Below are 60,948 nucleotides of genomic sequence, written 5' to 3'. Positions count from 1 at the left end.
TACAATTTGCAATTTTCTAGTGAACAAAACCTCAACAAACAGTTTTACAACCCGAAACCTTTTCAGCGCAACGGCAAAAGTTACTTTTCGCACGGCAATTGACAATTTTCCAACCTGATGATGAAAAGCATTGATCATTGTCTAATAAATCTCCAAAACTCATTGCATCGGCAAATCACAAAGTCAAAAGTTGGAATTTGCAAGACGTAATGAGCCTAATGAAAGAGGAAGAAATGACATGTTGCTCTCCGTTAGAATCAAACATGGATGGTCACGGCATTGTCCCGTAATCATTGCCCAGAGCTGTGGGTCCAGGTAATCACAGCCTGTCTTCAGTCTAGTCCCACGATCGGCGCATTCGATCCCACTGACACAGTTTGGCCGTTTACGGACCTTAGACTGACCTTAGATCCCATACAGTTTACGGACCATCAGGGAGTTCACTGTTGGAATAGGAGCTATGAATGGAAATTGCACTGGTTACAGTGCTTCCCTATGAATCCGGTGTCCAGTTCAGTTCGAGAAATTTACCCAGCTGTTTTTAATTTATATTTTTGTAAAAGTGGTCATGGTAGGAAACAGCTGTTTATCTTAGTGACAAACATATACAAGACAGCTCACTAATAGCTTGATTCCATATTTGAAAATAGTTCAGTCCGAACATCGGAATAGTAATATAATGATGGAATTATTGGAAATTGGGAATTCTTTCTTGAAATGGATCTTTAATTTATCCACTTATTAACACTTTTTACGACCATGTGCAAAATTGAAATTAAATGTACATGAACATGATAAGTACTAACAGGTGTCCATCAATTTTTTGAATGAATGAAACATATTCATTCATTATTGGTCATTCTTTATTGAGGTAAACTTTGGACCTCATTGTAAATTCTTACAGATAGACTAAATTCGTTTCAATCAAAACTTGGATGATTTATTTTTGTTACATACTTTTTATGACTTGGGAACATGTGACAGGTTAATAGACTTTAGTGTCTTTTTTTGTCAATTTTCAAGTTTCTAAATTACAATGAGACCGTAATCATGTACGAGATGTTTTGTAAGAAACAGCTGTAACAACAGCTGATAATTAAATCATCTGGTTCATTGACAGCAAGCTAGCTGCCTCTGGCTCAGATGATTTGACACATCATTAATCACAGGGAAATAATCTTGGTAACTGACATTGACAGATTGATATATCGACACAAGACCAATAGGATTTGTTATTATTATGAGATAATCATCGTCATAAAAACACTTGACTTATCATGATGGTGACCTAATGTTCATGTGTGTAGTTGTTGAGTATGAAATATTATTATATATTTCATGGGGTTTTGCGTATACTTCTATAGTGATTTTTCGCGTAATTGAACAAGTTTTCAGCTTATCAAGGATTTTATAAACTTAATATTTAAAACCATATTTCTTAAACTGTCAAATGACATATTTTGAGTAACAAAAATGTTTGCTGTGCTTATAAGTTTTTATATATATTTTATATATATATATATTTTTTTATATTTACAAAGTAAACAAATATTTGTTGTAGTAAATGTTGTTGGGCGTATAAGCAATATCTGTAGTATAACGTACGAATCTAGAAACTTAATAATTGTTGATGAGTACGATTCCATTTTAACTGGATAAAACAGTTTGACAGACAAAAAACTGAATCTAGCTAAAAAATACGATTTCCAGAGCCAACTCTGTTTTATCATTAGTTACGAGTAAAAACCACATATTGGAAATAATTGAGTGAATTAACTATTAACTTTATGAAACTGTAACATGGAAAAACTTAATTGCTATAGGCAACTGAAATCGAGGCTAAAGTAAAACATCGTTATTTTGTGAAAGAGAGAAAAAAAAGAAAAAGGTCTTTAATAATTAACAGATTCAAGGCGAGAAGGCTGTGAGAAACACAAGAAAATCTGTTTCCAAAGCAATGACTGCATAATGCATTATGCTTTGTTTATTGGATCTTCAGGTATCTTTATATCCCTATCTTCCACTGGTTTGGAATATTGTTTCCTTAACAAGTACCCTTTGTGAAAACATTTTTTAACAGTTACCGTAAATAAATATAAATAATTTTGTAATGAACATTTTGAATTTCACATTATATTTGGTAAACCATTCTTTCACAATAGAAATTTGCTGCTAACGGTTTTAACCCTTATAAAGCAGTCTATAAGGCAGTGCAAACTAACAGCAGTCTTTTCTACCTCTTTCTTAACCCATGATACTAAATAAATCTCATACGCTCTTGTATTTTATTCCAAATTTGATTAAATTGAATATGTAGTTCTGTTACCTTTAGGTAGGCACTAAAGAAACGTTCCATCTATAATATGTAACGAAATAATACCTCTTTCTACCTCGAAGAGATATACTGTTTTGACTACAACCTCCATAATGGTTTGCCGTTATAATTTTACTAAAATTATTTCACAGTAATTATAATTACTGTGATTATATTTTTTTTAGCATGCCCATATGCTAAAACAATTGAGAGAAACATATAAAAAATGCTGCATATTGAAAAATTCGTTAATATAAAAAGACAACTGTATTCTACCACATCACACAGGCTATTTTGAAGATGGTTCAATAAAAACGAAGATTAATATTGTAAAACTAATAAAAATCATTAGAACGGCCTCTGCCTTATACAGTAATGTATCTACGGTAAAGATGTTAACGAAAATTGTGCACAAAAATACTTCTACAACGTTGTTAGCGGAATTAGTTAGCGGGACCAAATGATGTGCGTTTTTAGTAGATGGATTTTCTACGAATAACTGGACTAGAAGTGTTCCTAATTTTGTCTTTGGAGTTACTAAATAATCTTAACAGTTATTTTGGGAACGTTTTCAAGTACTGAATTTGAATAACTTAACTTTTTGATACTTATGCATACCTAATGTCTAAGTAAAACTTTAAGATATTTAACAATTAAAAGAAACCCGCTGAATACAGGTTACGCTAGTGACAAATGTTGCTACCTAACTATGATTAAATTACTCTCTATTTTCATCCAATTAGGAGCAAATTAGCCCAAATAAGTGTGATTAAGAGACCTACCGTGTAATTTTGGCACATTTGTTTGAGAGCGAATAAATCAGACTAAAGAGATGTGTTGAGCAATGTTAAACACATCTCGTCTGGAGTTTGAACCGGAGAGATTTTAACTTGAGAAAATTCAGGTCGACAGCTTCCTCAAGAGCTGTGAACTAACTACGACTGAAGCACTTGAAAAATAGTATTGGAGATTCTGAAATGATGAAGCATGAAAAGTAAGAAACGTAGGATTCTAATGATCAGCAACATTACAGTAACTAAGGTAAATTATTGTGATGGTTTACGTTTATATCAAATCACTTTTAACTTGCTAAAACATCGCCCTTTAGTTCATCATTCCCTTTTTTCCTTAGTATATTTTCAAATCATAGAGTTATTTGACCCGTTGTTCTATCATCTATAATGAATTCAATTCAGATGAAATGACTCTTTTCAATGATACTAGTCTTTTCTGAACATTTACAAATTATATAAAACAATATTTCATACAAAGAAGCTACTAAAAATATTTGTATATAAATATAAGAGAGACCCATGAAGATCTTACCAGTAAGGAACGTTAAGCATACACACAACCTAATCATATTACGTAAACATCTTACAGTCAACAGTTCCCGCCAAAAGCTACTTCAGTGGCAATTGAGGTTATGTTCTCGAGGCAATTTGGCGGGAAGTTCAACTTCATTACTGCCTAATTACTTCCAGACAAAGATTTGCTCTCCCCTCTGTAGGTACCCTAGAGCGTGTAATAATTAAAACCTTCCCCAAACCCTTGCTTCGCTGTCCTAAAGGTAAACTGAAGGCTGTGTTATTTTGATATACATTCGAATTGTGTTATTTTCGCTGGCTTTAAGTCGAAGTAACTTAAGTCGGAGTAATTTTTTCCGTAGTGGGACTCAAAGATTTATCACTCTTGATATTAGGGACTGATGTGAATGAGTCCCTGTATTCAGTGAACAATCAACTGCTAGAGTGAAATAAATTAACTCACTCCGTTACTCGAATTTAGATTAACTCCAATTGCAATAACTTAAGTTATCAGATGACTGGATAATTAAAGGGTTTGCTGCCTGGAAATACATATAATTATCAAATTGAAGATGTATAGAGGGCATTTCTATTTTGCGACATTTATATCCAGGCAGAAAAAGTACAGATTATTATTTTTCATAAAGTATTATACTTGGACAAAAACTTAATTAAAAAAAAAAAATATTTCCAACTAATGACTGGAAAATAACATCGAAGAATAGTTTTTGACAGAAAAATTTCCCCTGCTGAACTATTTTAATTTTTTGAAAAGGAATACTATTTTATTCGTATTATATATGCATAAACACTGTATTTTTAATCAAAATATAAAGCCAAATCTGTTAGTTACATTGAATTTCCCCCTTAAAACAAAATTATTAATTTGGTCAACATCAGTCAAACTTTACCAACATGAAACAAGTTACAAATGTATAAACTATGCAATAGACTGAGAAGTCTACTTCTACTATACTATCAAAACCAATGGTCAATACAAATAGACAATTGCCAATTAATTGTCTTTTCCGTTGTACACATTACAAGTACAATACAAGAACTACCCAGTCTGTTTACGTCGTTGGCGGTCGGACACGTACACACGGAAGTAGCGAAGAGATCGCTTCCTTTAATTGGACCATTCGTTAGTCGTAGAATTATGTCTTAATTACTTCAACAATCAGAAGCCCAGTGAACCGGACCAACCTCTGCAGTAGTGTGATAGTTGCAGCTAGTTTTGACTTTCCCGGACCAACCTCTGCAGTAGTGTGATAGTTGCAGCTAGTTTTGACTTTCCCGGACCAACCTCTGCAGTAGTGTGATAGTTGCAGCTAGTTTTGACTTTCGATTTAAATTTAATTTTGTTTTGTGTAAACAGTTTGTTTATTTTGTATTTTGTTTAAAAAGAATTTGTTGGGCTTTATTCATAGTTTTTTGCTAAAACTTTATTTTTGTAATTTTAATTGAATGTACATAGAGTTATTTGTTATTTGTGGTATGGGAAGTTCTTCAGTACAGAGATAGGTATTTTGGGCTGTAGAGCCCTATCAAATTTTTAGAGGAAACCTCAAGAACGTTATATATTTGTAAAATTATGAAAACATTGATTTAGTTTCCTAAAACTTGATTTAAAACTAGATTAACCTGTAAACTATTCAACAAGTGCAAGGCCTTTGCTAGAAGTCTTCTCTGAGTAAACTCGAACATTGAACATATACTATAATGTTAATAATTCGTCAGTGAAAATTCCATATATACTTTAATTAATTCCCTAAACAAGTAAATACCTCAAACGAAACGAACTCCCCAGCAGTCCAGCAGTTCACCATTTTCCACCAATTAAACAGTTAGAGCTCGTATAAAACGAGCTATAACGCATCGTGTAGTTTTTACCAACCTTATTTGCGGGGAAAGTTCCCTTTCTCTAACATTATAACGTCTATTATCCAGGGACTGGTTCAGTTTCCAGATATTATTGCGACCATCTAGCTGCAATTATAAGGCCATCATAGTGGTAGAAACTCGGACAGCAGATTTACAGATGGTGTTTGCGTGTTCTTTACTGTCTGTTGGCGTTCTCATTTGTTGCTTGGGTGTTGAAGGGTAAATAATAATTGTTTAGGGTTGAAATGTTCAACTTTTGATTATAAGTAACATTGACTTGTGGATGGTACAGTATTTATCACATACAGTTAGCTGCAGTACAATTAAAAATCAACTTAAGTTGGATGGGTCAACCACTGATTGTACTACAGTCTACAATTCTGTTTTATCTTTTAGTTTTTTTTTATGTGTCAATGTTACATGAAAATTCATATAGCTACAATAAACTTTTCTTGACTTGTAAATTTTTCAGTTTTCCTTTGTTAATCGGAAGATATTTTTGACATAAACTCAGTAGTTTACATCAGTGCACTCTGCAGGTTAGGTTAGGTTAGGTTAGACTAGGCTACGTTGGCTAGGTTAGGTTAGATTAGGTTAGATTAGGTTAACTTAGATTAGGTTAGGTTAGGTTAGGTTAGGTTAGGTTAGGTTTGGTTAGGTTAGGTTAGGTTAGGTTAGGTTAGGTTTGGTTAGGTTAGGTTAGGTTAGGTTTAGTGGCTCAATTCACTATGTTCATGTACAGTCCAAAACCGGCAAAAGATTTAACATGTAAATGGAAGTCTAGTTTTATTCATAGCCAAAGCAAGTAGCTTAAAGTATGTTTGAATCGATGTAAGACCATAAGCAAAGTCAGTAGTGTGAAGCTACTTTTGAAAATGAACTTGATCAAGACCACGACGCAGTTTTGTCCGCATTTTAGGCAGAATACGAATGCAAGTTGAGTGAAAAAATAGTGGGACGCTTTGTGCAACTATATTACTGACTAGAATAATTTTTTTTGCCATAACCATAATTAATATAAGATCAAATTATCAAGAACTGCTAGGTCAAATTTTGAACGATGATTTTTAAATAATCACCCTTCTACCCAGCCATAGAATACCACCTATACAAGCTATGCGTCACAAAACAAAACTTTACTCAGCTTCTCTATTTGTCAACTTGACTGAAATAAGTAGTTAAAACTTAAGATAATGAAACGTAGAATTTTCATGTGAATCTCTAGTCAAATATGTTAAGTATTTATTTTGAAAAATTGCATTACTTTTACTCATCTGTATGAACTAGCTGTAGACAAAAAGTTAGCTAGATACACATTACTATAGTTCGGCCGCTTAGAAAGCGACCTCCTCCAGCACTGGTTTAGCATTAGCGCGCAGGTCGTTTTCTAAGCGGCCGAACTATAACAACGTACCTGAGTTAAAAATACGTTTCTGTACTCTTACATTTGTGTGCGTGTGCAGTGGAGCTATATACATGTGTGTGTAGGTTTATTGTTGACTTAACGGATTTCACGCAGTTTGCACACATATAATTAATGTGCTAACTGTCAAGTATATATTTACATCCTTGCATGGTGATTTAACCGTATAAACGAATGACTTGACCATTTCCTTGTAGTTACTAATTTTTAACATGCATCATAAATAAAGTTGTGTTATTCATTAACACTGGTAATAATTCAGGTAGGTGTCATTTTTAGTATAGACTACGGTGAAGTAGGTACTAAATTTCTATGTTTTACCTGTTATCAATATAATGAAAAAGAGTTATGACCAGTTTTATAAAAAAACTTGATTCAATTGTGCCACCGATAGGGTGCTCTGCTATCAGAGGTTTATTTTCTCGAACTTTTTAATCACATCAAACTGAAAGGGCAATATATTGTAATCTATAGCATGTTATGTCAATTTTATTTAGCACACTCTGTGCAATGTCATTCATCTAGGTTTTTTTTTAGGAAAACAGCGTCTTCAGGTGATTTATATATTGAATTTCCATTACAATATATAAAGTGAACATTATCACTAACTTTTACCATAACTTTACTGTAACATACTCTCGTCATTATATACTAAACATGATTTTTTAGAGAATATTCGAATTAACCACAACGATAGTTTTGCAAAGTGGGAATTGAATTCAATAAAACAGTTCACTAGCAGAACCAATCTAGGAGAACATAACGTTTTGTACTTATCTGGCTTTAGTTAATTATATTATTGGACTCTGCCTTGATTGGTCCACTGGATCACTAGATGCCATAACTTTAGAAATACTGTACCTGTGGTATACAAGAGAATCTGTTCCAGTTCATTATTAAATACCAATAGAGTCCTAGGTTATACTAGACTATCTGATATTCCTATATGTCATTATTATACTAAACTAGTACTGAAACTTTCGTGGCGAACAACTGGGAAAGCTTTCTTTGATCATTGAACTTGTAATAAGTGGTGTTTAATGGCTAATAAAACAGCTGATCTTAGTCAACAAAACTACACAGATCTCCCTTCTATACTTCTCCTATAATGTTCAACTTAAAATAAACAGCTGGGTGGCGTTTCTGTGTTATAATTAAATGTCGTCACATAAAATACATTTATTTAGATATTAATTTTCATTGAATTTGTGATTTAAATTGATACTCTAATTCCAAAATATGTGTAATAAGTAAAATATTCAATTACTTTTAGAGATTCCAACAGATTAGTGGACAAGAGGCGTGCAGGTAAGTGACATGGCTCTTCCAGTGTTTCAAGACCGTTACACCGAGTAACCAGCACACTCTGGTGTTGACGGAACGATTAACACAGGCTACAATGACCTTGTAGACATCTACACACGTGCATAACAGAGGTCTAGTTCACGTGTTGATAGGTTGTGACAGAGCTAGGACACCGTAGTCACTATGGTGTCACGTGAAAATAGACCCATAAACATATATTTACACCTTATTTTTTAAGCTACTATTTTGGGTGCAGGCATATTACATTGCTGCATATAAGTATCGCCTCGAGGTAGTCAACTGCCCTATCTAGTATTATATGATTAAAGTGATACAGTAAAATTTGTGATCATCGCTTAAGGACATTAACAAAATAATAGTATTGGTATGGCACATTAAAATTAAGCTTGCTTAGAGTTTGTAAATTTGCTTAAAATTTATATGTATTAACGAATTATACAAGGGCTTTACTCCACAGGCCAGTATCCTTGAGAGCTCTGCTTTAACATGCTTTCAAAAAGAACAGCTGGTATATGAACTAGTATTATCCAGCTGTAGGAAAATGCTTTATGTAGGTGTTCTCAAAAACAGTTTCGTTTGATCAATGAAGAAATTATAATTTGGTTTAACCTATATTTAAATAAGGAGTACACCATCTTAATTCTGGGACATTAATACTGAATTTGCTAAGTTTGGACAATCAGTTGAAGTTGGACATTTTGTAAAAATCCAGCAAAGTTATAAATGAACCATTTTGCAGTTGTCATGCACAATTTACAATGTCTACGGTTTTTATTTTGAGATCTCCTTAGTATTTAGAATACACTGTCATTATTCAAGAAGTACCAAAAAGGTCCAGAACATGGTTAAATTTATTCAATCCAGACTTTTATTAGTTCGGATTTTTTGGGTCCCAATCCGGATTTGTGTGTTAAAAAAATAACCAATTCAATTAAAAAAAATATTTCATTAACATTTAACACATCTATAAGTTATTTATAACCATTGTTGATATAACTATCACACATATCTCACACACTAGGAAAACTTATACTTTACCTATTAACCTTGTACTTGCCCACTAAATTACCCAATATCACTTAAATGCGGAAACGCGTATGAAGGTCTCAGATACGATAAGTGGACATATAATACAGTGACCACATGCAATTTCACAATCCGACCATGAAGCTGGCTGTCGTCGTGTTGGCACTACTGGTGGTGGTGGGTTCCGAGCCACTGGGTCTGCAGGACGGTAGGGTGCAAGTTAGAGGGCTTCTAGATGGACTCACTGGGGGTAGCAGCCAGTGTATGGAGAAAAATCAAAGAGTAAGTTTTTTCTTTGGGTTATAATTGTGTTTGCAGTTGTATAAATATGTGGATACGTAAATTGACACTGGGTAATACAGTAGCCTAGATTGTTAAAAAATTAATATTTTAATTTTTCCTATTATACAGTTCTGTATAATGAAGAAATGAATGTTTTCTTAAAAATTTTGGCCCAAAAAGTGGCTTTAGAGATGATGTGTGTGTGTGTATATGTGGTTGTGTATTTAGTTATAGATCGACTAAGCCTTTGGCACCTCTGGGGTCCAATTTTGACAAAATTTGGTTTTTGAGTCCTAATCCATTGGGTTTTTGAATTTATAGTTTTTAATGGTTATTTTTTCATAAAACCTATAAAATTATAAAAAAATTGGATTTTCGCAATATCAGCTCGAATTATTTTTGATCACATTCTGCATGGTCTTTTTAACATTTTCTTTTAATTCCACCTATAATTCCAAAGTAGAGACAAGGAGACGATGAAAACATATTTTTATTTCCTGGTTCGCTGATATTGCCTTTTTTATGTTTTCCATTGCAACTTTTCATATGAATATTAATTCTCGACAACCAAATAACATAAAGAAATAATATACATTTTTTGTTGACAATTTAATTTACACTGAGGGTGAATTCCTTAATACCAACGAGTTCGTTATTGGTCCCCAATTTCCAAGATTATTTATCTGAAAATGTTTATAATATTTGTAATGGATGCCATTAAATATTTAAAATTGTTTTCCGACAAAAAAATATTAATTATATTTATTTATTTATTATTATTAGGCCTATTATTGTACTGTATAGTGTATTGGAAGATTTTATATAATTTGAACCATATATGAAGTTTATTCAGGAAGTTAAAAGTAATTGTGACAGATTCCAAAGATCCATATATTACATAATATATAACAATTTGAACAAACAATAATTCGGCTTATGAGAAATTTTAAATATCTTTCCGGCGTAGACTGCGGTAATATTTACTTCCCCTTTAAATAAATTTACTACAACTAGATCCACATTAGAATAACAAAATTTAATAATCAAAATTGAATAATCAAAAAATACGATTGAAATCATAAAATTTGAAAATTTATGGTGTTATAAAATAAGGATGAGTAGATGATAATAGTCTAATTATCGGTTTGTCAAACAATTACCTATGTTTAAGTTATCTTCTATTTTCCGTGTTATTCATATCAGGTGTGATAAACCGGCTATTACCTAAGTAAACATCTAGTTGACAGAAAAATACTCCTAATCATTACAACCAAGCCCGTTTGTAATTTGTTTAAAGTAGTTAACATAAAAAACTCCTTCATATCTTAATAGAAGCATATCGTATTTTACTTCCGCAATTCATCTAGACGCTAGATATTTTGTAAATAACTAATAGGTAATTATATGTTTTATTTATTCTCTTTTTTAATAATTTTTGATTAAAAAACTAATCAAAAAAATTCTGTAGCAGCTGTAGCAGCTTTTATGTCATGTCAACAACATCAGTGTTGAAAACCAAAGAAAAGATATTTTTGACAACCTGTGCCTACCTCATTGAACTATTTTATTTTTTATTAAAAATTATTTTTTTATTAGAAACAAATGAAAAATATGGTACCTACAGATGGTATGTCTACTTCAGTACCTAAAACCCAATGCTATTATCTAATATGTATTTTATTTGTTAGTGCCAAGGGGGGAACTGCTGCCCGTCCCTCGCCTGTCTAGCGCTCCCACTTCTCAACATCAACCTTTGCTTGTAACAGTAACATGATATCAGCCAATAAACAACAGCTTCACACATAATTTCTACTTTACTTCCTTGTTTTATGCCTTTCTTAGAAAACATCAATAAGTACCTTTATTCATGGAGTAGTTGTATGGGAAAGCACTTTTAAGGCAAGATAAAATGTTCATTGACTATTAAATATTTAAGTGAACAGACTTAAAAGTAAATGACACGAAACAAGCCTTTGCTAGTAATACGGAAGACGTGGAGACATTTAATTTTGTTACACTCAGAATGTTTGAAATGATTAAAAAAAAATGATAAAAGCAAATCCGTACAATGATTTTATGATAATGAAAAATTCAGGTAGAAATAAATGGAGCACCCACTTATAATAAACAATAACGGTAAAAAAATAGTTTAAAGTATCTAAGACAAAATGTACAGAGTCAATACAACACTTGAGGAATGTCTCAAGTGAAGTGGCTTACAGTGCATTAACAAATGAAAAACTCAGTAGAGAATTTTGACAGTGTGGAAATAGTTCAAATTGAAGAACCATTTTGCTTGAATACTACAGAGACCCAGTACACAAGATGAAGAACGAAGAATAACGAGACAATCTGTTTAAATTCCAAGTGGACAATTGTGTTCATACAAAGATTCCATGATATGAAAAACTGCAGTTCACCCAAATTGCACTAAGAAAGCATTAAGTAGGCTCTTATGATGAAGATTAGCGTAAAGAGTCTATATAATTGGACATAAAGAATGACTTAGATAGAAGACAATTAGTACAAAGAATTTTATGTAACAAAATTTGTACTCAAAATAAGAAAACTTTTAAAATGAAGTCTCTGACAGTCTAAGATGAAGACAACCCTTTTACAGAAGATAAAGTAAAATATAATGGAGAGAGACTATGGAGCATTCAAAACTAAGACGGAACCTTGTATATTTGACTATTAATACTACTAGTTAAAGTTGTTACTAGTTTTCTTTAATCAAAATTGTCTTAGTTGATGCGAGCCACCGATAGATTGTGCTGACCTAAATGACTGATTTCTGTGGAATATATGAACTTAAAAAAAAAGACAATTTAATGGAATGACTTATGGTGAGCTATAGCAACTTTTGACCCATCTACTTGGTCAGAAAATAAATAAATAAGGTAGAAAATGGAATTTTAGACTCTAGCGCATTCTGTGACTGGTTTACATAACTATGTTCTTTAAAAAAATTGCGACAACTGTTCCATATAGATGGGATGACTACTTCAGTATCCAATAGTCGATGCTTGTATCTAGGATAAAGAGTAGTATAACACAAGGGATATCTAGGATGAAGACCAACTTTTTGTATACAAGATGACATGAAATGAAGACAATGGCGGCTACGATAAATACACTCAAGATAAAGAGCTTTATAAAGTGAAGACAGTGTATAGAGAGTTCAAGATGAAGACACAACCATCCAGGCCCATGACCCCTGACCCTGCGTAATATTTATATAGTACGTAGTCATTACATGTACAACCTCCAGTTGAGGTCTAACTCACCTTTGACCTCCTCCTCGCGTATTAAACAGCCATTGTGCCTGGTAAGGGTCTTGGCCTAATCTCAGTAAGGATGTTCTCAGTTTTGAGTATTACATTTGAGATATGGAGTAGAAAATAGATTAAAGTACTTTTTACAGATTTTTCAATTTATTTTAGAGCATTTCTAAGTGTGAGATTATTTTTGATTTGAAACTTTTTAAAGCAGTTGAAAATTTTTCTCCACTGATCAATTTGTTTTAGCACAAGAATATTTTGGGAACCCTTGTGTCCGTAGAAATAAACAGTTTAAACAATTCATAATTTTTATTTGTGTTCAGCTTAGCAATAGACTCCTGTACCAAAGTTTTAAGCTAGTTTACTTTAAAATCGAACTGTAAAGCATTGTAAGCTTCCAGATTTCAAAAATCGTGTTATCTTGTACTGCACTTTGTACATACTAAATCGGCAAAATTGCTCGATCAAGATACCGAATCCCTAGTGCATCTCACAGAATGCAATCTAACCTCCATCGAATTATGAATTTACGATGCAGGAAAATCCAACAACCTCTTGTACAAGGAAATGTTTAGGTACCGTGAATGCTAATTAAATATGTTCCCTATAAAATGCTAAGTGAATGTATAACCCTGGTTGTGTCTACGTTCTGTCGCTTGTCGAAGGACCATTTGGAGTTTTATCCCCCATTTTATTGGCCTAGGACCGGTTGGCCACTTAACAGCACAAGTTTACAGCTGTGATCGGAGAACAGCCTGCAGACCTGCAGAAGAGTTGTGCAGAACTGTGCACTGTGCGTGTGCAGAACCGCTTCGGCAAGTGGTGTACATGGGATATTTTAATCTAATGGAGGTGAGTGTGGAATGAAATGGTTGATCTGTGTTTGTATTTTACTGTGAGATCTACCGTTTCATCAGCCACGATAAATAAATGGATCGATCATGGATGGCTAGGTCTAGTTTAGAATCATCAGTAAGTTGCTGACTTTCTGATCAAGTTGATTGATTGTAGAACTCTTTTACTTATCAAAAAACAATTGGATACAGAAGACAAAATCAGATTTACTACAAATGCATCTAGGTGTCCCTCAGGGTTCTATTTTGTGCCCTATTTTATTTATAGGCTACATTAGAAACCTCCCAAATGCATTGACTGAGTCAGTTAGTACATTAAGTATATATGCTGATGATGTCAATCTTAAAACTTTCTTGTAATTCAATTACTGATGTTAAAAATTCTACTGAATTGGAGCTCAAAAGTAATGAACAATTCTTAACAATCAACAATTTAACACTAAATACAAACAAGACAAATTTTGTTCTTTTTCATACAAATAAGATAAAAAAATATAAAACCCTTAAAATTACTTTAAATAATAACCCGATCAATCAAGTGAAATCAACCAAATCTTTTGGCTAGATAATAATTGCCGAACATCTAAATTGCAATGGATATATTAAGTATTTGGATGGTAAAATTAATTCTGACTTGTTTGTTTTAAGATCAATAGCTTATCTCTGTGATTAAGATGTGTTAAAAATGATATACCACTCGCTTATAGAATGTCATATTGGTTATGGAATCGAAATTTACGGTGAGACAGCAACAAACATTTTAACTTGAAAGATTTGAAGAAGGTTTCAAAACTACAAAAACAGGCCATTACAGTGAAAGATACACATTAAGGATAAGAAGTCGGTGAAAAAGATAAAAACAACCCTAATTTTCGAAGAAACTAAAATCAATCTGGCTCCCTATATATAATAGATGAGTTTCTAAATAAAAAATGAATTAGCTATCCATCCTAAAATAGTTGTCAAATTGTATGGTTAGGTTTTTTTTTAGATTAAATTGTATAACCAATATTGTATGCTTTGACACTATTCATGGAGCCTATATAAAATGCATAAAGTGAATAAAGCTAATTTGATTGATTAGCGAGCTCGATCACAAATTAACCCCTAGCTATCGAAATAGCTAAAACACAACATTAAAACAGACTAATACTGGAATGTTTGTTTGGTCAAAAGAATCAGGATAAAAGAAACAACAGGAAACAATTAATACCTTGTATATTACAAACACAATAACAACTAAACACAAACAATTTACACGCTTACGACTAGAACAACTAGTTCTAGTTAACCATAAAAATATATTTGATTTACAATATGGAAGTCTTATAAATATTTATTTAACATGAATAAATAGGTTTCTTACGACAATGTAAGAAAGAATAAATAAATACACTTAAATTAGTAAAACTAAATCTTAATAGTCCATAGAATCTAATTTCATTTCTTATGGCTAATAAGTTACTTTGAAAATGATTAATACTTGTTAAATATGCTTACATGTTCTAAAAAAGTTACTATTTTGAAATTTTGTTGTATAGAATAATTAGTTTTAGTTGTACTAATGATCGTTCTGATATAACTTAAACTACTTAAACGTGAATGTTGAATTACATCATACTAAAATACTACGAAAAAAAGAAGGCCTATTGTACAATAATAATATACAAAGATTTCAATATGAACTACATACATAATAAATATACAGCTACATACAACATGTCACTCTAAACTCTCATACTTGACGTTCTGTACCTAATCTCTAATCATGAAAATACCATTACTGTAATTGAAATCTCGTGTTATACCACATCGAGCTTCAAATTTACATTAGTAACCATAAACAATATCAACATTAATGTTACATTTTGGAATTTAATGAACAGTATATTATACCTTCTAATTATTATGTATTCCTATGCAAAATTATTATTAAAATATCTGCATTGTATGTTAATATTTATTCTGAAATAAAGAAAAAGAAAAGATCAGCATAGGTAGTTACATTATTCATTCATCTAACCACGTTTGAAAATATAAAAAAAACCTGCGAAACTAAAAATATATTTGCGTATTCCCCGATAATTTACTATCCGTACCTACTATTCCTGGGATTTCCGAACCTGCTATAAACATCTGGAGATGTAAAAAGAAATCTAGATTTTGTTAAACTTTCGAAATGTTTTCAGTAGTGCGATGGGTCGATAATCCGCCTCGCGAGGTCAAGGCCTTGCCAAGGTCACAGAACTAGTTCCTCCTAATTGCTTCAATCTTGCTCCCGGAATTGAGCTTCCACTTTCCCCATCATTAGACTCCAGACGCCTACAATTTGCAGGAGTCATTTTTCCAACCTTTGGCTACGATTCCACAAATCGCGACCGTTGACAGACCACAATTACCATTAGGTGTCGAGAAAGGGATAATGCCTATTGACAGGTCCATTTCCATTCGATCGTTGGAATTAATTTCAAAAGGAGCCGACAAGGAATTATTGTTGTTAGATTTTTGTCAATTAGTTTGTCAATTTCAAAGGGTTTTCAAAAGAGATTGTAAAAGAGTTGCAAAAAATTGAAGAATTAAAAATTTTTGTAAATTATTGAATATTTTTAAGAATGTTTTTATCAAACAGAATTGTCTATTTTACAGTACCGGTACTGTACATTTTAAAATCAACACTCATAGTTTTTTCGTAAGTGTGACAAAGATTTTTGTCTCACAACAAAAGTCCTCAACATTCTCGTAATCAAGGATAGAAATTTGTCAGGGCATCAGCGTAGAGTGAATTGTAAGCATCCCTCAGCAAGTAGATATCAGTAGGTCTTCCGTTGAAGACGTAAGGACCTTTGTCTAAAGTAGTGATGGGAGAATCCTTAGGTGGGGACGATGACTGACTGTAACCCAGATCGTTTTCGAGTGTGTACACTCCAGTTGGCTTCCCGTTGGAGACGAATCTGACAGGCACGTTGAGGAATTGTGAGTCAGGCCTCCTCTGGACTACCGGTGGTGGCTGAAGAGTTGGCGGGTTGGAGACGTAGCCGACCCCGGGGATGTAGATGTAAGGGGTAGGTGGAAGCCGTATGTAGTAGATCGGAGAGTTTCCAGGTTTCTTCGACCCAGGACGCATCCTTGAAAGGATTTCGTTCTCCTCGTTTTCCCCTCCTTCTGAGTAGGTGGCTGAAGCGAGAGCGGCTGCAAGGGCATCCTCGTACTGGAGAAGCCCTGAGGGGTCAAACATCACGGGGTTGTTCATATACGAGGGCTGGTAGTAGCCAAGGGCTTTGCCCCTTCTGTGATCTGAGGATTTTTTGGGTTCTTCAGGAGTTTCCGTTTCTCTTCTGAATCTCCTTGGAAATGCTTCAACTGCGAGCGTCATCGCCAGTACCAGCAGCCACATTTTGTACATTTCTGGAACAAAAATAGTACATTTTAACAAATAGCTGAGAAAAAGTACAACTGTTACTCTTTTATAATCCATATTTTCTAGCCCCTGAGCTGGTTTTATAACTAAATTGAAATATCACCTTCGTCAGCCAGCTCCTGTATTGTTGCCAAAACGGCCGTTTCAGCACCACTGTGCCATCATCAGACTGTTCTGCCAGATAACGACGCCTTTTGGCTGAACAGTCTGATGATGGCACAGTGGTGCTGAAATGGCTGTAACGTTGATAACAATATAGGAACTGGCTGACGAAGGTAATATTTAAATTTAGTTATTCTTTGATAAAAATAACTCTGACCATGAAAACAGGTGGACATCATAAAGCAAACTAACAACAATATATGCTATACTAAATAGGCTAAGTACTAGTCTTAAAGAAAATTTTGGGTTGGTTGTATTGTGTAGTTAGTATGGTAAGTACCATAATGTAGCTTGAATCAGCCAATTAAAAATGTTTAACGATAAGACAGATACTGTTGTATTGTGTAGCATCATTGCCATGACACACTGAATCCGTTCCTGTACTTGTGGTTCTGCTGCAGCAGATTCCTCATAGAACACAGTTGAATGGTCATCGTATTTCCTTCATATTATAAGTCACCTCAAAACATTAATATGGAAATGTAACTTCTAGTATTGCAGTGTAATTATTATGTTCTATGTTACTGAATTTGTCTATGCACAATTTTCATGAATATACATTCATAGATGTCCATACACTATACAGAAAAAAACCTGTAAAATATTCAACGAGATGGGAGCCGATCATTTTACTAAACAGAAGTTGACCAAGAAATACAATTTTGAAGTGAAGGATTTCCTTTTTTCAGGGCTCAAGTGTTCAGAACTTTGTCATTCCCATATCCCAGAATTTCTGGATGCACCAAACAAACAGCGTGTACAATTTTCACACCAGGATTTTACCACCTCATCTACAGGAGAACAGGTTTTCAAAGACGTTCCCTATTTGGAATTTATTAGTTGTTTAATGGTCCCAATAACCCCTCCCGAAGGCTCCGAAGATTTCCGAAGACAGACGGAATTTCCCGATCTCTCTATGGCGGCATTCTTAGTCGACATTCTCTGCAGTATTTACAGCCCATTGTTGCTAATTGTGGCAATTAATTCTGCCCCTTTACGGCACTTGGCAGCCGGTTACGCTAGAAACAAACCTCGCTAAACTATAAATACTTTTTGCATCGTTGGTTTATATAGGAAAAACATTGAAACTTAGTTATGCTTTTACTATGAGTTACCAATTTGTCTTTGCCGCTTCTGAAATCTCTGGATTTTAAGGCTGTTTTGAAGTTTTAGCAATTTTCACCTCTGCCAAAATGTTTTAAAGTGAACTGTTTTGTTTGGTAAAACTCAAACAAAGCATCATATAGCATAACCTTTATAGATTAAACATATCACATGGTTAGTTAATTGGTTTTATTTTACTTCTAATATTAAGTTTGGGTACTATAAACCCCTTATTCACGTAATTTTCTTGACACAGTTTTAGGAAAGTAATCTTTTAAAACAACTGAATGTTGAGTAGTTCCTAATATAACGAAATCTATCTAATGCAATCAAAACGAGTAAACCATACACATTCAACATTAACTTATGGCATCCTTGTGTTCAGTCTATCACTGATGTGCAGTTTCTATTCTTTTCCATCAAGTGAAATGAATAAAGTCACCTTTAAACCAACCTATCAGTTTCATTTCTTTAATTTCAATACCCCAAGATATTTGCATATTTGTTTGAGGAGTAAATGTTGCATCACATAGGACACGATACAGGAGTCCATGATACGTTTCAATCTGTGATAAAGAACTTTTATTGCAATTTCTTTGGAATTAAATTCACTCGGCAACAACAATCCAAAGTGCGTATCTCAATACGAAGACGAGGGTTTGAATGAGAACGGCTTTGCCAATGCAAAATATCAGCCCTTTAGCAAATCAAAGGACATCCAATGGTCACATATTCTTAGGTCCAGTGACAAACCACAAAGGAGCATCTGAATTTCTCAAAACTATACCATTAAATGAACTAATAGAAAAAAATTGGCTGTATAGAAATGATGTACATAATCAAACCCTTTTACATGACCACTATTCTCCAGTCCAACTGAGCCAGACTGTTTGGTGATTCAGGCATCGGCAGCTCAGTGGTAAACGGTACCGCCGCAGAGATCCGCCTCGGTAGTCCTGATCCTTCCCTTTCCTGGAGACTTGATTTGTGCCTGAGAGTTCATAATGAATCACGCCAGTTCCCACACCTCGAGCGCTTTCAATCCTTTTATCCTTAGATCCTTCAACCCTTCCTATTCTGCAATTGTCGCCCATCCATCTTCCAGGACTCGGTGAAGGATGAATGCGTGATTTGCTAATCTGAAAATCTGTACTAATTGGGTCTTTGGTTTGTTGAGGATTTGTTAGGTATATAACGTACTTCATTGCATGATAAAATATAAAATTGGCTCGTTATCATAATTTTGAGTAGGGATTCAAAAACAGTAAATTTATTTGGTCTAAACAATATATTTCAAAGCTAACTGAAAAAGACTATATTTCAAAGACTCCTATGAAAAATAGGATTTCTCCCCACCTCTGTAGTCCTAATTTCATTGAAATTACACCAATTCCATTATAAGCTCGAAATAATCGTCCCTTATAATATGAATACATATGAATACAATACATCAAAATAAATTAATTACAAATCAGAAATTACCTTTTACACATCAGAAAATATTTTGTGAAGTTAAACGAATAAGATAGTTGTGCAACAAGCTGTCCTTCATAATGTTTAGTCAAGCGTGGAAATTAATTATTTAGGAAACAAATGAATATTATCATAGATTACCAATGCTATATGGTATATAGTCAATGCTATTACATCCTGGTAATGCATTGGATCTGATGTAGCCAAAAGGTACATGCAGAGCAGATGAGATAGAATCTGGAGAAATGGTTAGTCAGTAATGTAAATGATTTAAATTATTTTAACAGAAAATTACATGTATAATAAAGTCTACGGTTACTAAATATAAATCACACAGATAAGGTTTCAAGGAAAGGGTGTTACGTGTTGCATATGACTAAATATTATCACAAAGAAGTGATATTTTACTATGTTTTTTCAAAATATGTTTGTGCAAGATTGTTGATAACACTACAGAAACGATCGCATAGTTTTTACGAACTATCATGACACTGTTTAAAATTTTTAACCATCTTCAAAGAATTATGCTCTGCTCTCTCTGAAACTAGAAGTGTAATAGGGAAATATCACGAGTCATCATCGTCATATATGAAAATCCCTTGACTCATTATCTATATTTTCCTGGTGGGAAAAATGTACTGGGTACACACTTTTTACCGTAGAGCCAAAACAATCCTGCAATTTCAAGTACCCTGGTGAGGAAAAGAAGGAAGTAGAAACTCGGAGGAACCTACTGCTTGAACTATTTAAATATTTTTACATTCTAATGGCTGTTGATGGAAGGGCATGTGAATGTCGTCATCGTTTGAGTGATCTATACTTTTCTCGTTGTCCACATAGGTAGATCTGAGCGTAATGTAGGATATAGACTGTCCGGCCATGAAATAATCACATGGATAAAAGTCTTTAGTGATGGCTTTGAATCCATGACTCCAGAAGAGAGGTTCCACGTTCTATAAGCTATGTGGAAATTCCGAGACCTGGTGCTCTGGAATCGATATACAGCTGTAGTTCTACAAAAAAATTATGGAGAAGGTCTATTATGAAGATATATCCTTCCGTGTTAATCAACTCCCGTCACCTAGAGCTGAACCTCTGCAATAATCTCTCAGATTCGTAAAATTAAATTGAACAAAATGTATTGAGAAAGTCGCTTTCGAGCTGCCCACTATGCTGCACATTCAAAATCATATTCAGGAATTCTTCAATTGCAACTTGAACATTTCAATCCCATACAGAGACGAATGAACCTCCAGTTGTATGAATGGTCGGCGACAATGACAGACTACGACCTTGACAGTAGCACATTGGCGTCGTTCACGATGGAAAAACTGGCCAATTTCCGACTGTTGACCGAGAGGAGGCAGCGGCGGCGAATTCAAATATGGCTTCCAGTACAGCTGTGACGTCTTTGTACTATCTGGGATGTGAAGACATTCTTGGTCAGTTTCAACGATTATATTGTATATTGATTACTGGGCAAAATACTCGGTTAGTATCTTGAAAAAACGAATCAAGTACTTACACGGTTAGGAGCATTATTTTATTGTTCATTGAAAACTTATTACGTTGAATACTAAGAATATTTTGCTGCAATTTTTGTGTCTTAAACTATTTATTTTTTGTACATTGAACACTTATTCTGAATATTAATTGCTCGGTTGGTTAAATATATATGTATCTGAGTATATTGATTACCTAGTAATCAAAAGGTCTCCGGTTTGACGAAAAAAAACCCGGTAGCTTTTTTATGAAACTGCCCGTCTGTCATTGAATACAGCTTAAAGTGAAACCGAGTGAAGAAAACCACTGATCTTAAAAGTTAGAAACAAAGCTAGTGTACATCACCGTCATCCTCTCAATTTTACTCTCTATAGAAATTACAACAACAAAATTATGGCTAATCGTATTGACTTTTGTATGAAAGACTAAATAACGAATGGGTATTTATTTTGATTAATTTGGTACCACTATTTCAAGATCAATGCCATTGAAAAAGAAAGTTTTGTTTAAAAGTAGAAAAAGCATACTAAAATTAGATTGAAAGCCACGTTACAGGCAATAGGTGATTCTGTTTCAAACGTCTTATACCGATATTTGATCGTTTTCATTAATACTCTTAAGAAAAAAGAAGAAAAACGTATAACATAACCATAAACATATTTCACCTCTGATCCAAAAACACGACAAACAAACATTACAACAGATGTTGAGGCCTAAAAGCATTTTTAGGAAAAATCCAGGACGAAAAACTTTTAGCTGAAATTGGTACATAAAGCCGTACACTTAAGCCAAAATTTTACCTTTGATTAATACCACTGAGCTTTTATCATAATGATTGAACTCGTCGAACGATTTTCCATCTGTCACATCCATCTAGCCCGCCACCGGGAAGCACCGGTGTTTTAACCCAACGACGTCCAGTTTTTGCCCAGAGCTGATAAAATATTCCCGACAACCGTGCTATTACAGCGCCATAAATGTAGCGCTGCTGTTAGGTTAGGTTTACAGCTGGCAACAATGGACCGATCAGCTGTTACTATCAATCTCCCGCGCTCGCGCTCCCGCGTCTGCGGACAGACCATCGGCGACAATTATGGTTTGTGGCCAGTAAAGTAGGATTGTAAAAAGTGCTGATTAAGGTTTGTAATGTCATAACGAGTTTGTTAATGGTTTCGAAGGATAGTTTGTCTATATGCACTTGGTGTCACATAATTGTTTTGGTATCACGGATTGGTAAAGATTTTGGATACCACTGTAGCAGCAAATATGCAAACAAAGTGACTTTTTTTAGGACCACAACAAAACTACCTTAACGCTTAGCTATGCACCTAATATAGACCATTGACTCTATGAGTAATCAAGCTGTTAGGTAAAAAAATTAATATATCAGTATTTTCAATAGCCATTGAATAATTTTTGAATCTATCGTCCACTTAAAAAATTTGAATGCATCTTTTCCATTCCATGATTGGTTATATAGCTTAATTTCCTAGAAGGGACTTATTGTTGGGAAATTGTTATGTTTTTCTTAACACGTTAGCTACCGCAATAGTACTATTTTTTATTTATACACAGCGACGCATATATGGGTCGGCTGGTCACATTGAAATAGACTGTGTCGCATATTTGCGTCGATGTCCCAATGTTACTAAAACCTATTAAATCTTAGTAACGGTCTATTTGAAGGCCCAGAATTTATTCTCTGCAGTGGTCTACATGGATGTCTGTCACATGTGTGCGTCACTTCGTCTGGGGATATGATGATGGGCATATGATAGTTGGCAAAACTGTGTTTTGCTGCATCACTGGCCCCTGGTCTGTGTGTACTACCAAGGGACATCCGTCCTAGATTTAATATTAATATGTATACCTTGGTTCATGGCAATGACCCTAGCGTCGCATCTGTGGCAATCGGTAGCGAACGTGTTATGTCTCACAATGTGTAATGTGTCTTTTTGTATTTATTTATACTTTACATTGGTTGCAGTTTTACACAATTTATTTTGCACCCTACAAGTGTACACTAGCCCCTATCACGTGACACATATTCCCGCCACTTCCATATGTAGACTCCCGCGGATTCCTCTCTCTTGTCTGGTAACCTCTGACCTGACCATGTATGGGAGATGCGTGCTGCCTACAGCGCAAGCGACTCGTGGTCCGTTACGGTACTGAGCAAGCGCAAACGTGCGCATAGATACATGAACAAGCGTTGTAAATCAGCTGATTGATGAATCATGCCAAATGGCAAATCGAAAAGCGACGCGACGAGTAGCAAACGAGAAGCAGGTGATGTATGAAAATCATCGTCGCGTTTACTGATACAGTATGTTAATTGGCCACTCCTCGACATCATATTAGGAGGGGTACGATTAACAGCCTTCAAGTATTGAATTAATGAAGACGCTCTTACCCCTTCCTTAGATAGTGCGAATAAAGAAAGGATATATTGATATACTAGTAGAGTGTGTCCTTCGTACGGGATTGGAAAAAGTATAAAATGCTTATTGCAGTTATACTCAAGCTATGCGTTTGCAATGGGGGTGGACACGATTTGATAAAATTTGCTTCTTTAAATTTACGGTATATAGTACACATCTACCATAGCCATAATATTCTACCACCTAAACAATAGAGAAAAATAAATTATTAAGGATTCGTGAAATATCACAAATGATTCATGAAATTAAAAACATAAAAGTAACTGCAAACAATCCTACTTTGACAGATCTCATTGCATATCATAGTTTTTTTTTGCTTAGTTCAAATTAGCTGTTTCCATAAGTGCAAAAAAAGTAATATTAGTGCACCCCGTTGGTAAATCTTATAACTTTTAATGCTTTTTGTATACCATAGAACCAAATTTTTAAGTTGAAACAGCTGACTAAATTCTTTTATTCCCTTTAAATATGAATACACATAAGGTTAACATGGGGAACCACAGACCCACTGGGGCGGAGCCCGAAAGGATATTTGAGATAAGAATATGCCTATTATGTTAATCAGGAATGTGAGCTATCATGCCAAATTTCAGCCTAATCTGTCCAGTAGGTAAGGCGTGATTGAACTTCAAACAAACAAACTTTCACAATTATAATATTAGTAAGACTAGTTAACCGCCCGTGCTCCGCCACGGGAATATTGTCAGCAATAAAAGAAATAATAATTTTATCAAATGCTTTTTATCTTTGTATTTTATTTAGGGGTTGTTTAATTTTTTACATGAAATAGAACTGATAGTTTGCCTGTATAAACTATTTTATGTTAATCAAACCGATATATTATTTAAACCAAATGAATGTTTTATATTAATTCGAGTTTCATTTGAAAAATAAATAGTATACGAACTGGGCAATGCTGATAACCTAATAAGTAGCTATTTATGCTATTTAGATAATTTGCTCAAGTATATTCCTATATTCGTCGTTTTTTTAAATTACATTTGTTACATTTGTTGTATGGAATAAAGATAGTCACTTAGCCTACATGTAAATCACGCATCAGCAGTTGGTCGCATTTCACGAATCTTTGACCCATACTGTGAGTAAAAGCTGTGTTTACGTCGTATATATAAAGTTGGGCATACTTTCTTCAATGTTTGAGGGTATTAACGGTCCAATTTGATGGAAAAGGAGTCGTGGATTTTAAAACTATGTAGACTACCACTACCAGAAAGATGTTGATTCAAGTGAGACTTAGAACTGGCCATTTCAAATGCAGATTTGTTTTATATTTTACTCAAATAGTTTTTTGTCTCTTGTGTCCCAGTTAGTCAGTTCTGACTCAAAATTCATAGATTTGCAGTACTGACAAATCCAATCTAACGACCCCAATTAAAAAAATTGTATTTTTTAAAAGGGACTTCCAGAGCACATTTAACGCCATCACTGCTCTTACCTTTTCAGTTCGATGGTTCTTTACATGTTTTTTTCGTTCTGTATGTCTCTTTACGCCCGGTTAATGATTACCTTTTTTTTTCTTTTTGTACTTTTCACATCCTGGGGTTAATGATAAAGTTTTATAACGCTATAATGACCCGAGTCAACATTGCCATTAAACATCAAGTCAGATACTTATTCGCCAGAACCGAAATCGTAAGTCACAGTTTCTCAAGCAACTTCCCTGTGTAGGCCTACTCGAAAAAATATAGTTGGGTATTTTAGTTCACTGATAAATTGTAGTTCCACATATCCCAGCGTACTCGCCATCTCGAGAAGGTAAAATTTGGACGTCAAACACTGATCTTGAGTAAGATTTGTCACCTACTATAAAATGTTTGTATGTTTACCAATCATTAGCAATTATCTGTACAACTTGCAAGCGGATTTCCCTATGATTGTTCTGGTGCCTATAGAGAATAAATTATATTGATTAAAACAATAAGTTTCCGTTCCCTACTATGGGTATTATTTCACATTCCATACTCAAACTTAAACTCAATTACCACTTTCCTTCAGATCACTTTGCAGGAAAACTAAAACATTTCAAAAATAAGTTAAAATACACTTTCCTTGATCAAAATCGTGTGTTTATATACAGAAACTCCAAGTTTAATAATTGCATACCGAAAGTGAGGTTATAAAAATAATAACAAATGTCTGACAAACATTAAACAGCTGACGAATAATTTATAAGCTGTGCATTATATTCTTCAATAAGAATTGTATTGACTCGACCTTTAAAGGGCTGTAGGTCGTAGCCCTTAGAAAAAACGTAAATTCTAAGGAAGTTCGGCAAATCTACACACTATCCCCTTTAATTTGAGACATAAATCTTGTAAATCGGTCCAGTAATTACTGAGAAAACAGTGTTACAACTGTGTATTAAATATATAGATTATAAGCCAATCATCGAATCCAACTAAAAGAATCGACTCTCGGCTTTTTAAACAATGTGTTATTTATTAAGGTTTACTTTGAACTAATGCAAATAATAAGAAGGTTGGGGTTGTCATGTATTGGATACCTGACTCTCAGTGCGAGACTTAACGGACACAGAGGCTTCTTTGTCGACTAACACCACTTTAAATCAAAAATCCTACATGAATTTGAATAAACAGTGGGTTTTTTTATAAGTTAAGTTTGCCTGTTTTTCACTAAACAATTTAAATTATTTATTAATTAAATAAAACACAGTGGATCGATGAGTTAAGTAGTTAGAGCTATCTAGCGGTGAAGAGGCAAACTGTTATGAACCTCCACACCATATCCGCAACAGTTCACCTAATCACCGCTAGATGTAGCTTTAGTAGGGTTCGTAACAGTTCGCCTCTTCACCGCTAGATAGCTCCAACTACTTCTGAATCATCTCAATCCACTGTGTTTTATGTTTTATATATTTAATCAATCATTTAAATTGTTAAATGCAAAACGGGAGAGCTTAACTAATTCAAGAACAAGTTGGTTATGTTGAATGTACGCTTGAATGAATGTACGAATGAATGTACGCTTTTCTATTTAAAGTCTTGTTACTCGACTAAATGTTGGTTCATTGCAACGTTCCGTCTTCTGTTCAACGGGTGCAGAACGTTTACCGCACGATTTACGTAAATAGCTAGAATTTGCCAGCTTTTAAAACACCCCCGTTGCAGCGAACCTGCTGACTAAGCAGATTTCAAATTGCCTAATTAGATTTTTCATTAAAAATTCCCAAAAATGCTAGATTTATTCCCTGTTAAAATAAAATGTGGTTTAATGATTCATGGGGTTGCTACTTCATTTATTTTTTTCATAGCTTAGTATACTGTACTTGTCTACTTTTTAAAGTAACAATAGATACCATATTATCGGCACAAGAATAATTGTATTCCCAAACGACATGGTATATTAGGTGAGGTCAATACTTCAGTATGATAATTTTTTGTTGGGCATCACTCACCTTATTGAAATCACAAGAACGTTGTGACATGACAAGGACTACGTTCTCGTGATTTCAATAAGGTGAGTGATGCCCAACAAAAGATTATCATACTGAAGAATAATTGTGTTAGCATGAAACCTTTCTTCTAACAAAATCATATTAAAGAATTATTTTTTTGCTTTATATTTTATAATTGTTTTAAAAAGTAATAAGTGTATACATTTTCAATTTAAATATATTATGAAATGTATTTTTTGTTCATAAAATGTGTTTTAATAAGTTTACCTTCATCATAAGAGTAGCTAAACTGAATAACAATTTATTTCAGCTCCTTCAGCTATTGCATGCAGTATATACAACGGATACTTACTGCGTTCGGTATCGCTGCATTGAAGGTACTAAAAGTTTGTTTTCCCAATAATCTCACCATGTCCATCTACTAAAAGCAAGGAAAAAGTAGATAAATTTAAAATACGTATTTATTTTGTACTGACTTTGTTAAGTTTTAAGTTTTTTTTAGGTGAAAAATAGGAAAAACAAATTTTTACCCCATAAATCCCCCCATAAACCCCGTACCCATTGTCCGATCATGCTGGTTGGCGAGCTCCAAATACCAAATTTAATCAAAATCTGATGATTTTTGCTCGAGTTATCGTGCTAACGGACACACATATATACGCATTTGAACGGATTGTGTCTTTTGGTCTCTTGGGACCTCAAAACGAAAAAGTAAATAGGCCCCGGGTCCAGGTCTTACCATGAGTACTACAGTAATAGCTTAATCCTTATATGGGAAATTCGCTAAAAGAATGATTCAGATTTGCCTGTATAATCAATGGTAAGTGTGTGCAACTGTTTTTTTTTCTGCAGTAGATTAAGAGACCAAAATTATTCGCTAATATGTATTCCGAATTTTCCTAATATTTCGAAATTCGCTAAAACACTTTCCCCTCCCCGTAGCAGTAATGAGGGTCTGTACTAGTAAAATCTTATGTTATTTAAATACGGAATAAATCTGGCAATTTTAAGGAAATTTTTTTGTCAAAATCTAATTAGTCTAATGGAAATCCGCTTAGAGGTTTGCTGTGACGGTGGTATTATTACATAAGAAAACTACCTTACCAAACGCAATAGTAATTGTAAAGCTGTATTTAATAAAAAATGGCAGTTAGTTGAGCATCCGAACTAAAAACTAATAAAATAAACATACAAATTTTAAATTTAGTTGTTGTATATACAGACATAAAATTCATAAGTAATAAAAGTGTATTGGTAATGTTTAAGTTTAGAAATTAAATTAAAAATATTTACAATATAATCATAATTTATAAACATTTTCAATACGCTTTATACAGGGTGATTTGTACTCAGTGTGACAAAATTTTTTTGGTGTAAGTACAACGTAAATGAAGTGTGATGATGCATATCAAATGTTCCAAGTCTAAAAATTAGCTTCCCAAAAAATTATTTTATGTTTTTCAAAAATAACCATGCTTTTAAACTTAATACAGCGATTTCTCAATTACCTGTATATGGATTTGAGTAGATAATGTAATTTTCGTGTTCTACATTAAATTTTGAACAAGAATAATAGAAAATGACGGAGGATCAGTTGTAAAAACTCCATTGTAAATAGATTGAAAGATAAAAATTAAGATGTCTGATAAAAATTTTAAAAACAATGGTTTATTGCATTTTTCACGCCCTGTATACAAGAAAGTGTCGGAATATGTTAAAAACTGCGCCATTTCATAAGCTTTCCAACGATATGCTACACTATTGAGGTTTATGTCTGCTTATGTACGCTTTAATGGTTTGAAGACTACAAAGCATGGTGTCTTTAACATTTAAAACATAGAAAGTCGGCATGTATTAAGCAAAAAATGTATTTTTGATTCAGCTTGAACAGTAAAAACAGTAAAAAAGTTCCCTGTTTTCTGGTATTCAAACCGCTAAAACAAACAAAAAAATATCTAAACCTCAATAGTGTAGCATATGGTTGGAAAGCTTATAAAATGGCGCAGTTTTTAACATATTCCGACACTTTCTTGTATACAGGGTGTGAAAAATGCAATAGACCATTGTTTTTGAAATTTTTATCAAATATCTTAATTTTTATCTTTGAATCTATTTACAATGGAGTTTTTTCAGCTGATCCTCCGTCATTTTCCATTATTCTTGTTCAAAATTTAATGTAGAACACGAAAATGACATTATCTACTCAAATCCATATACAGGTAATTGAGAAATCGCTGTATTAAGTTTAAAAGCATGGTTATTTTTGAAAAACATAAAATAATTTTTTGGGAAGCTAATTTTTAGACTTGGAACATTTGATATGCATCATCACACTTCATTTACGTTGTACTTACACCAAAAAAATTTTGTCACACTGAGTACAAATCACCCTGTATAATTGATAATGTTTAACGAGATATTTTCTCCCATTCGAGAATAATACAGACTCACAAGGTGCCTGCAATCTGACACACGCAATCTCACAAATGTTCTGTGCTGAGCATTGCGTAGCCTGTCTTGAAGGCGCCGTCCGCTTTTAAGAAACTATGGTAGAACATATTTTGTTTTAATGCCAGTAATTCATAAAATTAACCTAGCTAAAGTTTGGCTCACATTTAACGATAAAAATAGGCATGAAAATTTAAATAAAATTGACAATATTCATATATTATTAAACTGATGTATCTTACAAATAAAACTATTTACTTTTGTCACCTTTGTTGGATTTAAATAACTTGAAATGTTATTTTTTTCTGAAGTAGTAATTTTGGTTGTAATATTTAAAGTATTTAAAACTAAAAATATCAATTGATTTGTGTATAATTTATAGTCGTATTTAGTTTATATTAAAAAAAATGTAAACAATAAGAATAAATTAATTGCTCCCAACAGAAGGGACGAAACAGGGCATGGAAATAAGTTAAAATAGAAATAGCCTCCTGAAGTGATAATTGGAACTTCATTGAAGTCACCTAAATTTATCAACATATAAAATTTATTGAAAATTAATAGTTTTATACACGTAAAGCTTTTTAAAACAAATGAACTTTTGAAAAGTAAAAGGGTGTTGTATCACTGAATTCGTTTCACATCGAAAACTTGCGCAAATTGTGCACTCATTTACCAAAGAACATTAAATCGTGTATTGTAAAAAGGAACAATAATTTATTTATTTACCGTTTGTAAATTAAATTCAGCTATAGATTTTTGATGGTGTTAAAAAAGTGACAGTCTGTTAATTTTAATCTAAATTATTTTGGTAGCGGTATTATGTTATTTATGGTAAACAATGAGAAAAATTGTTGAAATATTATTATTTTGTTTGAATATTGACATAAATAATCGTTTTTACAATTTATGATCCTGGAATAAATGAAACCGTGGAATTTCCTTTCTCAAATTTTTGTCCGTATTTTACCCACTCTCACTGACCACGAAATAAAAGTTAATTCCCTCATAAATCCACCCAAAAGGTGGTCTCCACCCGCATCAGGTTTTATGAAGATATTAGAGGAGGATCAAGGAAAAATAAGACATTAGTGACCTTTGACTGAAAATTACAGAGATTTGACCTTCAATCTAGCAAAGCTCGTGCGTGGGTGGCCATGTGTGGTCATCTCATTCGGTTGTTGTGGTAGCGATACCAACAATCGATATAATCATTCACGTATACTGATTTGGTAAAATAGGTGACCGGAAGTCACTACAAATACACGTTCGAAATCGTTGTCATGATTAACTATAACAAATGTTTAAGCTATTACTTATATTGGTTAAGTTATTATTTTTTTCTGTGAACTTCTGGGTCATTATGTAACTTCCAAAGGGTTGACATAAGGGCCATATGTTTTTAATAATTGTATAGGTTTTGGGTAAAGCAACAAGCTAATCAGCAAAAAACCCGTACATGCCATCCATCCATTCTACTCTTCATTCTATATTCATGTTTTAGCTTGTAATAAATACAAAATTGATGGCTTAATATGAAATCGAGTAATAAATTGATTTTTATTAATTATTTATTGAATTGATTATACGTATGAGACATTTGTATATTTTACGATTTATATTTCAGTAAACATGATGATCCTTTAGTTAAATGAATATCCTAAACAGTTTTTTTAAATAAATATTTAAAAACATTACTACAAAACCAAACTGTTTAGTAAAAATTGGATTCAGTATTTTATTTATCATTATTTTGAGAAGAAAATAATATTGTGATTCTCTATAATGTGACTGGACAATCAAGAGTAGTTTAACTATGATACTTCTATTTTATGTGACCCAATAACAAAGGCTTAAATTAAAAAATAACATTCTATGTTTTAAACAATTGGAACCTTAATTTCCTTTTCCCTGGGTATCAACAAGTCGAGGTTCTTGAATTCATTATTTTGGTAGTATTTAAATAATTGTAGGATATTTCCAAACAATCAGTCAAAATCCTAGCAATACCCTAAATTCATAGTGGTCAAGTTTCAACAATAAATTACAGTATCTATTTATCTCTACACAAACAATCCCCTGAACTTTTGACCTTGAAACCCTAAAATGATCAATCCCAATGAATATCACACAGACGATCTATATCGATAAGTTATCGATTGTCTTTGAAATCCCACACCTGACAACAATCGATATCGATTACAATCGTATCGCACTATAGTGTATCAATGTAGCCCATCGCGGTAATGTTGCACGCTCTTCGATATCAATCCGATAATTCGAAACTTCGCATTCACTCGTGGAAAGTGATTCGTGATTTGTTCGTTCGTGTGGCGTGTGGTATGTAGAATGTTAAGTCTACAATTAGAAACTCACTGATTAATTGTTATCGATATTGCGTGCACGAGTTGTCACTAGAGGTTAGGGGATTCGTGGAGTATTTTAGCGTTGAAAAAGCATTGTTGGAAATGTTTAATACGTTTAGTGAATGTGAAGTTGTTAAAGACATTTTAATATTTATAACTAGGAGCAGTACTTTATAGAGTTTTGATCAAACACTTTTAAAGTAGTTGAAGTTATGACATGATTAAAGTACAAACCAATAGACTCCGTGAAAGTTTGGTTTCTTTTTGTTACATCCAATCTCCAATCAAAAAAAAATTTTGCAGACTTAAAAACGTCATTATTTTTCACGCCCTAATAAAATAGCACACTTCTCGCATAGTAAATTAAATGCTGTTCAACACAACTAGGAAACTTTACTTTGTGTGTTAATTAATCCCGTAAGTAAAACGAAGACACACAGTTGAAAGATGAGAATCGGTGCACAACTAAACGTAACGGGTGCAGACATTTACAGGAAATGCAGCCAGTTTCCGGTTGATACCAACCTGAATTATACTTCCGGTGTAGACTCTTCCGGCACAACCTGTAACAGAAGCAAATTATAAGTAACTAGGTAAAAATATATTGAATTTGCAAAAAAAATCTATAAAATGGGAACTTCAGTATAATCATGTTGATAAAATAATTGTATGTGCCAACTAATAAGGTTAAAATCTTAGTGTAAATTATTCGGAGAATCCAAATATCCATCAAAATGTATATGCAAAAATGCATTATTTTTAACGGGTATTACACTACTTAATGAAACACTAAAATTGAAAACCATTTACATACCCCCCCCCCCCCAGGTGCGTACCCTGTTAGAAATCACATAGTACAGTAAAAGTTTCTCAAAACAACCCTAAGTACCGTTTGAGGCCAAACACAAAAAAGTACCATCCAAGGATTATTTTATTTCCATAAACATCTGCCCAAACCCTGTGTAGTATTTCAATTTTACCAGTTGTTGTCTTTTGATGGCTCGGAGTTGAGAAACACTTTGGCCACCCATTCTCATCCTGATACTTGGTCACTCTCAAAGTTTATCCAACCATCATCAGTTGAAAGTAACCAAACAAATTTAAATTGGGTATAAACTAGGTTAGTTTACGTCCAAACCTAACCCTACCTATAGTGGAACAAACGCCACCCCTAACAGCACATTTTGATCTTTCGTACCACAGACCTAGCAAATATGACTAAAATTACACAAAACACATCAAGGCGAAAAATAAACCTTATCACAGCCTGGGTTACAAATTGAATAATTACCCTCTTAACTTTCATAGCTTCCTCAACGCTCGAAGGTTTAGTACATAATTGCATCAATGTCTGCATCAAATTACACAGTGTGTGGGTCAGACCGCGAAATTCACGTTGGCGTGGGTCTGAAATTTCAGTTAATTGAAGGGAATTCAGACTAAACGTCTAATTATGAACGCAAATAGAAATTACTGCGGAAACACACAGTGGCTAATTAATCAGTTAGCCCACGTCTGATTAACAACTACACGGTTGCCAACAATGGATGGTTCTTCCAACAATAAACTTCTCATGCCATTGTTGTGAATGTGTTACGCCTAATTTTAGCTTTCTTGTGATGTTTCAGTTTTACCGGTTATTCATCGATTTTAAACGCTTACGCTGCTTGAGTGTGTATTGTGGATTGAACTTCTTCAGTTGAAGTTAAAAAGTTACCTTATAAAAAAAAGATTATGTGTTAATTACTTGGTATTTGACCAATACTTTCTTTACTGCACGTAATTTTCTTTGCTTATCTTTAAGCAGTTTAAATTTGTTTGGTATCTTCTGATTAAATTGATATTAAGTAAATAACTCTAAAATACCTACTTTATCCGATAAAATACTTTACTGGGGATTCTTTGTAAATCATCGCAGAATTATGACAAAAATACACTTATTCTGTGATATAACCAAATTAGCTCTAGTGTTAGACCATTCTTTTTAAATATGTTTTGCAATGTGCGCAACACGTAGCCAACCCTTATGAAATACTACATTAATGTTAACTGACATACATTTTTCGTATAGTAAAAAAAACATTGAACACAAAATTAACATTCCGCGAATTAGATACCTTACCGAACACGCAAAACACCATTCTCTTCAACCAACATCGAAAACTAAACGTCTAACTATAATTTCCAAAATCCTCGGAAATCTAACCTAATTGCAACTTTTAATTCCGACGCTATTACAACTTCCCCCGTTCAAAGCGGGCAACGGATTGCATATTGCAGCGGTGCAATACTGAAGATGTTCTACTGCCTAGAGACATCACGATTGAAGGTCCCTGGTCATGATCATAGCGGTATGAGCCACGTGACTAGGGTAATATGTGGAGGGAATCTAGAGGATGCAGATTTGGAGGGAAAGAACAAAAAAAGAAAGGGGAGAGGAGAAAGGAAGGGTATAGTAATTACGAGATCCGCAGAGAAGTAGTGATTTTTGGTATGTGGAAGAATTGAGAAAGAATAAAGATGGAGACCAAGAAGAGAACAAGAAGAAGCTGTGACTTATTGTTTCATTAACTATTACCATCTCAGTAACTGAAATTGCATTCGAACATTATAAAACATAAGTAAACGGATTTATCCGAATAAAATTATGTTTCCCTTGGAAGATCCATTGAAGAGGGCAAAGTCCTGCAGACGTGGTTTGGCAAAGATGTAGGTTCGGTGACCGTAGGCAGACATCTGATCTTTAATGTGTGGGAAAAAGAGTTGTGGCTAGAATCACTAACGTTTCAGTTATCAATAGCTTCCATCCTCATAGTATGTATAAATAATTTAGGAGAAATTTCTTTTTTGAGCAACCATTCAGCTCTTAGTGAGAATTCCTATATAAAGAACCTACTTAGTAGAAATTATATAATTTCACCTCGTGTAAGAGGAGTGCAAGAGTGGAGACTGTGTAATACACTAAGCTTCGTTGGATGAGTAAAGTTATACTATTCTAGTGTATATCTGATCAGTGTTTTTTTTTTAAGATGGTAACATCCAAGCAGCGAGAAAAAAACCATAACAGAGAGTTTTCATTTCCACGAAAGACCAGTTTATCTGAAATAATTGTACTATGAAAATTTCCATTGCTAAAATCATCATTAAAAGATTTTGGACCTGGAAAGAAGATGATATTGGGTAAAGATTCCGAAAGAAAAACCCATTCTTCAACAAAAACGTCACCAGAAGGTCACCAACCTTGAGGAAATTCGCGAAGAAGAGTCATCATCAAAATATCCAGGTTAATCGCTTCTGAGTAGACTTCATGAAAAGACGTTTGTGCGTCTGCCGGGTAATTGCCCTTTCGTGTCTACTTTCCAAGGTATTTCCGAGCAAGTTTTGTCCTCGAGTTTTTACACTCTTGGAGACTTTCCATTTTCTTTGTTGATTTACTGGGTGGGCTCTAAGCAAGATGACATGAGCATTTTTCTCTGTTGTGAAAACGTTGGGATTGTGTTTTTGAAATTGTTTTTTGGGGAGGTGAAAGGGAGGGTGTAAGACAAAAGTGAATTTAGAAATAGTGACGGTATAATGTATCAACACCAGCTGAGGGTTGAAACTAGGTGTTAAGCATAGACCACGTATTTTTCTCAATATACCTTACGTTAAGCCTTTGACTTCAAATTCTTCAAGTAGACTTCTCATCCTCTTACTGAAGCTGAAGGTTGTTTTGACATGCGTATCAAAGTGCACCAAAACCAACTAAATATTTCTTCTACCGAAGATGCAATATAATATTGTCTTCAGTGTATTAGGAAGCAAATCTATAAAGTCGTATTAGTTAATATTTGAATTCGCTTAAGACACTTGAGAAACAGTCTATACAAGCAAATATAAATTGATGTGAATTGGTTCCATCCCATAAATAGACAGAAGTTTTCTGATTATAAAATGTCTTCAATTGCAGTTAATCGACAGGTACTAAGCCAGATTTAAATGCTGCAGAGGTGGTTATTACATTACATCCAAGATCCACAATGCAACTAATTTTGACAGTTTAGTGTTAACAGCCTAATTCTTCCCTATAGAATTGCCAACTGTACTGGAAAGGAATCATGATATATTTCAATAGCTACATACAAAGGCTTAGCAAGAAGTGATGATGATGTCAATGCATCTTTGGATGGACTCCAACTCCAGTAAACTCATTGTTCTCGACGCGTAGGTTCATGTCGGCTTCTTTACAAGTCCGGAATGTGCCTCGCCTTCTGTCATCTATCTGGAGCAGAGGAAATGAGGAAGACAGTAAGAGGTGGAGAAGAATGCATCGCCAATCAGTATTTTTTGTGTTTAATTAGGGAAATATACATACAAAAGACATAATTAGTGAACTAGTCACAAACCATTTTAAAGAATTATGATCTGGTTTGAAAATGAAGGTTGGCGACTATTTGGTAGGCGTTGAAGAAGGGTGAAACAAGTTTTCAATTTTTTATCTGTTTGAATATAAGGGAAGAACCTGCGGGATTAGTACAAACATATAATCATAAGCTACAAATAAAATATCTAGTGCGGCAAAGTTCAATTTCGTACACCGATGGGTCTAAATAATTCTGATATCTTAACATATTTGTGATTTAAGGTGATTTTCAGCAAATTTCGTTTGGATTAAGTAGTATGAGATATTATTGTATGAAGTAAATTAATATTACTAAGTGTAAGCTTTTAATAGTTCGAAAATGCTCGTACAACCATATACCTCCAACCAATAGATAGGTGAATTGGATATTATGGTTAAATTTCAATATTTCACTTTCACTCCGTTTTATACTTCTCCCCACAGGTTAGTAAAGTCAAATGAATTTCTGATCTACGTTAAGTAAATCCTACAGTTTCGCAGTAGTAATAGTAGCTTTGGAAAATTTTAACAAATATAACACAAGGTTAAACGATTAGGGTGCAGCTCGCTTGTAATTCTACTAGGGGATCTTCTAGTAATTCTTCTAGTAGGGGTTCGGCCGATTATCCAGGAACATCACTAACATATGAGGGTGGTATCTGTCTATTGTTTACTGTAGTCGCACCAGAGTACCAGAGCACACCATATAGTGGTACACAAAGTATAATTTCTGTATTGTTCAAGGTGCCCTGATTGAAATTAGGTCCTGATAAAAGAAAATGCTTTATGAAGCCATTACAACCAACCGTCTCTGCTAATCACTATTGCAACTGTACTACACCGCGCGCTGGTCAGATTTCTGTTCCACTAAAATGTAGTGCTTTAAAGAGTGTTAAAGAAGAGTTAGACCACTTTTCTTCCTCAAGCCATATCCCCCTTGATAAAATGCTTCGGCGTAGATGAACCCACCAAGTGCTCAAGGGTTCCACGGTTGGACACCTCGGATGAGCAAGGAAGCGGTGCGCGGTCTGTTGGGCAGACAACTAGGTCGACAAGGTCGGACAAAGTGAATACTGAGGAGTCGTCCGAGTAGATGGAGTAGAGAAGTAATCCTTTAATGGATGGAGGAGAGTGAAGATTGAACAGCTTTGTCCAAGTGATCTGCAAATAATGTTGAGGGTAGCAAAATAAATATGTGGTTTTCCAAGTCGTGTTTGTGAAGAGCGTAAATTTTTGGAATCTATACTGGAACCGTTGCAGTTTAAGAATGTTTCGGTGTCAATATATTTGACTTTTTTATTACTATTCTGAATTTAGGAATTTTTTCGGTACTTTGGTATTATACGGAGGCCACTTATTTTACAGCGCGCTGAGGCGGTTATGTTAGGTTGAGTTATCATAAATATGTTTGTAGGAATTTCCTCAATTCGTTATGAATCGAACGATACCAGATGAGTCATACTTTCGATTTATGATAACCCAACCTAACATAACCGCCGCAGCGCGCTTTATAAGGGTGGCCTCCGTATAATACCAAAGTACCATTTTTTCTAACTTGTGATTTTTTTTTATATTATCATATCACAACGTTTGGAGTAGTGACGGGTTGAAGTTGAATGTACACTAAGATTCAAAGTGAATTAATTAAAAATTCCTGTTAAAACAATTATTAGTTACTTTTGTAATTATTGAACATACTGTACTTGTTTAAATTTTACTAAAATGTCAAAATAATAGATGCTTGATGACATAAACAAGTATATAAAAACATAAAACATATCTTTTAGTGCCTCTAAATTACTGAGTAAATAAAAATAACTAAAAACATAATTGGTTTTGAAACTAGATTACCCGATTAATAAAACAGTTATAACCAGTAGTAAACTTTCTTTAACTATCGCGAACTAATTTACTTTCATTTAACACGCCATTCAAAGCGTTGATTTCTAGTTTTTCCTTCAAACGTCAATTAACTAATTGATTAAAGAAACCCGCCCGATAAATTAGTATTCAAGCAAGACAACATCTGTGGTAAGAAAAGTAATAGCTTCTGCGTGGAACTAGAATTTTATGACCAAACGGCTGATTTGTTCGTTAAAATATTTAATACGAAGGCTCTCGCACTGAAAAGTGCAGCATGTAAAAAACATCTGAAGGTGACTTGTAAATCGGTATTCTTCCAACTATACAAATATATCAAATATAAATTTCATTAGCTAAATCGTTATAAAATTTATTTCTTCCGTTGAGTGGACAAAGAGCCACACTCACCTTGTAAACTTATAAACGTACTGTGACTATACCACGAGCGATTGGCCACGCAAAGATATAATTTTCCAGTTAGGTTAGATTTCAAAATGGACGCAGAATGGTGATCGGCCTGTAATCTCGGGCAATACAATACTGTGTGGTTGCCACGCGAAGCACCGCCACCTGTTGCAGGCAATTCTCTTGCGACGAAAGTGGTCGATTAATTCTAAGATCAATTATCAACACGAAGGTAAAGTACAGAGCCGCCTGGTTGGATGAGTGTACAGCAACTAGTTGTGTAGTAAGATAAAGTAACCAGAAAGCTTACCTTAGACGGGAAGAAAGCCTCTCATATTCATTAGTTATGTTATGTATATATATTTAATTTATATTAATGTATATATTTATATTTACTTCATAAATACTTGCCAAAGTAAACAAGCAAATCTATAAACAAGGTTGATATGCTATTAAAAACCTGACAGCTATAAATCAATCGTCATAAAAAATAATGGAGTTTACTGATTTAGATCACACTGGCATTTATAGTGACAATATGAGAAATACACGCAAATTAAACGGTGCATTGAAAGACGAGTTATGATCAAGTTCTGAACCAACCATGACGTTTCTAACACAGAATAGCAAAACGATTTTTGAGGAGAGAAAACAGGATCGGGAGTTTTTTGAACATCGAAAGCACTCGTCAAAGTCTATTTTTAAACACCAGACAGCTTGAATAAGGTATTTTAAACGAAACAGAATACGTCTGTTTTGTATATGCCAGGAATTGGGGAGCTGTATCCTATTATTTGAATAGTTCCTGGAAATATAGGTGGGTCATAATTAATAAATCCAATTTCTAACTTTAACTTTTATTTTAATAAAATTATTTGACTTGCTTGAAATTGAAATAAAAATAAAAATAATGTAATTTTTTTATAAAAATTTTATACAAAATCAAATGAATACTTTATCTGTACGATTTTGCAATATACGAAAAGTTTTAAACATATATTTCAACATTTTTTTTAAGTTTAAATGTCATATCGTTTAGTTATAGAGCTATAAATAGCATAGGTTTATAAACAAACTTCTAATAATCATTTTTATCTTACCATTCTGAGAATCTTTACTGCCATTCAGACTTAACAACAAACGATTTTAATCAAAAACTTACCAAGGTGGTAAACATTTTCAAAGATTTTCATCCATACCTTGGGTTACAGTTACAAAACAGCTATAAAAAATCTTAAGTCCAATATGTTTCAAATCACAAAATCAATGCGTAAAACAAATTCTAAAACGCTTTGTGTGTTCAACCAATCGTTCTCAATCACTACATTTAAAGCAACGGAAAAGCAAGGACCACAATCACTGTAAACAACCACCTTTCCGCAACCAGCTCCAGTAACTAGTTCATAAACCTTGTCCATAGATGGCGCGAAAATCAGATATCATTAATTACTGTTAGCTTTGTTGCTCTGTTATTTTCTGTGATTGCAGATTGCAGACCACTTGCAAGATGTGAATTGGGTCGTTTAAACCACACATGGAAAGCAATGTCTTTGTATAGGAATGTCTTCATTCATGTTTCTGTCTATTGGGTTATTAAAGTTTATGGACCGTGAGATGTGTCTTGAATGAAAAGTGAAGTAGTTTTTCTAGCTCAGGGTAATAAAACTTTAAATGATTACTATTTTGTAATAGCTTGTTTGTAAAAAAATAATTGCTTTATCATAGCATACAATTTATTGGCGTTCCCCGTTCTCAAACTCTTAGGCAATCTGAGCTCATTTTATAACCTGCAGTTAGTGAAATTGTTTATTATAGCCATTTATTAGTAATTTGTTAGATTTGTCTTAAATATTTTATTGTTATTATGACACCGAACAAACCAGTTGAATGAATATGGATGCAGAAAGCATATCATACTACAAATCAAATATTTTATTCGGTACAATTCATAGGTACAGGGGGCGTGCAACTGGGTTAATAATATAAATAAAAATCAATAGGCTACATCGAAAACATTGTAAAAAAAAACTGTATATAAACTGTGTACCGTGTGTACTGTGTATACTTCCCACTGATATACAGTTTTTTTTTAATATTTTGTAGTTGTATCTACAAGACAAAAAGAGAGAAACAAGATCTAGAATCCTATGCAAACATGCCATTATCCTTCGTAAATTTGATGGTTTATTCGTCATAGGTTATAAATACCAGAAGCAATCAAGAAAATGAAAGTGTTTGAGTTGGTATTATTCAGAGATAAACACATGTTTCTAGCCTCAACCGTGCCACCGGGCTCAATAAAGAGTCAATTGATAGTTTCAAATTACTGCTAGAAACGTCAAAATGTCACTAATACTATGTTTCTACCCATAGATATTAATTAATAACCTGATCCCTTTAATTTGAAACCGGTCTTCAATTTGACACGGAGTTGATAATCTCAAAATGACTTAATGTGCCCGGTTCTTCATTATTGAAAGAAAAAAACAATGTTTTATTGCAAAACGCAAAATATTCTCAAAATAAATAATGAGCAATTTGATAAAAAACCCGAGAACACAAGAGAAAATGGCCATTGTAAAATTTTACTGAACATTTGTTTGAATTAAACACATTATATAAAAAAGGATTCTCGATAAATTTTGATGAATGTGCTAAGATATAAAAATTTAATTTGTTTAGTGGATTTAGTGATTGGGAATATTAAATCACAGCTTGATTGTATATTTAATGGTCTTCACTAGTCCTAAATCTAAATCTTCACTTTCATACCCTTTAGATATAGATACTTAACATATCGCATTTTATAGTTCTACCACCCAAATTTTGCAATTATACTTATCCTAAATCATTATAAATCCATCAAGATAATAGATCTGGCGAATAAATGATAACTAAGCCTAAATAAATGATAACTAGGAATAAATTATAAAGGTACACACTCTTCAGATAATCGAATCTTTTAAAACAAAAAAATTACATAAAATAGTCATTATTTTTTCTGCATACTGCTAAAATTTATTGCCAAAATAAATGAAAGTCCATTCATTGTACTCTATTAAACTTATTTTAAGTGTAAAATACTGTTATTTTAAACAACTGAGCACAAATTAACTGTTTACTAAGGAAACACAAATGTACACAATTCCTGAAATCTCTTGGTGAGGAACTCCGAACGCTAGCCCTAAACGTAGGCCTATACCTAATGGAAATCCAATTTATTTCTTTATGTTCTAAAACGTTGATTTATATGGTCTAAACAGATATAAAAACTTCTAAGATATTACCATTAACTTAATCTGTTTTTGTTGATATGGAAATAAAAAGGCATATAAGGATGCTTCTGTATTTTTATTGAATTCATTTTATGAATGATGGTCTACTCAAAGTGTTATGTCCCTCAAGGACAAACCAATGAACGACCAACAAAATTGCAGCAATTTGTTAAAAATCCAAAACATCTTGTTAGAAACATTTTTGTATTTACATAAGTTAGTTTCGAGATAAGTGAATTTCAAGTTCGTTTCTGTGTTTAGAAATTTTTTTCCCAATATGTTTTTTAGAGAAGTCTATTAGAATCCAATTAGATCTTAAGTGCCATTGATAACGTCTATTTCACTACTCATTGGATTCATTTGTGGGAAAAGTATCATTGTTTCTGTGTTTTATACTATCCTGAGTTTTCAAATAATTTATCAACAAACAACCAACCACAAAATCCAAGCAAGAATTAAAATTGAAACCGCCTATCAAAGTTTTCTTTATTGTGATGTGTCAGAGAAAAGAACAAAGGACATGGTATCGTCAACTTCCTCTGAAGGTAGCTCCAAGACAGCCCAACGACCTGAAGATGGCCGGCGGAAGGCACGTTCTCTCACCTCATAATCCAACAGATCTGAGCTGATTGGAGATGTTGCAGGAAATATCTGCTCGTTATCACAGATTCAATGTTCTCTAAGCCAACAGATTGGAATTACAAGGATAAAGATAGTAGGTGTTAAAACTTGAGGTTGATCATCTTGCGCTGAGAGGCATGGGAGCCCAAGTGGTATGGAGTTTAAATTCATGAGTCTCCAAACCGTGCAGATTTCTTCAAATCAAGTGTTTTTGAAAATGTTTCTCTTATGTTATTTTCAAGGTGTATAGCTAAAGATAAATTATATAACAAAAACTTTGTTTTTATTCGCTCTTCCAGGGAATTGAAAAGTAATTTACCAATCTAAAAATATAGCAATAGCATTTTCTAAAAATCTAGATTTTCGTAAACAAAAACATGTACCGAACAGTAATATTAGCCTATATCTGGAAATATACATTGTTAAATTTTAAACTGAGCCTTTCTGATGGCCTTACATTCGAAGGTATGACTTTAGCTTTTGGAATAAAGGCTACAACGTTACTTGACTAATGAAATTTCATCCTTTCCAAGTAATTCTGTAGATACGGACTAAGGTAAATCCTATTTATATCAATTATACGCTCACTAAATCCTACCATCACTATTTCACGCCCATTACTGAACATGTATGACATGTTTACGGCAATATGCTAATCTTTGCACGATTCTTACCATGAATGCAGTACTTTCTACTATCGATTACAAGTAATAAAGGAGTGTTATTACTGGTAACACCTTTCTCCTTGATGCATCACTGCAACTCCATCCTTATGTTCAGTTTATGGTAAAATTTTTGGTTTATTTGTGCTTTGCAGGATATGAACAAAGAATATGAAATTCTTTACAGCTGCAAAAAAATTAGCTGTGGATAATTTTGTAAATTTTCTCAATAAACACTAAGAAATTAACGTAGGCTTATAACTAAGATTTGAAATTATCATATGGCTTAAGCATATTAGGTGAGTGGCAGTTTAGAGTAAAAGTGAATTGGACAAATTGATATTATTATTTTTGCTGCTATGGAAACCAATTTAGGATTGGAGTACCTTGTACCTATTCTTTTTTGCCAGGTTTATATTGTTTTTGTGTCTGGTGTTGTGATTATGATATTGTGACCGGAGTGTTGGATTGGATTTTTTGCTAGGATAATACTTTTAATACTTCGTACTCCGAAACTCAGAAGAGAAGCAAATAGTGATTAGTAGGCTATTCTGGAGGTTTTTCGTCGGTTATGTTGCGAATACGGTTGATGCCATAGTAACAGTAAATCCCAAAATCACTACTTAAGGCCAATGAGATGCTTTGGTACAATATTTTTGTGGAATTTTTGGCTGATTTATTCCAGTGGGAATCATCGAATGCTAGACAGGAAAATTAATTATATGTATTGTATATTAAGTTTTCCAACACACCCCTTGAATCCATGTAAAGTGTAGACTGTTTATGTAAATAACACAAGAACAATTGGAGACACAAGGAAATCATGACTTTTGATAATCTACACAATGCATAATACCACATGACTTCTTCGTTATGGTACAGAATTGAAATTAATTGTTTATCTACAAAATAAATTGTAACGATTGTAATCATTTGTGGGAAAATCATTACACGTTAAATCACTACTGGAGACATTTGTTTAGACGATTCGGTATTAAAATATCGATCATGTGTCGGAACCTCACCTATATAATATCGATTAGTCGCGTCGGCATCTCCGGGCATTTCTCTAGGCAACATAGTAACACTCTGTTCCGCATTTCAATTGTCTAGTGGGTGGACTATGATAGTAGAATGATGCATATCTAAGTAGCTTCGATAGAAGAGAAATCTCTTGTGATGAATAATGAGGAATGGCGCTGCGCTTGAAGAACATGGGAAGGCAAACCTCGGAAACTGTATACGTCCTTTGAGTTTACCGGGGTATCTCTAACCATAGACAAATAGAATTAAATATAGCAGTGCTGAAGTTAGCATAAGTTCTGGCGTCCACAGCTAGGAGCACTGTGTAGTTAAAACGCACGCTACGTAACTGAACGACACTCCTAGCGGTGGACGCCAGAACTTATGCTAACCGCATCACTGCAGTCGGTCTATATTTAATTATATTTGTCTATGCTCCAAACCAACCGTTTGGGGTTGCCTGTCACTATTAGTATGCCAATGAGTGGGAACAAGGGTCAGATTTTTTTCTTATAAATCCTACCTTGCGTTTGCTTCCACGGTTCATTCAAGCATACTTAGGTTTTTTACAAGTAAAATCTATCTATAACTGAGTCTTGCTTACGAAAATTCAGTAAATAAATAAGGTCTATCAAAGTCATTAACAATAATAATAAATTAAAAAAAAACTACAAACTTTAACGGTTTGAACGAACAATATAAACATTTTGAGCTAAAACAATTATGAATGACAGAAGGTAGAAAACCAACAATGTTGTGCAATAAATAGATTAAAAATAATCCTCCTAATATTACCTAAACAAACTACCATTTAAGGCTTACCCTTCATGTGTAGAGTTCTTAACCTGATATTATTTAGAACTCAAATTCTTTGAGTGAGACTTCAAAATTGCAAAATATACCTAAGAAGACATAAATGCATAAAAGAATAATAAATGCTAAGAAGACATAGAAAAAAAATTAAGTAATGAGTGCCTCAATTTTCATTTATTCTTCCGTTGAGTTTTGTTATTTTTACTGGTCGTTAAAAAGTATTTCAATCAAGTAGATCAAAACTGTTAGTTGATCACTATTTTACCCAATCATGCTTTTTAATGTACATTTATTGATTCTCATCCAGACACCTTTGATCAAAACCCGTTACCTCTAACTGTAAAAACATTCTGTAGTGTCCGAATAAATATTTGTCAATGTCATCTTTACTTCGCTCTTTAGGTCTTATCTGCGGATAAACATCCTTTCCTTCGTTTCCTGCTCAACCAAAACAATCACCAAGACCACGTTCTTGTTTGGAGAAAAAATAAGATCAGATAATATTAGCTAAATATTAGCCTCTTAAAAATATATTTAATGTTTACTTTTCACGTTTGATACACAAACAGACATATGTTGAATAATTTGTTATATTGTTTCATTTGTTAAATTTAATAAAAATCTAGGTACTGTTGGTAAATGAGAACAAAAACTAAATCGGGTCTGAAACAAATACGTTTTAAAGTTCATGCGTGGAAAGTCCTTCAAAACAGAATACTGTTGCAGAAATATTACTTGTAAAAAATACAGGCTAACAGTTTAAACAAAATCTATCTTGCTAATAACCCCAATTATCTTTCCATTTCTTTATTGTATGTGACTGAGCGGTAACAACAAAGAAAAAACTAAACAACGTTAAGTTGTCCCAAAACTCAAAATTTTGCTCTCTTTTCCATTGCACCCAAATGTTCAACCTCTTGATCGTCCAACGCTTTCTCAAACCAACCACATATTATTAAACACGCTGATCTTCTAATACCCTTCCTCATATCACCTAGATATTTAACTCCCTTAACTGAAGCACCCATAACATATCATTAAAGGTTTGCCATATCATTAGAGTATACTTTTTAGAGTATATTAAAGGATATTTTCACCATATCAAAATTTCAAATATTATATTTTTCCCCATTTCCCCCAAACATTAGATCCGTTCACATTCCTATACCTTTCCTCAATTTACCCATATAAAGTATTATACAACCCATTCTACTGAAATCTTTTCTCCTCATCCAACTATGAAATCCCCGTATATTCTAATGCCTTTCAGACAAATAGTAAACATCCTGTTTATCTAATACCTTTCCCAATATTCATCCTTATCCCCGAATACCTTTGGTCGCGAATCAATTGCGCAAAATTTCCCTTAATTGCGCCAAGCCTTCAAAGGGTCCCAACAAATGTTCCTTAGTTGCTCCAAGCCCTAGCCAGGTAGGGGTGAGTTGCCGGCAGAAGGAATACCCTTGTTTACGTGTGATCCTAACCTAACATAACTTAATCTATACAGTCAAAGAGGGCCGCCACTCGGTGCAGTAATGAACGTATCGGGTGGCTCCCTGGAGTAGTTGGCGCAATTGACGAATACCCGACTACCTGACTCAGTTCTGTTTTAGCGCACACCCATTCCGTTTTCCACACTATTCACCCTCATACTAATCTTATCTCCTAACCCTACCAACAACTGCAGTCTCTTCACCCCAGATAGGATCGTCTGCACAGGTTCCTGCACGTATTGCTGTTATCGCTAGCGTGCAGACTAGTTAGTTACCCAGGCTGTCGCTAGTCGCTAGATCGCTACCGCTCACGCGTCACGTGTTGGGTGCGTTACCGTTGGTTCCGTGTTGCTATCGGAATGCTAAGTAGTGTTACACGCTCGGTTACGGTATGTTGACTGAACGTGGTTCGGGCACTGTGTGAACTTGTGAATTAGACTTGATTCTAGGAAGCGGAGTTGTGAAATCAGTGAGACTGTTGAACTTTTTAGGTTGGATTGGCTATGCGAGCTACGGTGCAAATATGCCTGCTGGTCAGATGGTTTGTAAAATTTGTTAAACATATTTGCCACCAAGCCTGATATTTGAATATATAATAGGTTACGTACCTTGGTCCGTCTTCAGTCTATGATTGACTAGTTTTGGGTACACAGACCCACTATCAAATCCTTTAAAACATCGTGTAGAAGATGGTCAAAAATCCGACGGAAGTCTTCTATATATCGATGAATACTTCCGTCGGAATGTTGACCATCTTCTACACGATGTTTTAAGGGATTAGATAATGGATCTTTGTACCCGAAACTAGCCATCCATAGACTAAAATAAGACTGAAGACGGACCAAGGTACGTACGTACAATTTTTTTACAAAGCCGAGACAGTTTTTTTTACAAAGCCGAGACAGTTCGATAGTGTTTGCGTTCTTCTGGAACAAACAAACGGACATAGGCTACAGAAATTGTTTTCGTATACGTATAATGGACTTAGGTGGTAACAACACATCTTTAGCCATTAGCAACTTCGATGCACAAAAAAAGTAAAATAAAATAAATAAATCGGACGGCTTCCATGACATGGTACTATTCACAATCGATTCTCTACAGAAAAATTGCCATCTTACATTTTAAGCATAGTGCTCTACCCAATTTAGAAAAGTCAAAGTGTACCGTGAAAAAAAGAAGGGTTTGCTTCCATTACCATAAATATCCCCTAACCATCCCAAAGACTACTGTATGCTTAGGGGAATTTTTTTTAAATGTTTCTTGACTCTCATAGTTTTCGAAAAACCTCACAAAAATATGACTAACTGTACTTAAAAAATCTTCAGTACAGTAAAATACAGGATAAATTATGTCCCAGACGCAGACGTTTGTTGACCCTTTCCCAACCCTGACCTCACAGAGACCAGTGAGTCAGTCAAGATCAAGGAGGCTACATCCAATTGATAATGACTGAGAGATTTAGAGGCCGCTATTGTCTACCGTCCTTCAACTTCTGACAAAGACTTCATCAGTGTCTTGTCTCGTGGTCCAGTTACAATAACACTTCTTGGAACCCGTGCAGGAGGTCACTAATTGATCTATTGATTTATTTTTTGATTATGGTGTAAGATAACATTTAGATAAGTCAAGGTGATCTTGAGTAATTACTGCTTTACGTCTCACATATTCAGGATGGATAGGATGAAGATTTGCCGACGGTAAAATGCGCCTTTAATGCGTGCATTAACTGCGCCAAAGAGTACCTTAATTGCGCCAAGCCCTCTAAGGGCCCCAAAAATGTTTCTGTTGCGCCAAGCCCAAGCCAGGTAGGGGTGAGTTTCCGGCAGAAGGAATAAATTTGTTTGCGTGTCATCCTAACCTAACCTAACCTGGGGAGCGAGCTGGCGTAGTGGTTAGAGCGCGGGACTTCAGTCCCTGAGGTCCCGGGTTCGATCCCCGCCAAGTCACCAATGGATTTTATCTAAGTGATAATGCTGCAACCCCTAGGTCTAGCCTGAAGTAATGTGAAAAACAATCCCAGGCTCGTGCCTAGCGTCCTAGGACAAAAAAAAACCTAACCTAACCTAACCTATTCAATTGTATAGTCAAAGAGGGCCGCCACTTGGGACCCCGTTAATGAACTCGTCGGGTATCTCTTTAGAGTAATATTGGTGCAATTCAGGAATACCCGACTACCTGACTCCGGTCAGTTGGCGCCATTGATGTCATTATTAAACGTAAACATATTTGTTTCAGTGTTTTGATGATAGTCCCATAGAAATAAGCACTTAAAGAACCATGACATTTATACATTATGTAAATAAGAGTAAAAATAATTATTGAAAAAAAAAATAGTTTCTTCTTTATCAAACTTATATTCACCCTTTCTTTTTTTAAATTAGTATGAATCTTTCATATGAAAGTGTTGATTTAACGCATGTTGCCTACATGGAAGAATTTGTCATTGTTAACAACATTATCATCCAAGATTCTCGAAATACTTACTAGTACTACGGCTTGATGTTCCCTTGGCCTCGCTCTGCCAGTATAGAGACCTGAAAACAATAAAACCTTGTTTACATTATTCAGAAAACGGGTGGTTTCTACAAAGACAAATTCAGAATCACATTTTCATTTTGAAGAGTTGACATGTGTGAATAAGTTGACCTGTGACCTCGAGATAAAGATATCAACACAATTTTGAAACCTTTTGATAGTGTCAGAGGCGCTCCTGAACTCTGTAACGCCCGATCTTTCCCTTTGCGAAAGTCCGCGCCAAATTTGGCATTGTCTTCCGCCAAATTATCCCCACGAGGTGTTATTAACAGTTCGATCTTTCTGATTACATCGATTTATCTTGGTCTACTTCCTGCGTTTCCTTTTCTGGTGATAATTCGTGAGTAGAAACAGGACGTCGATGAGTCACAGACAACTTTTTTGGGATGTTTTTGAGTTTGAGCTTGTGGTATAAGAGTCAAGGCACAAATGTAAATTCTTTCCTCTGTACGCCTAAAGTAGTCTAAGCTTGCAGAACTGTTAAATACTTAACTTTCGGGATTAAAATTTAGAAATCTCAATTATTAAAAATTCAATCTACATGCATTATATTTACTCCTATCTTGTTGACTGGGAATACAAATAACCCAAAATGTTAAATGCTCAATGATGTGAACCTTCCAGCCTCTAGACATTTAACACTTCCATTTTACACCCTTCAAGAAACCCACCATCCGAAAGAAAATCAAATCGTAATCAAATGAGAAAGATGTACCAAAATGCAAACCAAAACCAAAACCAGTTTTTTATATGTGGGAACATCCTGGAGCAGTTTTATAGGTAACAATGATCTTAATTTTATAATCCCCTGGGCTATAAAATATACAAAGCACTAAAAGAATTTGTGTAGCATATTTTTTGTCTTCCTGTGGCGTCTCGTCTAACGATCTCAAGGCCGACCAAGGACGTTTGAAGTCGTAAAATGCAAGACAATTACAGTTTTATGACTCTTCTGTTCGAGATCGGTAGTTTATACGTCCATTTAGCCATTATGGACTATCCAAAGACTGACAATTACAGTATTAATTACATTTTAACCAGCTCCTACTTGGATAACTCTGTGTTCTTCGCATATTTTTTCAACGCTTTCCGCAATTTGCAAATACCTGTGCGGTTCAATAGTATTAGCTTGCGTCTAAGGTGTTTGAGGAATTTAACTTTTTTTACATTGATGGTTGGCATTTCTCATATACGTATAAAAGAGTCCTTGAAAACATATGGCATCAGGATCCGTGTGGTCTAAAGCGGTTCAAACTATTTCATATTCACGCGTTGCTTTGGAGGATGGATGTATACTAACTTTGTCGAGCTTTGTTTTTACACAGTTTAGATTAAATAATTTATATTAATTAGCTGAATGTTTTCTACACTTAACCGTTTTGTGTTTAATTTGTTTCCTTAGGTTAGTTCGTTAAGACGAGCTTATTAGTTTTAGTAACTTTGTCGAGCTTTGTTTTTACACAGTTTAGATTAAATAATTTATATTAATTAGCTGAATGTTTTCTACACTTAACCGTTTTGTGTTTAATTTGTTTCCTTAGGTTAGTTCGTTAAGACGAGCTTATTAGTTTTAGTACGGAATTCTTTATCTAAATTGGATTTTGTTTGTAATTAGACATTTTTCATTAGTACTGTACTGTAACTTAAGTACAGTTTTGGTAATAAAGTACCATAACTTTGTTACTTGATTTTTCCTCGTGGAGAAAATTTGTGAAATTTCAAATTTCTACAGGCAATTACACTCTTTACACATTATTCCTCTTGTGAGAGTGGTTTGAGAAATCAAGCGACAAATGTGTACTTAACAGAAACTGAGCGATCACAAACCCTTTAACTACAGGCGCCTCGGGCTTATCAGCATCATGAGATATAATTAAAGAAACGAGCGGTTGTAGAAATTACTGCGTGAGGAAGATAGAGGCTTTCACGTAGAAAGGATAAAACACCATCGGCTTATAATACTACTGTGGAAATCGGCACTTGTTTCACATGTATTTTGGAATTTCACACTGTGGATGTTTGGAGATCGCGTCTTTGAACCATTGAACACAGAATAAACATGTTTTTTAATCTGTTCCCTGCGTTGATCCAACCAAGACAAACAAGTTGACAAACAATCGAGTTATCATTTTTTTCTACATTCGGTTATGCAATTTAATATGACTACCATACTGAGATCTGTTAAATAACAAATAATAAACAATGTAAACAAATAATAAACCCTGTATAATTTACGACCAGTATTTTAGACAATAAAACAAAGACCATGTATCTAAATTCTCCCTTGAACGTAAAAGCTTACTTTAATATGATTTTTGTATTGAAAAATTAAAGACGTAGGAAGAAAGTTATCTGGAATTAAATATGAAAATATTCATGCAAACTTCGTAAATTACTTTGAAATCTACATTTCATGAAGATTTGGCTGCCAACTACTTATGGGACAATATCGATTATATATTTTAAATAAATCAATTTAGTGATGAACATGTTCGTCAATAATTATACCTTCAACTGTTTAAGCATACGGGATAATTCGCTTATAGGTAGTTTCCCGTGCTGCAAACCAAACAAAAGTGAAATAACCTTCAATTATCAGAAGACGAACAGACAAAACCAGATAATCAACTTCACTTGAACCTTCATTAACCAAAGTATGATGTTCGCTTGTGTTGTTCGTTACATCAGCAAAATAATTTTAGACCACGCATTTGCCTATTGATGCAACCTTGGGGAACTAAATTACAGAATCTTGTCACGACAAACGTGTGCAAGAATTCTCAATGTGGACAAAAAAGAACATTTTTGGAAAAGAAATAACTCATCAATTTTCCAATTTGAAAGCACATCTCTCTAACAAAGGATCATCAAAGATATCTAAATATATATCCTCAAGGACATGTCGATGTAATCAATAATCATACGAGCTACTAAAAGACTCTTTTCATTGATCAAAACAAATCACAACTTCATACACCAATGAGATGAGATGTGACAATAATGTTTCTTTAGAAGTCTCTATCTTTGACCAAAAAGAGTAAAATACAAGTGATTCCCATGTTAACGTTATAGCTAGTTTTAGAATGGACATTGATGATGTGGAATTTAGCTACGCACTGACTGTGCTGCTATCAACTGACTACTGATTTCTTACGTATTCACCGACGTTTGAATAAAGTCAAAACTAAAACGAGAACATATTGTAAACTATAGCTTCTTTTATGAAGTAATTTTTTCTGGGACGCTAGGCACGAGCCCGGGATTGTTTTTCACATTACTCCATTCTCATTTGCCTTGATTAAGTCATACAAATTATTAAAGTATAAAAAGTTGAGATTGGAAATATAATTTTTACCGCAGGACACTCTTTCAGTGATTCATTAAAATTATGTTCTCTTTCAATAACATCAAACATCAAATGCCTTCTTCAGTATATAACGGTTTAATCCAACTCTACAAAATCGGTATGACAATTCAAACTTTTGTTCCAACGACCCAAACCTAATGCAAAACTGTAACAACTTCCGATCGCGAAAACAAAAAGACAACGCGACCTTGGGGCACCCCATTCGCAAGCGGTGTCGCCTCATCAAATACGTGCCGTAGCAAACCAACAGCTCGGCGGTCGTTGACGGCGCAATTAACCGCTGATGAAACGGAAAGCGTGCATCAGCCGTCATTAGCGGCTCGCAACGGAAGACGTGAAGACGAGCGGCGGGCGGCGGCGAAACGTCCTTGCCAAGGCCGCCCGGTCGCCCATTGATCAATATTTATCGGGTGGTCGACCCGTGTGTTTATGCTACAGCCATTACACTCTGCAGGTGGCGTTAGATGCGTCTGACAACGGCGGTAAATCATAGAGATTGCAGTTTTTGCACTGCTTATGTTTACGATAATGGAGTTACCTCCTCTTTGTATAGGTGTTGATTCTAGTTCGGGTAGGCCTTTGTGTGTAATATGTTTTATCGTTTCTGTTTTTATTTTAGCATTGTGTGGGATTAAGTTTCAGTTTACGATAAGGGCAGCTTTAAAAAAAGTTGAACGTGGTAAAGCTACAATATTCTTTTAGTCAACGCCTGCAGTCTACAGACAATTGACAATCATGTAAAGATTTTGAATTTTTTCCGTTCTTGGCATTCTGTGGTAGTTAAAATTATTTTAATTACTTAGCCTACAGCTTTCAGTTCAAAAAATGCTACTTATCAGGCATATTCATGTGAAAATGTCCTTTAAAATGTAAGAATTTGGAGTAGACGTGTGGATATAGTGCCCACCCTTCAAATGTGGATGTTTCAGGATCAATTCTGAACCCAGATGGCATTTTTCATTGGGCCAGCAATTGATGTTGCTGCATAACTAATGTAAAAAGTTCCATTGGCGTGGAGATTCACCGAAGCAAAACAATAACAATTCCCAATCTTTACATTCTATGAAACGTCTAAAAGGGATACATTACTTTCCTTCTTGACTCACGAACCTCCTCCCGAAAAGGATATCCACAATTAGGTCCAAGAGAAACCAGTTTATCTGTGAAGATCGAACTTTTAATAACACCTTACTGGGAGAAATTGGCGGAAGACAATACCAAAATCGGCGCAGACTTTCGCGCAGGGATCGTGGGCTGCAGAACGAAGCTGCAAACATGATCGTGAGGGTTGTAACCGGCTGTTAGTGATAACGTTATCTCAAGGTCAAGGGTCAAGTCGGCCACACATCTCGGCTCATCAACATGCAAAACGTGCGTCTGTGTTTGACTTTGCAAAACCGCCGTGCGATTAAGTCTGTTCGGAATGCAGATTTTCTTTTCAAAGAATATATTATTGGAAACGTTTAATTGTGGGTTCAAGGTTGAAGACTCCACTTGGGTTTGGAGTCGTGATTGAATGTTTTTCAGTTGATAAAACTGGATATAGCCAGCAACAGGACCGTCAGGACTCAGGAGTTTCTTCTGTCGATGTGCATAAGGTCTTTGATCTAGTGGATATTGAAAAGATATTGGAGTTTTCTTGAAAGTCAGTTGATCATTTGGCATCAGTTTGAATGAATAATACTTTTTTTGGCTTTCAAATATCTTAGACATTTTAGAGAGATGAAAATTTTTACTTTTCAATGCAATTTTAGTTTCAAGAGTACAATATAAAATAATAACCAAACCTTTCAAGGTTTTATCTTTGGAAATTTCAAGATTGTTCCTTATTTCCCATGACCAAGCCTGAGCTATCATAGTTGAAAGACAATGATATAATGGCAACGACCTCTTACACCACACCTATAGGTAGCACTGATCAACATAAAACTCAAATCAGAACCATACAGGAATTTAATTCTTGTAAAACATGTGATTCTGTTTACATCTGGGAGGTTCATCAACTGTAGTAGATCGCGGTGGAGGGTGATGGTAGTGAATGTCAGTAATATTTTTAATTTATGTAAAGATAATTAAATTTTCCTTTTTATCGGAAAAAGTGTGACCAAATGAAATAACCTTTAGGTCAAGGCGCAAATGAAAACGTCCCTCATTTTGAGAGCTGCTTTATACTAAGGCAATACTCTTGTCTAATGTCAATTTCACTGTTTATTTCAAAGAAGACATGCCCATTTTTGAACTCCAACTTCGATTGCCAGCATCGAGCATCACATGCTGGAACATCTGTTGTTAATGGCTAAATTCAACTACAAGTTTAATAAGGCCATTCGGATTCGTAGTCATGCGCTCATTAGTCTATCTGACCCATTACAGCCAATCTAGCGGAGGGCGGACAGATTGCTAAAATTGCTGGTCCTAAACAGACCTCCTTAATTCTAGGGTTCGTAGCGGCTGGACGCAAAATGGCTTCCGGGCAACAGCAACACCCGACGTCTAAAAATAGCTGTGAATCTCATTTAGGAATGCTATATTGAACAGGCATGAAATTAGATTGTGGACACATAATATAAATCTGTTAGGCTGTTTGTTTTTGTACCCTTTCCTCACTAAGGTTAAACAAAAATTGTGATTTTTTTCGTGTTAAGTAAATAAGAACGATCTCTCTTTTACTTCAGGTCATCAACATCAATGCTTTTCTTTATGTGTTCAGACGGTTTACCTAGCACTTAACCCCTCAAAATTCCAAATACATATTATCTCCCTCTCCCTACATATTATCTTAGGTAGGGTAAAATTATTGATGGCGTAATGTGTGTACCTTCTCAATAAAGACTAAAGATTACGCATGGCCTGATTCTTGTTCTTGAAAACATCGAAAGCCATTTCTTTACCTTCCTACCATTCAAAAATGCCAATTCAGTAACATGGAACTTTATATTTTTCATATAACGTCATCCAAATCCTTAAGAGGAACTCCACAGATGTTTCTATCAATGGGAGTTTTATTTTTTTGTCCTAGGACGCTAGGCTCGAGCCCAAGATTGTTTTTCACATCACTTTAGGTAGGAGTTGCGGATATATCACTTAGATAAAATCCATTGGTGATTTGGTGGGATTTGAGCACGGGACCTCAGGGACCGAAGAACCGCGCTCTAAACATTACACCAGCTCGCTCTCCCATCGGTTATAGTTGTGCTAAGGTATAACATATTGTGTTTTCTAGACATGCCACAGCTACAGCTCAAGATAAAGTGAGAACCACCACATAGCTAAAATCCATTATGTGAAATGCAATCCCGAGCCTCCAGAATGGCAGTCCCTCGCACCAACTACTAGATCATCTTCTTCCTAAAGAGGTATGAATGCAAGAAAAAAAATATCCTGAATTTGTTGAATTGAGCTGCTAAGAAATATTTTATTGTTGGAACAAGAAAAGGAAATTGAAAGGACCTTGACTCCCAGATACCATATGACTCTGCTCAAACACTTCAAACAAACACTTGCATCTTCAGATCGTCGGGTGTTCACCCTGCAAGGCCGCCAAGGTCGTTGTGAAGCTTGAGGCGAACGCATGATCAGCATAAATTCGCACATAACGAGTTGAACTTGACTCAACTGGAGGCTTCAATTAAAATCACTCTGAGGAGTTAAAGATTTATGACAATATGGCACAGTCGTGTTACAGAGATCATCCTTTCTTTGTTGAGAGTAGTGATAGTCTTCTACTGAATTTACTGGAACGCTTATGGGTGGACTGTTGATAGAACAGTGTTTGGTGGTTTGGCGAGGATGGAGTGAGAACCAAACAGTCATAAAAATTAGTTTTATCAATATAGATGGTGAGTATTTAACATTATGACCACTTATTACCATCCGAGAGTTGGAAAGCAAAAACATCCGCGAGAAAAATCTTCTCCAAAACCGAAAAATATACTGTTACAAAGAATTTAACACGAGTTTTGTGGGTGCTTGCTATTGGGTGGGTCCTTTAAGAATTATTGAGGTCAGAGAGAATGATAGCATTCATTGAAGAGTTTTGCAGTTTTTCATCCCTATTGTAATAAATACAGTCATGTTTGTAATTGATTATTGGAATTTTTATAAATGATTTCGGGCCAGTAGGTTTTAGTAAAAAACTGAAATTATGTCGAATTTGCACAAGTTAATTAAAATACGTCTCAACTTGATTGTCGTTTCATTGTGCAGTACATCTGCTTTACATAATGTACGCAGAGCACTAATTTCTTCTAATAGTGATTTAGGAGTTTACAAGCGGCTGTGAGATAAGTCTTTGGAGTTGCACAAAGCATGTTATCTCAAATGCCTTACACTGTTATTAAAATGATAATATGTACAGATATGTTTCATTATTTCATTCGGGGGACTAAAAGTCAAGTTGCCAAAACTTCTATTATCTTTGTTAGATTCCTAAAAACATTGACAAAGTTTACCATTATTTGAACAAATATCATCAAAGCGTTTATTTACAATAAGGTATCTCAACTACTGTGACTTTCGTCATGTGATCATACATCTCACAGTTGTCTTCGTATGCCATCCTGCAAAGACTGCTGAAACCCGCCAAACCACACGCACTTCATTATTTGTTTCCCTCCAAAGATTTATCACACAACCGCTTGTAAACGAACCAGTCTCGGTAACGAATGTTCACCACTAATACTAATAGGAACTACTTTTACTCGGGACCAGATTGGAGCGAACTTGGAACCGGAGGACCGTAAACTGGTCGAGGAAGGAGCAGGATGTGCAACTGTTACAGGGATTCCGGCGGATCCACCAATTAGGCTGAGTAGATGGAGCAGAAATGTCGTTGAGTTGGTCAGTGTATTGCTGGTCCAAAGTCTTGAACATTCAAAATAGGAGTTGAATTCTATGAATATTTGTACCGCTAAATTGTCAGTTTTGAGTGTTATTATGATAAAAACCTTGTTAATATGGAATGTTTGGAGTAAATATGCTATCGTTGGTGTGAAGAGTGTAGCCAGTGTATAGTTGGTTAAAAGAGTCTTGTATGATCAAAACTAAAGAACCTGTAAATTCAGGGGGAAGTTGAGTTGATGAAAGCTGGATTTGGAATTTTCTGTATTATCAGATTGGCGTGGTTACACATATTGAATAATCTAATTCAGGTATTAGTTTCTACTGAACATATTCATTGCCAACCCATCCATCAGTGAATGCAAAGAACGTCTACAATTCTGATTGAAAAGAACCGTGTCCCAGCCACAATGATTTTACCGGACTAGAGTATTAGAATAGGAAAAAGTTTTAATTCTAAGCTTTTCGTAGGAATAACAATGAAACTTTGAATGAACTTGAACAAATGATTGCAACGAGTAATTCCTTCAAGTATCTATACATTATCCAGGTGTTATATATAAAAAAATTAATCCCAAATCTGAACAAACGGCTTCACTTACATATATACTGTATCTCTTGGCGCAGAACCAGAATTCCTGGATCAAAAGAATTTCTTCTCATTTCGCTTCCATCATCATTAAAATAGGAGGAAAAAAGGGTTGTGGTTTGAACTCTTAGCGCATTCCATTTGTTATCATTGCCATAAGCTACTGGGAGGTCTACCGCACTTTTTAATGCAATAAACCACAGAACTCCACCGCCCACCAATGCGGTGTGGAGTTTCTTTTTGTTTCCAAGTGGATGAATTCGCGGTGACCATTGTTAGACGCATGAACAACGTTGTAGGGCGTTAATGGTTTTTAGATTGGAACAGGCAATGATATAAAAACCGCAAGAAAGATTTCCGGTGAAAAAAGTGTTGATGGAAATATTGAAAAGATAGTGATTTCTAGAGCTAGTTCTCGTTTCCTGGATTGATTTGTAATTTTCCTACTGAGAGTACTAACATGGGTACCATTGCGAAACAATGTCATAGAACATACATTATAGTAGTGCTCATAACCAATTTTATTTTATTTTGAAATACCTAATGAACCGTTAGGGACTATTCTAATGATACGATCGACGAACTTAAGACTTCAGTCCTAAATGGCTAAAGACCAGGTTAAATCCAACCTTTTACAATACGTTAGAATTCGATAATTCCATTTCAGTGTTTCGTAATATGATCTAATTAAGTTGGGAAGAAGATAAAGATTTCAGTATAAACTGAGTAAATTATTGTTGAATAAGTAAAAGTACCCTTCCTGGAGAGAATGTTTGAAAAACAAGAATCGTGTGAAATTACAAGAGAGTGAGTGGAAGACTCCATTAAAGTGGAAGACGCTAGTAAAAGTGGAAGACGACGAGTAGGGAGTAGGTCTAGGTTTATTAAAGAGGCGAGTATCCATCTAGGGAAAAATACCTTTCTCTCATTAACTGCAGCTTCTCAATTACACCTTGTTAATGGGGTATTATGATTGTGGGAAACTCATGACAATAGGCAATCTGTTAAACGTACGTGGGTGTTACAGGTGGCCATTGGTAGTAAGGTGCTCAGAACGTAAACATTAGTACATATAATAGGTATCAACTCTTTATCACATTTGAATCATTATTAGGTGTTTGTGGTGCTAAGGAAATATAAAAGAAGTCTAAGAAAAGAAGGAAAGAGTCTAAGTGAAGAATTTAATTTCGGTACTGCTGGGTGCCTTTTCATCCAAATGTAAGATTTGGATTTTTTTAGTGTCTGTTATTCCAGTGACACTTGAGACTGTTGACATTCACTATTTTTTTTTTTTAAATATTTTATGGCAGATTTAACAGTGTACATTTTCCAAGCAGTAAGTTAAAAATATATCACTTTTTTGGGGCGTAATAGTTTTAGAGGTACAAAACCAATTTCATATAAAAATTGGATGTCAGCGAACTTAAGTGTTACTGGACATAATATCGTATAGGATTGTTCCATATTGTAAAATTTCGAAACTCTTTAACTCTTTAACTTTTAAACTTTTTTTTAGGGTGCCCTAAACTATCTATTCAATAAATTACAACATTTATTAGTTTTAAAAAGTAACTTTTTACCTTACTAATTAAAGATTTCTCGCACAAAATACTCTAAGCATGAAAATGAAAAATCACCATATGATTTCGAACAACTTTTAAGAAAAGAATTGGCTAGAACAACCAAACAACTAAGAACCTGTTCCTGTATTTCCAACACCTTTCAGTAAGTCTTAGCTCCGATCCTTTACTATTAATTTACTAATTCCCAGAAGCTTTTCTGAAAATCACCCTAATCAAAACACCTTCTTTTTCATCCTGCCGCTTACTCGTAATGATCACAAGTTTAACAGCCATACAGTCGAGATGAATGATATATTTGCCTAACCGTCCACTTAAAATGACAAGTGGGAGAGTTTAAAACTGTCCGCGATCATTAACAACAAGTTCAACTAGTTTATACTCGACTGACTGGTTCATATGATTTACACTCGTCTTGAAGTGTCTGAATGGTCGCAAGATTGCTGGCAAACGCTTATTAAACCTAAGCAAAGATAGTTACTTAATTACAGTAGCTATAAAGTAAGTCAATCGGGTAGTTTGGTGCAAGTCGTTTGTCTCGGAAAGGCGGAGTAAGTGTGAGTAAGTGGTTGGAATGATTAGTTTGTGCAAGGGTAAGTGGTTTGATTTAAAAGAGTTTGTGGCAGGTAAACGTTTTTATGAAAAATCTGCTTTTTCAAGATTTGTGTGCGGAAATGTGTATCAAGCTTGTGAGAGTTGTGTGCTGAGGTAACGTATGTAGTAAAAAAATAAATGTATTCAGCATTGCCTCCAGGCTTGATTTCTGATGTCGTCGGAAAAAATCAGACGACCAGTAAAATGATATTATTTAAACACATTGTCGTCGTCTTTTGAATTGGTTTTGACAACGACAATCTGTTAAATAATTTTATGTAAGACGACAAGGGGCTTGAAAATGAAACAATTGTTTCGAAACTAGTCGTCCGAGACTAAATTGAGATTTGATGACGTAATTTACGTAAACTTATTGTATATTGTTGAAAGTATAAAGTTTGTGTGGCAGGTTAAAGTTCTCTTAAGAAGATCGAGTAGATTATGTTGCAAGTAGAACGGCTGATTGGTTTGTACAACAATTATACATGAAGGTCGTTTTAGGAATGACATAGTGGTAACATTTAAAACAATTGTATCAAGTTTACTTTACGTAATTGGCGTAAAGCTTTAAGTAAGAAAACGTCATTATGAAAAAAGGTTGGTCAGGTAAAAATAATATTACTTCTGCATATTTTAAAATACATATACATTGGATTAAGATTGATACATTCTTATTGAAATCATAAAATGGAAGAAAGTTCTACATAGAGCACCAACACTATCACAGACTATTGTGCCTTAACAAGAACGACCCCAGAAAACATAACGAGCCGAAGAAACTGCAACATTTTAAGGACCACAAATAAAACCTCTCCTTGTGGGGTGCTGAAACTCAAGTGACCGCAGTGTAAAAGAGA

At 34.4% G+C, this 60,948-nt stretch overlaps 1 protein-coding gene across 1 annotated transcript; it reads right to left on the bottom strand.

Annotated features, from left to right (window-relative positions):
* Positions 1-16,415: 16,415 nt before the first annotated feature.
* On the bottom strand, positions 16,416-49,105 carry LOC129001796 (uncharacterized). Its single transcript, XM_054429238.1, has 3 exons — positions 49,072-49,105; positions 32,574-32,611; positions 16,416-17,102 (listed from the first exon to the last, which is right to left on the bottom strand). The coding sequence occupies exon 3, from the start codon at positions 17,098-17,100 to the stop codon at positions 16,441-16,443; it is 660 nt and encodes a 219-aa protein (XP_054285213.1). The 5' UTR covers positions 17,101-17,102; positions 32,574-32,611; positions 49,072-49,105; the 3' UTR covers positions 16,416-16,440.
* Positions 49,106-60,948: the final 11,843 nt, after the last annotated feature.

The sequence above is a fragment of the Macrosteles quadrilineatus genome, unplaced genomic scaffold, assembly GCF_028750875.1.
Source record: "Macrosteles quadrilineatus isolate MER2022 unplaced genomic scaffold, UCM_ALF_1.0 Scaffold_8__2_contigs__length_117827958, whole genome shotgun sequence".
Classification (NCBI taxonomy): domain Eukaryota; kingdom Metazoa; phylum Arthropoda; class Insecta; order Hemiptera; family Cicadellidae; genus Macrosteles; species Macrosteles quadrilineatus.
This window is presented reverse-complemented; position numbering and strand designations above follow the sequence as displayed.

Excerpts from the sequence above, each read along its gene's own strand:
- LOC129001796 (XM_054429238.1), bottom strand. The coding sequence starts at position 17,100 with ATGTACAAAATGTGGCTGCTGGTACTGGCGATGACGCTCGCAGTTGAA.